This window comes from Microtus pennsylvanicus, chromosome 6 (genome assembly GCF_037038515.1).
Source record: "Microtus pennsylvanicus isolate mMicPen1 chromosome 6, mMicPen1.hap1, whole genome shotgun sequence".
In the NCBI taxonomy this organism is placed as follows: domain Eukaryota; kingdom Metazoa; phylum Chordata; class Mammalia; order Rodentia; family Cricetidae; genus Microtus; species Microtus pennsylvanicus.
In genome coordinates, this window is record NC_134584.1 from 62,378,589 (window position 1) to 62,450,677 (window position 72,089).

Sequence of the window (72,089 nt, forward strand, 5' to 3'; positions counted from 1 at the left end):
CTTCAGTGAGATAGATAGAAGAACCATCAAGAAATTTCTAATTATATTTATAATTACATAATTAACCCCATATCTCTCTCCAATCTTCCCTTGTCCCTGGCCCCACTTTTTAAACTTCATAGTCCCACTTCCCTTCAATTATTGTTATACCACTATATATACATATATGTGTGTATGTGTATGTATACATGATATAAATTCAATCATTAATCTATATATCTGTAGCTGTGAAAAGGAGAGAGAAAAAAATGAGTGCCAGTTTATTGTTGTATGTTTGTATAATTTTTAAAGATATGACTACTTGGGATTGTGTAACCTTTTATGGTGATCATCTCTGGAGAAGACTAATTCCTCTTTCTCAGCAGGTTTTAATTGCCTGTAGCTCTTCATCTTGTAATGGAGCTATATGTAATTTCTATCATCTATGTTGATATGTAAACTGATATTATCACTTATCAGGGAATCTTTACAGACCAATGTTGCAGTTCAAGAGGGGTAGTAACAATATTTAAGTGATATGAAAGGGAAAATGAGAAAAATTAAGAAGGGATTATATTTTAGGAAGGGATATAGATCAATAAAGAAGCTGAGGGAGGGAAGATGGAAAATCAAACAAAAATTGTTTGGAGAAAATCTTAAGGGATCACGTTTTATATTTATTTAAATTACATGTAATACATAAGCACATACATACAATCTAAATGAAATTACCTTACTTGAACTTGCGATGCTCTACGTAAGAACAAAAGCACATCACCAAGTATATGAGTACACTTTTGAATTGTTTGTTGGTCAGGAGAGTCAAAGATAGTCCCAAGAGCTCTACTGTTGTTGTCATTTGCTGCCTTTAAGAGGTTGGAGGTAAGTCTCTATTGCTGATGATACTGTGGACTTCAGACACAGGACATTAAAAATTTAGGTGGATGTGACCTGGAATCCTCTTTCCCAATGAATAACTTTCTTAGAACCAGACAGTATCACCCAAGCATCTAAGAAAAAAAACCCTTCCATTTTTCAACTCTGCTGAGGTATCCATTAACTCCCAAAACAACCACCTTTGGCAAGATATTCTCAGAGTTGCAATAGTAGCATCCACCTATTCAACTACCTAGGACTAGTGATGTCATGACTTTTAAAGAAGACCCTATTACAATCACTTTGCTGGACCAGTATAATTTCTAACTTCATTTTAAATGCCCATCCTTATACCTGAAGTTATGTTTATAGCTCACTCTAAAATTATAATTTTGCAGTAGTTAGAAATCCTTAACAGAAATCCATAACTGATCTCGTGTTCTTAAATAGAAATATCTTCAATACAATATTTATATCCAAGTCTCAGGAATATTTTATTACAGAGGGCTGAATGATTTTCAGAGCCAGAGGGCCAGGAAATCTGTCATGAGATAAAAAGTCAGGGAAGTTACACCCATGAGACCCCAAAAATATGGATTCCTGAAGAAGATGTGAATACGTACAATATGAATCATCATGTTAATATGTAAGGGAAAAAGTCTCACATGCTTCCAGCCCTAAACAAATAACTACAGGCAATTAATGACTTCAGATAATTGGATAATTTTTCTGCCTGGTAGAGGCCTCCAACTCCTTAAACAATACTGAGTGATTTGTCATGACACTATATAAATTCAACCAGAACTAAGTGAACTTTATAGGTTGTATGAATATATTTAAGCATCTATTTATCAAAGAATAATAATCAAAGAAAAATTGGTCACTAATTTGAGAGTAAGTCAGAGAGCAGAACATGAGAGATGTTGAAGGGAAACTCCATTCAAGGGAGAAAGGGCAAAAAGAGGAATGCATTGTTCCACATACTGTGTGGAAGAATTTAGGCAAAATCAGTCCTTTATCATTTATTCTGATCTCCAATAATGGAAACAGCTGGTATTTGCCTTGAGAAGATTTGGCATTCAACACTGGGATAAATTATACTAATATTTGGCAATATTAAGCTCATAGTGCTGATTTCAAATGAAATTCTATATATGCCACCCAAATAGTTATTTATCAATCATTTTGACAGGCCACCAGTTTCTAGAAAGAAAAGGAAAAGGCTGGCTTCTGTTTTGTTACAGAGTGCATTAATCTCATGAGAATGTTTAATGATGTTAATAAATGAGTATTAAAAGACCAGTAGTCTGTCATTTGCTGATATGTCATTGTGTATACGTATGTGCTTCTATACAAAGTCCTTTACCTTGCCTTCTTCAAAATTGCATACTTCTATGACTAATCATTGAAAGTTTTCAGTACTTAGCAGAAGTTCTAAATAACTTTTTGTTGTACTACATTTATATCTTTACAGGTCTAATTTTCCTTACTGTCAATATTTTCAGTTTACTAACAAGTGTATGGCATAGCAATATATTTAGCTGGCAACGTGTAACCTTAGTTGGATATTTTTGTTATTCTTTCAGTACTAGTTACAAGATTGTTTTTTGAAGTCACAGGGAAAAACTGAGGGTAGGACACCAGTGAAATAGAAAGAGCTGCAATGGCAATATCTAAAATTTCATTTTATTTTTCTATGAGTTGTACTCTTGTGCTCACTTGCAAATGAATTTGCCTTTCCATGACAGAATGTTTTGTTTCTATGCCTGCTAAGGGATTATCATGGTTAACTCACACATGTAGTTTTTTGCTGTGGCTTTGCTTTTATGTTACTACAAGAATTCTAAATTACTTTTAGCCATCATAACCAAAACCAAAACAAACAAAACCCTATTTTGTGGGTTGTTCAAATGATTATCCTATTCAGAATTTTAGGAAACTGCATGGAGTTTTATTTACTCTTTTGTCTACTGAGAATCCTATTTTATTATTATTTACCACTTATATCCATCCATACATGTCATCCTAATTTACCAAATATGATTTTATTTATTAGACTGGAACTGTGGCTAAGGATGTCAGTGTCCCATGTTTAGTCATAGGTAGATTTTGTTTCTTGAGTGTGTAATCTGCATCCACAATTCTTTCACCAATATCTTTGTTAAGAACATGACAGTAGAGCTTAACTTTCTAAGTCTAGGATTCACTGAAAGTCAACCCTGAAATGAAATAACAGCTTATTCAAAATAGTTGCTTGAAAGTTATCCCGTATACTCATGTAATATATAAGGGCAGCAACAAAGAGAAAAAGTAAAACCCAATAAAATATGCATTATTTAATTGTTTACTGCTATCTACAAAAGTGCTTATTCCTCTTGGATGTTTTTAAGTTGCATTACATCGTGGATCCCAGATTTGTTTCCCATGGAAACAAAAAAAGAATCATTCTGATATCATACTGCATTTGTCAAAACTGTATTTTCATGGACACCATTTATTTCCTGACTTCTGGATTGCTAGTGTCTGCGAAAGAAATATTTTCTCAGACATCCCATGACTCAAACGATGCTGGTAATAACTGAGTCTCTAACTGCACTGTATGAATTGAGTGGTGCTAGAAACAGACTTGGTTGTGATTACATGTGAGAAGTGCTAGTAGAAAATCATTTTCTCTCCCGTGTTTTCTCATGTTTAGTAATAAAAGGAAATGGCAAAAGCAATGTTTCCCCTTTCAAATTATTGTTTCATTATTTTGTAGTGTCATAATTTGTTTTGGTTTTATTTAAAATTACAGTGATAGCCGAGAATTCTGTTGTTAGAGCAGAATATCAGTATCATACAGAGAAATATTAATAAATATATATGTGATATTGAATACATTGTATATTACGTAAAAAACATCTAAGGATGTTATTTTACCTTATTTGCTATACCTTTCTAATATATGCAGAATCTGTGTTATTATTTATGTTTACTTTTATTTAGCTAGGATCAACCAGATTTTTGCTTTTTTTGTCTGTGATTTCCTTTTATTATTTTTTTATGTTTTCTTTCTTTTATTTTTACATTATTATTATAAATTTTCACCTCATCCCCTCCTCCCATTTCCATCATCATTCCCCCCATTACCCCTGCCCTCCCTCTCCAGTCCAAAGAGCAGTCAGGGTTCCCTGCTCTGTGGGAAGTTCAAGGTCCTCCCCACTCCATCCAGGTCTAGTAAGGCGAGCATCCAAACAGACTAGATTCCCACAAAGCCAGTATATGCAGTAGGATCAAAACCCAGTGCCATTGTCCTTGGCTTCTCAGTCAGCCCTCTTTGTCAGCCACGTTCAGAGGGTCCGGCTTAATCATATGCTCCACACTCCCAGTCCAGCTGGCCTTCCTTGGTGAGCCCTCATTAGATCAGCCCCACTGTCACAGTGGGTGGGCGCACCCCTCGTGGTCTTGACTTCCTTGCTCATGTTCTCTGTCCTTCTGCTCCTCATTTGGCCTTGGGAGCTCAGTCCAGTGCTCCAATTTGGGTCTCTGTCTCTATCTCCATCCATTGCCAGATGAAGGTTCTATGGCGATATGCAAGATATTCATCAGTGTGGCTATAGGATAGGGCCAGTTCGGGTGCCCTCTCCTCAGCTGTTCAAGGAATAAGCTGGAGACATCTCCTTGGACACCTGGGAACCCCTCTAGAGTCAAGTCTCTTGCCAACACTAAAGTGGCTCCCTTAATTAAGATATCTACTTCCCTGTTCCAATATCCACTCTTCCTCCCTCCCAACTGTCCCATTCCCCCAAGCTCTCCCCACCCTCCCCTTCTCACTTCTCTCTCCCCATCTCCCCTTATCCCCACCCCACTCCTACCCCCAAGCTCTCAATTTTTGCCTGGAAATCTTATATACTTCCAATATCCAGGAGGATAACTACATGTTTTTCTTTGGGTTCACCTTCCTATTTAGCTTCTTTAGGATCATGAATTATAGGCTCAAAGTCCTTTATTTATGGTTAGAATCCATTGAGTGAGTACATACCATATTCATCTTATGGGTCTGTGTTACCTAACTCAAGATAGTGTTTTCTATTTCTATCCATTTGCATGCAAAATTCAAGATGTCATTGTTTTTTTTTCTTTTTTTTCTCTGCTGAGTAGTACTCTAATGTGTTTGTATTCCATGCTTTCTTTATCCATTCTTCCATTGAGGGGCATCTAGGTTGTTTCCAGGTTCTGACTATTACAAATAATGCTGCTATGAACATAGTTGAACATACGATTTTGTAGTATGATAGGGCGTCTCTTGGGTATATTCCCAGGAGTGGTATTGCTGGAAGCAAAGGACACTGTCATTAGGACAAAAAGGCAACCTACTGATTGGGAGAAGATCTTCACCAACCCCGCAACAAACAAAGGTCTGATCTCCAAAATATATAAAGAACTCAAGAAACTAGGCTTTAAAATGCTAATTAACCCAATTAAAAATGGGGTACTCAACTGAACAGAGAATTCTCAACAGAAGAAGTTCAAATGGCCAAAAGACACGTAAGGTCATGCACAACCTCCTTAGAGATCAGGGAAACGCAAATCAAAACAACTTTGAGATACCATCTTACACCTGTCAGAATGGCTAAAATCAAAAACATCAATGAGAGCCTTTGCTGGAGAGGTTGTGGAATAAGGAAAACACTTATCCATTGCTGGTGGGAATGCAAACTCATGCAACCATTTGGAAATCAGTATTGCAGTTTTTCGGAAAATTTGTGATCAACCTACCCCTGATTTCTTATTTTTATGTTTTTCCCAATTGAATAGTTATGGAGATCTAATAATTCTTTTCTATAACCTTGCATAAGTTTGGATGTTTAAATGAGCATCGTTATGAGGCATCTCATCCTCCTTTAATTTTACTATTATTCCTTGTGGTTTATGAATGTTTTTTAATACTGTTATTCATATACAAAATAGTGGTTATATTAACATTTGAAAGGTCAAAGCACAAATTAGAGAAGCAGTCAAACTGATAAATCTTTCTACATTTTCAAAATCATCAAGTTCCCTATTTTATTCTATAAACACTATTGAACACTAAATACAGCTATTGTAAAGCTACATTTAATTGCATAAAAAAGAAAACTCAATTGATGGATTCTATGATTAACTTTCTTTGAATGTGGGGTTTGTAGAAAAGACAAGTGATTAGTATGACATATTTCCAATATAATAATTCCAAGAAAACCTTAATATTCTTCAGTGAATATGACATTCTTTTTATTCATGGCAATAATTAATAAAATAATTTTCTGAACTAATTCTTGAGGATGTTATCAAAGATATTTTTGACAAATATTAAATATGGAACCAACTACAATTTTTTAGGATTGTGGTTGTAGCTAAGGGGTAGAGTGAATGATTACCATGTATGTCACCTTTAGTTTCATCATTAACAATAAATAATTAATTAAAAAAGAACCTTTACCAAACCCTGTGGAGTTTGTTTGAAAGAGTTTATCTTTAGCATATTATTACACCCACAAGAAACATAGTGGAAAGAACAGAGACATGCCTCACCAAGAGTAAAAATAAGGACTCAAATCAGAAAACAATACCATTCTATATGAATTCTGAGCAGCACAGGCTTTTTCTTCTGTGCTTATGCACATAGGTGCTTCACTTTTATCTCTGAGTTTTCATGATCAAGGTCAATTTGCAGTTTCAGCCAGATGAATCACAATTAATGATTTTATTGGTGGATAGATTCAAGCTGAAATTATTGTGTCAATTCCTAATTTATAAAACAATTTTAGTGTTATCTAAATTCAGCCTGATATTATAATAATTCAACTCTCTAATATTGTACTCTAATCTCATAGTATAGATATGTTAACTGTCATTTGGTAACTCAATAGGAAAATGAGCTTTTTAAAAATTTTGGAAAGTATTGGTTGAGAAAGCCCAATAAACTAAAGAGTAATTAATTATTTAAAAGATAAAGAAGATGATTGTTAAATAAGTTTCAAATAGCCTAAATAAATTTCAATGTTAGAAAAAATATGACACATATCATTCTTCTAGAGATGTATAATCAATTGTTTAAAATGACATTTTCTATACTTATGCAATGAATTACATGGCTGTATATTTCTATTCTGTAAGAACAAAAACATATTATTCTGTAAGAAATCTGTACTACATACAAAACATTTCATGTAGTCATGGGCAAGTCTATTACACAATATGAACCCTTCAGTATTTCTGACCTAGTGAATCTCCCTTTTATTTGGACAAAGTCAGAGGCTTTTATGATGGTTCTTATGGCCCATGAAATCCTAAAAACTTATAAGTTCTAAGAGCAAGGATTAAAAGAAGAAAACCATAAAATAAAGACTCATCCATTCTTGTTATCATTTGGTAGAATTTTTTTAATCAAATTGAAGTGAAGTGAAACTCAATTGGTGAGTTTATTTTCTCTATATATACCTCAAACACAGAATGAAACTGAATTTAATAAAACAGACATAAATGAACTACACAGAAACATTCACAGAGAATTGTGAATGAACATATATGTATATATGGAGAAAATAAAGAGAAAAATTTTAACACAGAAAAGGATATTGAAGAAAGCACTAGAAATTGGAAAGGTTTTTTAACTACTGGGTTGGCAGAATTGATACTGTAAGAATGGCCAAAGTAGCAAGTGTAATATACAAATTTCACATAGTATCATCAATACTAACTTTCACATGGAAAAAAGGTCATGGACAGCAAAGCTATTCTGAACATAAACTATAAAGCTAGGATTAACATAATACTTCACTTTGAGCAATACTACACTACTTATGACAAAGACGGTGTGTTAATCCAATATGTTAGTGACAAAGATTCTGCTGTGAAAAGACAATAGAAAAATACACACCATAGAACATAATTCTATGTGAAGTTAAAATAGTCTAAGCAGGCGGAAGATCATGATAAGGCTATGAGCTGATGAGTATTCTCTACATAAAACAAAATACTACCATAGTGTTTATACTATAGCCATTAGCTATCTGATAATGGCAATGTGTTGAAATCAAACAAGAAAAGAAATACCTTGAAGTCTGTGTGTGTGTGTGTGTGTGTGTGTGTGTGTGTGTGTGGTGTATATATGCACATGCATGTGCATGTGTGTATTGATGTTAGTCTATTCCTGAGGTCAAATTAGGTGTCTTACTCCAGCACTCCCTACTTTATTTCTTGAGACATAGTCTCTAATTGAACCTGGAGTTCAGAGTCCTGTTGGCTACTAAGTGCCAGTGATTTTCTTGTGTCTACTTTCCCATGACTAGGAATAATTACAAGCACATGATGCCACTCTCATCTTTTTATGTGAGTGTTGGTGGACAAAATTACATTGCTTGCGTGAGCATTAATCACTTTATTAATCGAAATATGTACTATCCTCAATTAAAAATTACATAAAAATACAACATTCTTTATGAAATAAAAGTGCAAAAAACAAGTAAAATCTTATGAATATTATGGAACAAGACAACATAACAGAGAAATTACTCTAGAAGTAGAAAGAATACAAAACAATTGTAGGAACTCTCTAAGCATTCTTGCTCTATCTAATTTGTTTTGGACAGTAAACTTTGCTAAAATTAGGTACTATTCCTGAGTTTCATGCTCTGAAATTAGTTGTAAAACATTTTTTTTAAATTTTATGTAATGCTGGGTACTTGAGAGATGGCTCAGAGGTTAAGAGCATTGATTACTCTTCCAGAGGTCCCAAGTTTAATTTTCAGCACCACATGTTGGCTCTCAACCATCTGCAATGAGATCTGGTGCCCTCTTCTGGTGTACAAGCATACACCCAGGCAAAACTCTATATACGTAATAAATAAATAAATAAATCTAAAAACAAGAAAGAAAGAAAAAGCAAAAAAATTATGTAATGCTTGCTAACGATGTGCTTTTTATATCCATATGCTTTCATTAATTACTATTTCACTATGGATCAATTTGCATATTTATAATATTTGAGATACAATTAATAATGTTGACATGCATATTCTAATGCCTACATTTGGGTGAATAGATATTTCATTTAGTTATTACATATAATTTAATTGTTATGTCATGATATATGAAATTTTTAGCTTTAAGTTTGTTGTGAAATACTTTCGAAAGTGGTTAAATTAATTTAATTCTCTTAGAACCTTTCGTCAGTGAACCTCTGGTTAGCTCTACTAGGTAACACAATTCAAGTAAAGACAGTAGCAAAAACATTATCCCACCAGGCATCATGCTCTTATTTTACTTTTTATATGAATTTGATATGGATACAACATGTTGTGTGAATTTTTTATGGAGAGACAAACTAATGCCTACTCACAGCAGATAGAGTATGAAGGAATAATTCCCCTCAAATATAGCTTGCTCAACCAAAAAGTTTAATTAGAGTAACACACTGGCATGAGGGGACACTCCTCCACTGCTGATGGGAGCACAAACTTGTAAGTCCACTTTTGAAATCAGTATGACAGTTCCTCAGAAAACGGGGAGTCAATCTACCTCAAGACCCAGAAATACCACTTTTGGGCATATACCCAAAAGATTCACACTCACCACAAAGTTATTTGCTCAACTGTATTCATAGCAGCAATATTTTTAATATCCAGAAAACAACCTAGGTGCCTCTCAACAGAAGAATGGATAAAGATAATGTGATACATTTACACAATGAAATACTACTCAGTGGCAAAACCAATGACATAATGAAATTTTCAGGCAAATGGATGGTACTAGAAAACAAAAATCCAGAGTGAAGTAACCCAGACCCAGAAAAAAAAATCGTATATACTCATCCATAAGTGGATTTTAGATAAAAAGCAAAGGATAACCAGTCTATAGTTCATGATCTCAGAGAAACTAGGTAACAAGGAGAACTCTAAGAGAGCCATGTATGAATACTCCTGGGACGGGGAATTAGACAACTCTTGAGAAAATTGGGAGCATGCAGGCGAGGGAAGAAGGGAGGATAGAAGTGGGAGAAGATGGGAAAAAGAGGAGGGAGGCAGAAAACATTGGGGAATGGGATGTTTGAGACGGGGGAAGGACAGAGAAGTAGAACAAGGAGAGTGATATCTTGATTGAGGGAGCCATTATGCAGCTAGCAAGAAACCTAACTTGGAAAATTCTCAGGAATACACAAGTATAACCCCAGATAGACCTCAAGCAAAAGTACAAAGGATACCTCAACTGGCATTCCCCTGAAATCAGATTGATGCTTACCTTAATTGGCATCATAGAAACTTCATCCAGCCACTGATGGAAGCAGATGCAGAGATTTACAGCTAAGTACTGGGCCGAGTTTATCGAGATCAGACGAAGAGAGGGGGGAATGACGTTAAGAGCAAAGGGGTCATGACCATAATGGGGATACTCACAAAAACAGCTGACTTGAGCTAGTAAGAGCTCACAAACACTGGACTGATAGTGGGGGAACCTGAATAGGATGAAACTAGGCCCAGTGAATGTGGGTTTTTGTGTGACTTGGCCAGTCTGTGGGACCACTGGCGTGGGACTAGGGTTTATCCATAGTGCTTGAATTGGTGTTCTGGAGCCCATCTTTTTTTAAACCTAGATATGGGTGGGGACTCTCTGTCCTACCTCAAAGTGATTTAACAGACTGTTTTGAATTCCCTTGGGTAGCCTTACCCTCTCTGAGGAGCGAACTGGTGGAAGCAGATAACAGAGATCCACAGCAAAGCACCAGGTTGAGCTCTGGGATTTGAGTCAAAGAAAAGAAAGAGGTGAGGTCAAAATCATGATGGAGAAATCTATGGTAATAACTGAAACAAGGTTGTGGAAACTCATGAACTCTAGACCTAATATGCTAGGTTTTGTTGACTCCCCATGGAAGCCCTAATCTTTTCTGAGGAGTGGATGGGGGTGGGCTTGGAGGAAGCAGTAGAGAGTGGGAGGAGCGAAGGGAGGAAAACTGGGAGAGGTATGTAAAATGAGAAAAAAATTGTTTTAAAAAATAAATTTAAAAATAATAATATTGATAATAATAATAATGAGGGGGGAGGAGGAGGAAAGGGAGAAGGAAAGGAAGAAGGAGAAGGAGGAGAAGGAGAAGGAGAAGGAGAAGGAGAAGGAGAAGGAGAAGAAGAAGAAGAAGAAGAAGAAGAAGAAGAAGAAGAAGAAGAAGAAGAAGAAGAAGAAAGCAAGCTGAGCAAGCCATGATGAATAAGTCAGTAAGCAGCATTCATTCATGACCTCTGTATCAGCTTCTGCCTCTAGGTTCCTGCTCTCTTTGTTTCTGTTCTGACTTCCTTAAATGATGAACTGTGTTGTGAAAGTGTAAGTCTATTAAGCCTTTTCCTCTTCAACTTACTTTTGATCAATGTGTTTCATCACTGCAATAGAAACCCTAACAACAGCATAAACCTTTACTGGGAAAAACCATAAAAATAGAAATAAAAATCATTTTTCAGCTAATATTGGGCACTAATGAAACACCCAGTAATTGATATCACTCAAGTTCAGTTTGGTAAACCAGTGAGTTTAATTCAACTTACTTCAGGAACTTTGGCAATTTATGAGAAAGTTTATAGAGATATAAGAATAGATAGCCAGATAAATTGACAGGAAGACATATCTATTATTAGCATATGTGTTAGTATTTTCTCATAGTTTTATTTTCTGTTTATTTAATATATAAATATATATTTGCCCTCTCCAAATGACGGAAGTTACTTATGTACACTTCTTTTTAACAGATTATAAATGTGTTTCCTTTGTCTATTTTATAGTCTTATATATTTTAAATTACAAGTACTTTATAAAGTATCATCATAATAATCAGATATCATCAAATTTTACAAATTCTAATTAATGAAAATTGCGTTGCTTCTATTTTTACTTTTAAATTAGTTTCTCTTTGGTAAATTTTTTTTCCTGACATTTTCTGCAGTTGTTAGTTTTCTTTTTTTGTTTTTATTTAAATATTCTAAGATTTGGTTTTCTTTTACCTATTTTCTTGGGTCTCAGTAAATCCTTTTGGATATGAAGATTTATGGTCTTTCAACTATAGAAAGTTCAATGCTATTAATTTTGTATGCTGCTTCTAAGATTCCAAGTCCCTTATCGCTCTTTCTTTCATGCTCCTATATGTGTGCTTTCTCTTTGTGCATTTGCCTTAAAGATTGATAATTTTATCATTTATATTTTATGATTCTTTTTCCTTTTTGGACTAATCTTTTTACTACCATATATTGGTCTCTTAATTTTTTTGTTATTCTATTTTACAGAAATGATAGTTAAAATGGATTACTTTTTATATTTGTCTTTTTACATATTACGTTTATGTGTTAGCATAATAATAATTATCAAATCTCATATTTTATAATTATAATTGTTTGTTTACCTTTTTGTGTTTTTATTACCTAATTACTTCTAATTTAATTGTATTATTTTAAAATTATTTATATATTTATAGGATTATTACACCTTGAAATCCTTGAAATTATAACTTATCAAGACTCTATAAACCATACTTAAATGTGATTTAGTTATGTGGCTTAGAAAAGTAGCTATGGTGCATATTGTGAACTCCACCATATTGTGTTTTAGAATTCCTACTGTTTAAAAGCTGCACATGAATCCAGGCTGATGCCTCAAGATGGGTATCTTCTCTTGTTTCCAATTTTACAATCCTTAGCAGATTTTATTTTGTTTTGTTTTGTTTTTTCGAGACAGGGTTTCTCTGTGGTTTTGGAGCCTGTCCTGGAACTAGCTCTTGTAGACCAGGCTGGTCTCGAACTCACAAAGATCTGCCTGCCTCTGCCTCCCGAGTGCTGGGATTAAAGGCATGCGCCACCATCGCCTGGCTCCTTAGTAGATTTTAAATTACTTGTTTTGTCTCTGTCATACTTTCTTCCCATAGAACATTTCACAGTTTCATCCAGAATTCCTTCTTCATCTTTTCTTAAAGAACATAATACTAATGTATCCACCGTTGTGATTGCACTCAGAACTCCTATGGCATTTCACTAAAATTATACATAAGTTTATACATATATAAAAATATGTTATAATATCAAATACCTTCTGTTGCGGGAGGTCCTTCTGCTCCTCCAGCCAATAGCCGCTGAGATACCCCTCCTGGAGCCTTTCTTTTTGGCAGAACTGGCCTTTGGGCAAAGAAATGCCCATACCTCAACCACTGACAGAGATAGAGCGTGCATCAATGGATAAAAGAGGACTGTCATATCCTGCCAAGACAGGGTAAGATAGTTTTGAAAAGTTGCTTGCCTTTGAAAATGGTATGTCAGTTATGTTAGGCCTTAGCCAAAGTTGGTTGCTTCAATGGTGCAAAGGTGACTTTGGGTGATTGCCCAGGTAGCTAGTTGTCTCTGTGATTTGTTGCATGTTTTGGAAGTTGTTTGATTGCACTTCCTAATTACTCAGGTAACATTATTTCCCTTCTCAGATCTTCGATGGGGTTGAAGACTATATAAATGTAGTTACTTACCACTCATGACTTGGCCAAGCTATTTATTATACAAGACCCTAAGCTAGTTAGAATAGGATATTTGTACTTATTGTATATAATTTCGTAGTAGGTTTAGAACTCTCTTACTTAAACAAAAGGGGGAAGTGTTGCGGGAGGTCCTTCCGCTCCTCTAGCCAATATCTGCTGAGATACCAGCCCATTGGGGCGTGGTCTCTCTCCCTTTAAAAAAGCGCCCACTTCCCTTCTCACTCTCTCTTACTTCTTGCTCCACTTCCGGCGACTAGACTCCCTTCCTGATTGCACAGAGGGCTGTTGTCTGGGACGGTGATCTGTAAGTTTTGTTCCCCTTTAAATAAATAACCATTCTATTAATCATAATTCAAAAACTGGTGTGGGATTGTTTTTGACTTACGCCTTTGCCTTCATTATACTGTTCTACTTCATCAAAAATTCCAATATTTCCCCAAAAGATGTATTAAATCACTCTATTTAAAAGCACAGCTTAGAAACCAGGGCCAGATAACTCCAGTTTTCTAACACGGTGTGGATGCCAGCTCTCTGACTTAGGAGGTGAGTGGTATTTAAAATGAAACAACTTCTCTGATGCACTAAATTATATATATATATATATATATATATATATATATATATATATATATATATAATAAAAATCTCATATTTTATATATATTATATATATCTCATATTATATATGTATCTTAGAAATGGAAAGCAAGCACAAAAATGTTCTGTATGAAATTTAATAATTTTGTATTCAAAACTACTTTTGTGATACATGTTTCATAATTTTTATGTCTTCAAAATACTAGAATAGTAAATTGCTATAGTTAACAAATCGCAAACTAAATAAACTTATTGTTTTTATGTAGATAGACTCAACAGAAGGACAAGTGAATATCATATGTCAGATCATTGTTCCACTCATTAATTGGCTCAATAATGGAGGGACCGTGGTCACAATGATAGAGGTTATACATTTCATCATTATACAAGATTTCAACTTCCTATAAAAAGATTATGCACTATGATTAGCAACTTTATATCCAGAATTGCAGGGAACCTTGTAGGTGGCCTAACCTACTGCCTTGAAAAGTTTACAGGTTAGAATCTGTGGCTTCTGGAGCACAACCTGCTCTCCAGTACTTGAGAGAATTATGCATTCCCTCAAGAAGTGAAGTGAAGTGATGAGGCTTCTTTCTGTTTTTATTTCTGTTTCTCTGTATTTCCCCCTAGAAGTGGGAAGCGTGGAAGCTTGACAGAACACTTGGTTTAAGTCATTAATCTTTTATACTCTATGGCTTGCAAACTTCACTGTATCATGGTAAGTATAACTGTGTTGAACCTGGAAGTTGACACTATATTTTGTTTTTGATGATGGTATAAAAAGTCTTGATGTAGATGTCTTGAAAAAAATAGTGAAATGACCTTTTGAACTCTTATGATTGAATGTAGATTATAAATACTTGAGGAGCAGAAATAATTTGTGTGTGCTGGTGTGATCTATAAACAACAACCTATAAAGACTATGGTCATTTGTTGCTGTGATTCATTCTCTTTGGCATCAAGTGGAGAAAATGAGTCAAAAAGAATCTCTTATTCTGTGAACCTGGGTAAAATTGGGAAGGATTCTCCTTTGAGATAAAATATTAGGATAAAGATTAAATTGGTAGTTGAACGAATTAAACAGCATTAGCTTTTTCTTGGTTTTCATGTAAGATCTTTTGAAGGATAAACTGAAACAACATAATTGACCTTAAAGATAAAATATTTAAAATGTTCATAGTGAAGCTTCTGAAGAGATAATCAAATATTCATGAACATTGTATTTTTAGTCTTCCTATATTTATTTAAATTTACTTGCAGCTGGATTGGAACTCATGCTGATCTCATAATCACTTACAGAGATGCAGAGAGTGGTCGAAAGGGACCTGTCTTACAGAGTCTATTCACAGCTCCAAAATGTGACAAATGTGTTATAATTTAAATGGTTTTATGAATTTCAATGTTTTGTACATCTTTTCACTATTCCCTTTCTGCCTTTCAAAGACTCCCTATCCCAGCTCAAATTCATGATATACAGATAGACAGAAAGGAAAATATAATGGAAGGAGACCTGTTGTGTCTTAAGCAAGCTTACAAAGTAATGTTCTCCTATGGCTTTAAAAACATTCTGTGTTATTTACCACTGTTTTATTCCTCATTTCCCCTCTGCCTTACCCTCCCCTTTTCTCATCTCACCAACCCAGTTTTCCACTCTTCCTCACAATGTACCTATCTCTAAACCTCCTTTTCCCTCTGTCTCTTATGGTCCCTTCCTATTCTCCTGACTTCTTCAGTCTATAGCTTAGGATATGTAGTCTAATGCAAAATTTCAGAGACAGATCTACAAATGAGACAACACATGCAACTTTGGCATTTCTGAATCTTCCATATATGTTTAGCTTCTTCCTCCGTTCACCTGCAAATCAAATTTCATTTTATTTTTTCATCATAGTTGGAAAAAATTTTACTGTGCTTTTGTACCTTATTTTCATTATCCATTTACCAGTTGAAGAACATTTAACTTATATTCTTTTACTAGTTATTGTGACTAGAGAAAGAATGAACTTTGTTGAACAAATATCTATTAGAAAGTCACTTGTCCTTTTTCTAGATGCTAGGAATAGTATAATAAGGTCATATGACAAATCAACTTTCAACTTCTTAACAATTTTGTGTGCTGATTTCTATAGTGGCTGATCCTATTTTAAACTCTTTTACAAGAGTTTTATTTCACCTTTATTATATAAGTAAATTATTATTCCCTACATTCTAAAAAGTTTTCAGTATTTCCCTATGTTTAAATGGGCACACTAACATTGTACTATAGGGACATCTGGTGCTCACAGTCTCAAGACTTTATAGATCCTGTGAAGAAAGTACAATATTATTCTGTAATGATATACAGAGGGTTTACCATGACTTTAATGATAATAATTCAACAATATATACAATGGGTCTGTGTTTTTCCCATCCAGAAAGTATAAAGGCAATATTATTATCATTGATGTAGTTTGGTAAAAGCTGAAAAGGTGATAAAAAGTGATTCTTTTAGAATATAGTAGACAAAATTATTGAGATACTAAAAACAAATTAACTGTCATTTTTCTTATAGACAGCATGCTTTGTCAACTTGATTGGATTTGTGATCAACTGTGAGAGAAATCTTTCTCTGCTGCTCTCTCTCTCTCTCTCTCTCTGTCTCTCTCTCTGTCTCTCTCTCTCTCTGTCTCTCTCTCTCTCTCTCTCTCTCTCTCTCTCTCTCTCTCTCCATGTGTGTGTGTGTGTGTATTTCCTGAAAGAATTAACTAGTTCAAGATGAAAACTATAATTTAGAATGGAGTCACCTTCTGATGAACCCTCAAATACACACATCTGAGTGAAAAGCAATCCTGGTTTTAACTGGTACATTCACTGTTTCCTGGGAGTGCATCTATGCTTTTGCTGCCACAGGAGCTGACAGGTAAGCATGCAACCTATGCTCTACGGCATACTAATGTAACCTGATGTCCCCTGGTGCTCCAGGCATCCACCATGACTTTTGTAGGACTATCTCAATAGTCTTATAGTCTGAGGAGCTAACAAGTTTTACCATTTTCAGGTCATACACAGTCACTTTTGTATGACATAGTAGGTATCAAATATGCCAAAATGAGAAATATCTTTTGTAACCTATATTCATTCTATCTGTTCTGTTCCTTAGACAACCATGACTAATATAACCAGGAATATTTTAAATTGTTCTCAAAAAGATCTGGTTAGCATGCACAATTTATAAGTCAATTTATAGCATGAAAAATTATAAGCTTGAGGTTAAGGCACGCTCTTCTGATTATGAGGCTGCAGAAGAATTTCAAACTACTGAGAGACATTTATACAGTAAGAAATTTAAAGAAAGGTATTGTTTTCCAATGTTAACAAGGCTGTTTTTTAACTTTTGTAGTGTCAAATAAATTTATATACTGTGACTGTTTCTTATAAAATGACTCATTTTAAATGATTCAAAGATTATGTAACTAATTATTATAAGAAATATTTATTATAATGTTTGCTTCATGCATAAATACTCACATAGCAGAAATTATATCTTTGAAAATTGGAAAATGTAAAAGGAGTTAAATTATCCATATTGTTTTCTCTTTAGAATAAATGATGCAATATTTGCTACTTCAGTGTAGAAGAAAGTTCTATAGAACAATAGCACCATAGTAATGAGAATTAGAATATAAATATGTAGATAAAATTACTCTTATCTGAGATGAAACATACTCTATAGTAAATATAGATAACACTGAATTTTAGCAAGGTTAATGTTATATATGATGTTATTCTCAAAGCTTATACTTTAAATATATATTATTTCTTGTTTTAGATAATAATTGCATAATTTCCTCTGTTCTTTATTTTCCTCACTCCAACCCTCATCTATGTTCCTTCATGCTCTTTTTCAAATTCATGACCTCTTTTTTCATTAATTGTTATTTTACACACACTCACATACACAGAGTTCAGTACTATTGCCTGCTCAGTATGAATGATGTTACTTGTATAATATATTTTCAGTGTAAATTGTCAGTATTTGAAAATCAGTTGGTATGTTATTCATTGGGAAGACCACTTCTCTATGTCTTCGTATTTCTTGGTTTTCTGTAGTAGTTTTTGAAGGGTTGAGGATTCCAGGACTTGCTAATGTCCACATTTGCAAGTCTTTTGTTCTTTTTCTAGCTTATGTTTTAGTAGTCATATTGGTGAGACTTTATTGGTGTGCCTCCTGACATTATTAGGAGACACAGACTTACAGCAAACTCCCTGTTTTTCTGGCTTCTACAATCTTTCAGCTCTCTTTTCTGCAGTTAACACTGAGTCATTAGTGTTGGCATTATTTAAATATTTATCACTCATGACTGACCTCCACAACTCTACATTTTTTTCCAGGTTTTCTTTAATGGTTTCTATAGGGTTGCAAAAAAAAAAAAAGATTTCCCTAATGAGGGGTGAGGATACCCCTTATCTGTAAGTGCAAGATGACATTTTTAGAATTCAGTTAGGGATTGTGCTGCTTTAGTAAACTGGAAGTTGTTTATTTTCCTCTAAGTTCCATGACTTCATTATCCATGGGCAGTTAGTAAGCCTATCAATACAAGACACAGTTTTGTTCTTTTTGAGTTATTCTTACATCCAATTAGACAGGCATTGGATAACACGAAAGCATGCTTGGTACTACTGCAACTTTTAAGTTATTATACCAGTCTCATCATGTTGTGGCACATAGATCTCATTACTGGGTAGGATCATTGGTTGCTTTCATATTGGGAAACTTGCATGGCTCATTTTAGTTTCATAAATGCTAGTTCTCAACAAGGTGGTTTTCAGGTCAGTTCTATTTCAGGGACCTCTGAGCCCATGTCTGAAGTATGTGTGGTTTTCTCAGGAGGGATTATATTCTACCTCTGGGGTAGCCACGGTCATTAACAATAGTCTGTAAAGTTCTAGAAGTCTTGGACAACTCTAACCAACAATTCAAATACAGGCTTCTTCCGCCTGGTGTTTGGGGTTTGGGAGGTGGTCTTTGGCTCTCAGAGGGAGCATGATCAGCCAAGAAAGTAAATTTCATTCATACTGTATGTGTATATTCATGAACAGAGTTAATGTGTATTATAGATAGCTTGAAGTATAGAGTTAATGGTATAATCCATTGTTAATTTTTGTGTGGGTAATCTGGAAGAGAAAATTTGGGATTCATATTTTATTTAGATATATTTAAGTGGACACTATTACAAGTAATTACTTTGGCATGTTTATCCCTTCTAACCTGTAGCAGAAAACATGGTATCAGAGTGTATGGGATCAGATTTTGTATTATTGTAAAGGTTTTAAGCAACAATAGGATTCATATGAAAGGCAAGCAGAGACTAGAATTGTATTTAGAAAATAAGTGATAACTTACTACAAAAAAATTACTCCATCACAACATGTGACTTTTCAAGCCTTCTTACCCACATATGAAGTAAATGCTCTAAGGGGCACAAGCTATGAAATCATTGTGATCTAACTATTCTGCATATGCTAAAAATAGCACATCTTAAGCACTAACTCTTTCAGGACACTTTGTGTAAGCAGTTGTTCCCTTTAGGAACGACTAAATGAATTAGAAGGGCTTGTTGTTTCAAAGTTACTAGGTACATGATTCTGTCTTATAATTCATTACAGTTTCATTGGAACCATATTTAATGTCTTGTTTAAGAAGGGATAAAAGTGTTAGTTAAAAACAGTATCACTGATATCATTCAGAATCCATCTTGGCCTATTTGTAAGATCACACATTGTATATGAGCTAAATAAATTTTACAGAGGAATAGCATAAAATGAAAATGACTTAGAAAGTATACCATGGAGAGTTATCATGGACTTTAGGGCAGTGGGACAAAAATTAGTACATAGAATCAGAAATTTAATGACTGAGACTCTGATGGGCTTTAAAGGTGAGTATATTATTCAGGTACTAGACCATAATTGGAAATTTCATTTTTATTTAATTGTTATTCACTTTATTTAAATCATATTTCCTCTCTCCCCAACTCCTCTGTGATAATAATGACAATGATAAAATGATGTTGAGTAGCCCAATTCATTACTAATCAGACTTTGAGCATTTAGTTATGGGTATTGAACATTATATTGACAAGGTACTTAATTTATATACTATATAACCTTTTCTTTATTCTTCTATTTTAAATGGGATTTATGCATAAACCTGGATAATTCTCAAAGAAACGCTGGAAATTATGAATACACACACACAAATGCTCTGTCTCTCTCTTTCTTCTGTTTCTGTCTCTGTCTCTGCCCCCCCCCCTCTCTCTCTCACACACACACAGGAAAGTCAAATCAACTGCTTCAGGTCAGAAGTATTTAAATTACTACAGATTTTGAAAAATTGTCTTTCTCCTTCTCACCTTCAATAACTTCAATGAAAAGTGAAAACACATAGCTAAATAATTTGAATTTTCCCAAAACTTTCCTTACTAAAATCTGTTATCAGAAAATATAATAATGTGAGAAAGAAGAAACCAGCATTTTTGTCTCCATATATTCTGGAATATTCTAACTATGAACTTGGGTTGAGTTCTACATCTCTGGCACAAATTCACAATGGCTAGAGATTAATAAAATGAGTGTTTCTGCTGGACAGTGGTGGTGGCGAATACCTTTAATCCAATCCTAGCACTCGGGAGGCAGAGGTAGATTGATTTCTGTGAGTTTGAGGGTAGTTTGGTATACAAAGTGAGTTCCAGGACAGCAAGGACTGTTACACAGAAAAACCCTGTCTCAAAAAATAATAAATAAATACATAAATAAATAAATTATAGATAGGTATGTAGATGATAGATAGATAGATAGATGATAGATAGATAGATAGATGATAGATAGATAGATAGATAGATAGATAGATAGATAGATAGATAGATAGATAAAATAAGTGTTTCTTCATTCAGTGATGTTCTTATAATATTCTCTTTTTAAAAATGAATTAATAAAGTCTATTTCCATTTTAGATAAAATGGCAATAGTCATTATTTCTGTCTATTCAGGTCATAATACTTATAAATATCAACATTGTTTATAGTCTATGAATGTTAGTAGTGTGAGTGTAATTATAGTGTGTGTGACATCTTTATATACATTGTAAATTCCAAAGGTTAAGGCTCATTCCATAGTTCAATTGACCACAAAGATTAGACAAAAATAATGCTATAAATACTTTGCTTCAAAAACAGATCGACTTTAAAGCATGATGGCTTTTTCCACACTCTGGTGAGGACACTGCTGCTATGCCTGGATCCTGAGGTTGATGAATGGTGCTGATACTTTGGCTTACTGCCTAACCAAATTTTTCATGGCAGTTAACTGTTCATTTTCAGATTTTAATTTTGTGTATTGGTGTTGGCTGTTCAGCCACTATTCAATAAGTTTTGTTACTTTGTAATTTAATTATGTATAGCATAGAAAGGAGAAAACAGAAATGTATCTAAAAGGAAAAATGTGATTTTTTTTAAATCACAATACAAAGATAAAAGATGGGCTAAAATGAGTTCAGGGAGCCTTAGGAATGGTAATCCAATTCAATTTAAACACTCTATTTTTATTTTATTATAGCTGTTAAGAGAAACAAAGTTTGACTGGAGAACATAGAAATATATTCTTTCATGAGAATATTATCACTTAAAGGTGGAAACTGTTCCAAATCTTGGGAAAAAACATTAATAATTAATATCATTTGGTCACCTTTCTCTCTCTCTTGGTCATTTCCCCTATCAGTTGGATAGTGGATAAATATTTAAGTTTACTTTCTTTTTACCATATACCTTTATAAATAAAATCTGATAGTAATTAAGGGATACAGCCTTCCCTCTTGTAATATAAGTCTAAAACATTACATAAAAAACTGGAATGGAGAGAAATGGAGAAAATAAACTAATATTATGAAAATTAAATCTAAGAATTTAACTATAAAACAGAAAATTGCCAGACATATACTCTTTAAAATGGTCAGTCAACACAAATCCAAGAAACATTATCTATGCACTTGTAAACGTAATTTTTAAAGGCATAGAAAGTGAGAGAAATGGCAGAGCACTGAATGCATGATTTAAATTACATAAATCAATAAAGTATCACACAGCAGAACAGTAACAACTGCAGCATGGAACCTGACCAAAAGAAAAAAAAACCTTGGGAGGATGTGGGGAAAGGGGGAGCCCTCATTTCATTTTGGAATGAAACCACCTTCTAACAACTATTAAGTAATATATCATTTGAACATTTCTTCCTTTTAATTATTAATTTTTAAAGTAAAAAATGATTACATGTCTTTCCTCTGAAATCTTAATCTCTCATGCATGATAGACAGAAATAGAGAGATTAAGATTTCAGAGGACACATACACACACAAGCAACATGCTGAGCCCATTTAGTGTAGCATTTGACTTTAGGGCTCTGCTTGTGCTTAAATGACCGTCTCAAAAGCTCATCCCTGGATGAGGTTAATTTCTCTTTCAGTTCTCATTAGTTGTCTGTCTTCTTTGATTAGGAGCATGACCCTATGGGATTTTCTCTCTTCGGCATTAGCATTTCCAATACCATTTTCAGATCTTGTTTAGACAGTTACATTGGTGTTGAGGTATAGCTTTCCTATCATTATGGGACATAATCTATCAGCAGACTTTCTGGTCATTTCACTCTTACAATCTATCTGTCCCTTTGCTAATGTCATTCCCTGCACCATAGGAGCAGATACTGTGTTGTTGATGCATGCATTGGGGTTGCATTCTGCACAAACTGTTGATGTTTCTTTTATGATGTGTTATGGTTTTGTGTAGTGTTCTAAATGTGTTGCAAATAGAAGCCTCTTTGATGAGTGCTATGTGGTACACTTATATATGAATATTTGGAGTTATGAAATGGATGAATCTATTGAAATAGCAGGAGGTTGGTAGGAGTCAGTTTATATTTTGTCTATTTAGAAAGTGATAATTGAAATTATCACTTACGGACTCTGAACTGTCTAGCCACAGGCCAAAGTTGATACTTTGCTTCTCCAGCATCTTCATAGCACTTCTATCCTTGTGGAAGTTAGTAGAATTATGAAGTTTCCTGGTCAATAGACATTTATTTACAACACGTTCTGTGATCAAGTATTTCTTTGCCAACTGGAATTTATTGTTAAGTTATGAAGAGCCATCTAAAGCATAGGAAATAGTTTCTGACACTTGGGTACTATGGGACCTACCTGTCAACACCTCCAAAAGAGATGACTGTTTCTTGGCACTAAGAATTTTATTTGTTATTTTGCCATCCAGTAGTCTAGAATGGGCATTGTTGCCCTATTGCAAAGTATCACTATCTAAATTCTTCATGTATGTTTATATGCATATACATTAGAAAGATTTTGTAATAGTAGGTTTCTATGTAACTTTTTAAAAGAATGTAGTTGTATAAAGTGTTAAATGGAAACAATGAAACTGGAAATTTTATCTGTGTTAAGGGATGAGGTGGCCTGGTAAAAATAAAGGAATACAAAAAAATGAACACAAAATATTATGGCCCCAGATAACATTTAACAGACTGAAAATGTGGATATATTTTTATGAGCTTCATGACCTCCAGAAATGTGAGACATAGATCTCTGTTATTTATAAGCTACTCAGTTATTCCATTTTGCTAAATAGACTGATTAAAAGATCTTGCTTTTACAATCTTTTCATGTGTTAGGAATTAGAAATGTTCACAACTGCCTGTAATTTTCACTCCAGGGGATCTTTGGCTGCATGTGTGCCACTGGCACTCACACACATGCATACATATATACCCACATATACCATAATCGAAATATTAAAATTATTATAATTCATATAAATATAGAGTGCTCCTTTATTATTATTATATAAAACAACAATGTATTCATATATTGTTTTCATTACATATAAATACAGTATACTTATGTTTAAAATTTTCAAGTAGATAGGCAATAAACCACATCTTTTAAAAAAGAAGCTATCCATTAGTTCATATTTTATGGAGATACTGAAAAAAATTCCATGATTATTGTGTTCTGGTTAATTTACTTAAAATTTATTTTCTTCAATATCTGTTTTGGATGAGTATATTTAACTCGTGTGCATTTTTCAGTTGCTTTCTTTGTGTTTCAAATCACTTTAAAACAGAAATGTCAGGATGATTATTAATCTACATAAAAGTAAATCCCTTTACCATAAACTTGAAAATGGTTAAATGGAAATTTTATAAATCATAAATGTAATCTTTTATTAGACAAAACATAAAATCTAAAATTCAATTGATAAATGCAATTCTTAAATCTGAGACTCTCACTTTAATATATGCTTTACAATTTATTTGAACTGCTTTTTTAAACTTTTGTCTCAAGGTAGCATCTTTTCAGAGTTTAGTTTCCATTTGACTTGATTTTCTAGTTAAGAATGCTTTCAGCATCATAATCTACTTTTAGTCAGTAAGTATTAACATTTATAAGGCATGACCTTCCGGCCGCATTCGCTTATGTATCTCCAGAGACTTTATGTCCATCTTCAAGATTTGATAACTCAATGTACTGTAAGTTTCTGTGTATCCACTTTTAAATTTTTGAAAATATTCACACTGATTTTCTTAATGGCTGAACTGGATTGTAATTTCACCTACAGTGAATGAGAGTCTTCTTTCTTCATATCCTCACCAGCAATTGCTGTCAATCATTCTCTTTGTTTTAAGTATTCTGATAAGAATGATATGAATTCTCACAATAGTTTTAATGCGTATTTCTTTAATTGCTAATGAATAGTTTTAAACATATTTCTTATGTCTTATTATTTCTTCCTTTTAGAACTTTTTTCCAGATATATAGTCTTTTAAGAATTAGGTCAATTATTTTTATTCTATTTTTATTTAGTTCTTTTTATATTTTTGATATCATTTCTCTTTTATATGTATAGCTAGAAAATATTCATTCTCACTTTGTGACCTTTCTCTTCATTTGTTTAATTTTTCCTTTGCTATATAAAAGATTTAATGATATCAGTGAAGTATCTAAAATAAGGAGAACAAGCTAAGCCAGTTTCGAGTAGAGAAGAAGTAATACTAAAAATCAAACTGTGACAATATGGATCATATACTGTAAAGAATAATCAATCTAATACATGATTCTCTTAGAAGATGAAAATAATAACCAGAGAGTTGACTTGATTAAAGAAAATATATAAAAAGGTATCACAAAATATTATAGCCAGATTGGACAAAGAAATATTATGAAAGAAATTAATAAATTTAAGAAATTATACTACAATAGAATATAATATCTAATAAAAGGACAAATATTTTATCAAGAAGAGATGAGAAACTTAAACAGACCCATAACAAATAAGGAGACTGAAATTTTAGTGCTATGCATATTGGCTTAATAACCCTATATCTAGGTGGGGTTACAGCAGAATTTTATTAGATTTTCACAGATCTACAAAAAATACTTATTAAGTTATTTTTAAAAAGAAGCAGAAGAAACTCTTCAAAGTTTTCCATGAAGCTTTTATTAATATAATAATCAAAGAAGCTCAGGAAAAACAACAGAGAAAACTAGAAGTTTATATCCTTCATAATCATAAATTCAAAAATTCCTTAAAAAATACTTGTAAAACAAATATAGGCTCCCTATCCTCAGCTGCCCAAGGAACTAACTGGGGGCCTCAGCTTGGGCACCTGGGATCCCCTCTAGGGTCAAGTCTCCTGCCCATCCTAAAGTGGGTCCTTTAACTAAGAAATGGGGTTCCGTGCTCCCCTATCCAACCTTCCTTTATCCGATCCTCCTGTTTCCCCAAGTCCCCCCTCCTTTCCTTCTACCTTTTCTCTCCCCATCTCCCCTTACCCCCATCCCACCCCACCCCCAACCTCCCACTTTTCTCCCCGGAAATTTTGTCTACTTCCCTTATCCAAGAGGATAACTATATGTTTTTCCTTGGGTTCACCTTCTTACTTAGCTTCTTTAGATTCGCCTATTGTAGACTCCGTGACCCCTATTTATGGCTAGAAACCAATTATGAGTGAGTACATCCCATGTTCATCTTTTTGGTTCTGGGATACCTCACTCAAGATAGTGTTTTCTATTTCCATCCATTTGCATGCAAAATTCGAGAAGTCATTGTTTTTAACCGCAGCGTAGTACTCTAATGTGTATATATTCCATACTTTCTTCATCCATTCTTCCATTGAAGGGCATCTAGGTTGTTTTCAGGTTCTGGCTATTACAAATAATACTGCTATGAACATAGTTGAACAAATGCTTTTGACATATGATAGAGCATCTCTTGGGTAAATTCCCAAGAGTGGTATTGCTGGGTCCAGAGCAATACTGACGAATATCATGCATATCATCCTAGAACTTTCATCTGGCGATGGATGGAGATAGAGACAGAGACCCACACTGGAACACTGGATAGAGCTCCCAAGGTCCCAAGGAGGAGCAGAAGGAGGGAGAACATGAGCAAAGAAGCCGGGACCACGAGGGGTGCACCCACCCACTGAGACAATGGAGCTGATCTACTGGGAGCTCACCAAGGCCAGCTGGACTGTTACCAAAAAAAAAGCATGGGATAAAACTGGACTCTCTGAACATGATGAACAATGAGGGCTGATGAGACGCCAAGGACAATGGCACGCGGTTTTGATCCAACGCAATGTGCTGGCTTGGTGGGAGCCTAGCCAGTTTGGATGTTCACCTTCCTAGATATGGACGGAGGGGGGAGGACCTAGGACTTACCACAGGGCAGGGAACCCTGACTGCTCTTTGAATTGGAGAGGGAGGGGGAGAAAAGTGGGGGGAAGGGGAGAGGGGTGGGAGGAGGGGGAGAAGAATGTGAGGAGGGGGAGGGAAATGGGAGGCTGGGAGGAGGTGGAAATTTGTTTTTTTTCTTGCTTTTCTTTATTCTCCTTTTATCAATAAAAAAAAAGTATAAAAAAAAGATAAAAAAATGTTTTAAGAAAGAAAAAAAAAACAAATATAGGCATACATCAAAAAGGTCATCTACTATGATATAATTGCACTAATACCAGAGATATCAGATCTCAGGGGTGGTTGACTATAAATTAAAAAATATATAAGTCATATAATGGACTTAAAGACAAAACAAATGATCATCTCAATAGATTTAGAAGATTCCTTTGAGAAAAAACAATACATTTGTATTATTTTTTTTTAATTTTTTTATTGATAAAAGGAGGATAAAGAAAAGAAAAAAAAAAACAAATTTCCACCTCCTCCCACCAGCCTCCCATTTCCCTCCCCCTCCTCCCACTCTTCTCCCCCTCCTCCCACTCTTCTCCCCCTCCTCCCACCCCTCTCCCCTTCCCCCCACTCCTCTCCCCCTCCCTTTCCAGTCCAAAGAGCTGTCAGGGTTCCCTGCCCTGTGGTACATCCTAGGTCCTCCCCCCTCCATCCATATCTAGGAAGGTGAACATCCAGACTGGCTAGGCTCCCACCAAGCCAGCACATTGCATAGGATCAAAACCGCGTGCCATTGTCCTTGGCGTCTCATCAGCCCTCATTGTTCGCCATGTTCCGAGAGTCCAGTTTTATGCTTTTTCTGGTAACAGTCCAGCTGGCCTTGGTGAGCTCGCAGTAGATCATCTCCACTGTCTCAGTGGGTGGGTGCACTCCTCGTGGTCCCGACATCTTTGCTCATGTTCTCACTCCTTCTGCTCCTCATTGGGACCTTGGGAGCTCAGTCCAGTGCTCCAGTGTGGGTCTCTGTCTCTATCTCCATCCATCGCCAGATGCAAGTTCTAGGATGGTATGCAATATATTCGTCAGTATTGCTCTAGGGTAGGGTCATTTCAGATTCCCTATCCTCAGCTGCCCAGGGAACTAACTGGGGACCTCAGCTTGGGCACCTGGGAGCCCCTCTAGGGTCAAGTCTCCTGCCCACCCTAAAGTGGGTCCCTTAACTAAGAATTGTGGTTCCGTGCTCCCCTATCCAACCTTCCTTTATCCCGATCCTCCAGTTTCCCCAAGTCCACCCTCCTTCCCTTCTACCTTTTCTCTCCCCATCTCCCCTAACCCCCATCCCACCCCACCCCCAAGATCCCACTTTTCCCCCCGGCAATTTTGTCTACTTCCCTTATCCAAGAGGATAACTATATGTTTTTCCTTGGGTTCATCTTCTTACTTAGCTTCTTTAGATTCGCCTATTGTAGACTCCGTGAACCCTATTTATGGCTAGAAACCAATTATGAGTGAGTACATCCCATGTTCGTCTTTTTGGGCCTGGGATACCTCACTCAGGATAGTGTTTTCTATTTCCATCCATTTGCATGCAAAATTCGAGAAGTCATTGTTTTTTACCGCAGCGTAGTACTCTAGTGTGTATATATTCCATACTTTCTTCATCCATTCTTCCATTGAAGGGCATCTAGGTTGTTTCCAGGTTCTGGCTATTACAAATAATACTGCTATGAACTACTACATTTGTATTATTAAAGTCCTATAGAGAATAGGACAGAAGAGAACATACTTCAGCATATTAAAGGCTGTATATGACCAACTAATTGCCAACATCATCCTAAATGGAGAAATTCTTGAATAAATCCATTAAAATAGCCAAGAATACAGGGATATCATATATCCCCATTTTGTTTCACTATATTATTCAGACACTATCTGGGACAATGATGCAAGAGAAAGGTTTTATAAAGACACAATCAGAACATGACTTTAAATTTTCTTTATTGGCAGGTAATATGATACTTAAGAGATCCTCAATATTCCTCAAGAAAATGTCTAGCATGGATTAATATTCATATTCTTATGCCAACTACCTGGGGAATAACCAACCACATGTGTAAAATTCTCCTATATTTTGAATACTTAACACACTAAAAAAAATAAAAAATATAAATATCTTTCTTGCTTACAGGCTGTATGATTTACTATTTATTGTAAATGACTTCATAAACAAAACAACTTAACATTTTCAATCTATTATTTATTAAATTTTAAGTCTTACTTATAGAATAATATTAAACAGATTTAAAATTTGCATCAAATCAATAGAGAAGACACTGAGTAATCCAAAGCAATCCTAAAACAAAAGAATGACTCTGGAGAGATCATTGTACTTTACCTCACCTAACACTTCAAGAGCATACTGACACAGTTACCAGCATGATACTGGTAACTGAAAAATTACCAGTATAACAGAAAAGGGCCCCTTACATAAATCTAGACTGTTAGTGTTATGTAATTTTGGTCAACAATGTCAAAAACAGGTACTGGAAGCAAAATATAGCCTCCTCAACAAGTGGTACTGATAAAATAAGGTATCTAAATGCAGAAGGTTGAAATTAGATCCATATATTTCATTTTTTTACTAAAAAATCAATTATTGTGATAATAGGCTTATCAAACAGTTACAGAAGAATCACAAATGATTAATATACATTTATGGAATTTTTTATCACCCTGATCAATCAGGGAAATTAAAATTAAAGTAACTATAAAATTCAGTATTAATCAAGACAGAACGACTGATGTCAAAAAAAAAAATCATTGCTTTAAATACTGTCAAGGTAAAAGGGACATTTTTTTTTTATTGCTGGTGGAATATAAATTGCTGTAAACACCATTGAAATCTACATAAAGTTTTCACAAAAACACTAAAACTAGACCTATTATACAGCTCCAATATATCACTCTTGTGTATGCACACATAGGAATCTAATTCATGTTTTAGAAAGAGTTTTGCACTCATGTTTATTACTGCGTTGTTCATATTGACTAGGAAACTAAACCAACTTAAATCTCCCTCAACAGATAAATAAGCGAAAAAAGTATGGTACAAATATGTGATGGAAATTCACTTTATCATGAATTTTTTTTTGTCATTTTCAGGAAAACAGATGTCCATGGAAACTGTGCTGATAAGTGATATATCCTTCTTTAGAAAGTAAATGTAGAATGGTTGTAAGGATAGTTGGTGAAGCAAGAAAATGGTAAAGAGGAAAGCAGAGAAAAGGGAACAACAAAAATGAAGAAAATACATGTGAAATGAGTGCACAATGGGGTCTAGACCAGGAAGAAGCGGAGTAGGAGTGAAACAATAGGGTTGGAGTGGAATGGGGTAGAAGATCAGTAAAATTGGTGTGTGGATGGATGGAAATACCTTAACAAAAGACCTTACTTAATATATAAATTTTAAAAGACAAACTAGGTGCTTCTGAGGTTGCTCAATAAATAGAGATGTTTGTATGCTTGACATGTCAGTGTGCCTAAAAAAAAAAAAAAAAGAATTCCATTCCCAGATTTCATGAGAGTTGATCTGAGTTGAGACTTTTTTCTCTTTTATTCACACTGGTGTTTCTCTCTCTCTCTCTCTCTCTCTCTCTCTCTCTCTCTCTCTCTCTCTCTCTCTCGCTCTCACTCTCGCTCTCGCTCTCATTCTCTCCCTCTCTCTTCCTTTCTGAATCCCTTTCCACTCCCGCTCTCTCACACACACATACATACATACACACACACACACACACACACACACACACACACACACACACACAATGTAGAAATCAAATAAAATCATGACAAGGACTACACGGTGGCAGAAGAATTGCCATCAACAGCCACCAGGTTTCATGTATGTAATGGCTGGTTTTGACCAAGATTTTCTTTTAAATCTAGTAAAATTGTATTTTGCAAGAACTTTCACTGCTTTCTTTGTAATCTTAAGAAAAATAGTTATTTATTTCTACATTTGCAAGCTCCATATTCTTTAAAGATTTTCCTTAAATTCTGTAGCAGTAAATTCAATTACCTCTTCTTCCTATTACTAAATGTTAGGGAGACTTATCAGAAGATGTTGTCTCCTAATTGAGAAATTAATTTTGTTCCACATGGTTAGTAACAATTTTCTCTTATTATTTACAATAATTATGCTTGTTAGAAAATACAGGAACACAGTCATCTCTGCTTTTGTCAAAGCACGGACATGTTCAGGTCAAGGATATGGCTTGCTAGCTAGTACTTTTACTTTCTTGATAGTTTGTAGATTCTTCTATTACTGTCTAATCCATCTGGCTAAAAACCTTATTTTTTTAATTACTTATCCTTTTTACAGATCATTGAGACTGAGTAGATTGTTTCTACTTCAGGAAAATACTTAGGATGGGTTATACACAAGAATGCATCTTCAAGGGACCATTTCATCTGACTCTCTCCTGCTTCACAGAACAAAAAGTAGTTGTCAAAAAAAAAAAACATTTATGATTCTCCTTAGATACAGTAATAATAATACACTTTTTATTTTTGACACTTGGGTTCATTCTGTATTTTCATCTATTTTTAGCTGCTGTAAACAATTTTGTTAATTCATGTCACTTTAATTGATAAGCAAGTTTTAGGGCTGGATGGGGCTAGTAGCTTGGAGGGGCTAGTGGATGGGGTTGGGTTTTGGGGGAACCTACCTGCAGGAATCTCTCCCGCAGGCTGGCTAGAAAAGCTGAAGGAGTTGGGAAGAGGCCTAGGGTTTTGTCCCACTGTGGAGGTTCCAGAGAATGTACTGTTTTGCTATGTGGCTCATCACTCACCTCCTACGTCTCCTCAGTGTTGGAGCAAGCTGTGTTTTAGATCTCCCAAATGGGAATTTTTTATAGGAACTTATGCTTATAAAAAGGAAGACATAAAATATTCAGTGGTAAAGGATATTTATGAAACATTAAAACCTTATAAAATAAAACAGTGTTATCTAACACCACAACTCAGATACACATATTAACTCAAAACGAATTTCATAGTATGCAGAGCAGCAAAAGCTCAAGCCAGATACAATCCCAGTGGTGAAAATTCCCAACACAAGCCATGATGTTATTCACAATTTAATAGTTCCTGGGACAGGTAAAACCAGTTTTCTCTTATGGAGTAACTACAGGTAAGTAAATCACATTGCAGGGCAAAACCTATGCTCAGGAATAGTCAGCCAACACAATTGTCCTCCATTTTATTAATGAGAGAAAAAGACAAGAGTTTGTGTAAATAAGGAAAGAGATGAAGTATCTGGAAGGACTTGAGAAAGGGGAAATATATTTAAAATACAGTGTATGGAATTTTCAAATAATAAGTAAAAACATTATTAAATATTTAATTTTTTTAAAAAATAAGTCCTTTTTACTAGTTTTTTACTTATACAATATTTTGGGAACACACACACACACACACACACACACACACACACACACACACATATATATATATATATATATATATATATATATATTGTCTTAAACACACACAGAAATTTGTCTATTTAGTGTTACACATGTGTATAGCAGCCACTTGCTGTGAGATAAGATTTCAAGGAGCTAATTTCTAGATAATATTGAATTTCTTAATCTCAGCAAGTATTAATTGCCTGTAGATATTTATTTGAGGATGTTTTTGTGAGAGTTTCCCCACACACAGTGGAATGTCAATTGATGTCCTTCTGTGCATCTTTTTGGTGACCAAGTTGTTGAGATTTTATGAGTATAATTTCCCACTTACATAAAGAAGACACTATGTCATGGCAGATGTACTGGTTCTCCATCTTCTGCCATCTTTCAACCTCCATTCCACACTTTCCTTTGAATCTTTTAAAGGGCATAGATTGTAGGTATACAATTCTGATTTGGTATCATATGACCCATTCTCAGCATCATTACTGATTATAAATTTTTTAATGTCTCCACCTGCTGTTAAAAGTAATTTCTTTGATATTAAGAATATCTACATGTGACTATAAGAATAGGTATTTAGAATACAGTGACATATTTTACTGGTTTTAAAAGTGGCAGCAATGGACTCTTTTTTAGGTTCAATGACTTCATACCCATGGGCAGTGACTAGTTACACTATGAAACATGTATTCACTCTTATTTAGTAATCCTCAAGAAATACATTTAAAAGTGTTCAATATTTAATTTAGGAAAATTTAAATTAAAGCTATGTTGAGATTTTATCTTATTTAAGTCAGAAAAACAAGAAGTGCTGGTGAGATTCTTGGGAAAATAAAACCTGATTCAGTGTTGATGGGATTGTAAATTTGTATAACCACTAAGAAAACCAGTATCAGAAACTTAAAATTTTGAAGATTCATTAATACAAATTTCAGGCTGCATATCACCTTTTTAATATTTCAACATGGATAAAAAATGTAAACCACCACAAAAATAAGATATGTCTAAGATTAAAGAAAATACTCCCTGTCCTAGATCTATAGTGAAGGGATATGACTTGACCCTTGACACTGGGTTTGTGTCCACTGAATTACATTCTTTATGATAAAGTATTTTGAATTGTACAAACAATACTTTATCAAACGAAATATTATGCTGTTATTATTCAAATCATCTATATATCTATGCATGAGTTTCTATGAAAGTACTTTTGGGGTATTGATGATATTGTTTCTAAAAATAAAAATTATAACAAGCCACAATGTTTTTTTAAAAATAAATACTCTTAGCATAGGAGTGTTGGTGAGGCAGAGACAGGCAAATCTTTGAGTTTTAGGCCAGAGTGGTCTACTGAGTGAGTTTCAGGAAAACTAAGGCTATACAGAGAAACCCTTTCTCAAAAAACTAAAACAATGAATAACTGTTCTTCTTTGTAATAAAGAATGACTTTATGTCTTTCAGCTAACACAAAGTCATGATGTGACCATAATTCCTAAGAGCTTTATTGACTATGTAGCTGTTGATAAGAATGGTAAACAAAATGAGCTAATTGATTGTGCTTTGGTTTGAGAAAATTCTCTTTAGCACAGACATTATTGTTCGTCCAATAACTTGAGTCAATTATTATTGCTGAAATAACATGAGAATTTGATTTTGAAAATAGGAAGCTCATTTTGCCTAAGTAATGTATGTACTGATTAAAAATTTTTATGTCAGTATAAATAAAATAAGAACTTAGTATACTATACAAGTGTATGTGTGTATTATACTCTTAAGGGTATTTTAAGCATTTACATTTATATATTTGGCAAAATATTATTATGCACTCATATTTTACTATATTTTATCACATATATATGTGTTAAGTACATGTATGCATATATACAAATTACAGGTATATTGGTATACATATATTTCAGTTTTTATTACATGTCATTTGAGTGCATGTGTGTATATGTGTGTGTACATATATGCTCATGCTGTCTTAGTGTTTTCATTTTTTAGATAAAACACAGTGATCAAAAACAATTTGTGGAAGAAATGGTTTCTTTCATCTTAAATATTATAATTCATCATCCATGAAAAAGGGGCATGGAATCAAGGGGATAATCTGAAGTCAAGAACTGATGCAGGTGCCCTGGGTGAGCACTGTTTACCAGCTTGCTCCACATTCCTTGTTTAGTCAAGTTTTATAAATTTAGGATCACTAGAACAGCAGTGGTACCACCATAGTGAGCTGCACCATACATATAATGCCTATAGCTTTGCCTATAGATGCACTTTCCCCATTGTAGTTCTCTACTCAGATGACCCCAACTTGCCAATGTTACAAAACACTAACTAGCACAATTGACTAGTTGTCATCTTGACACACCAACACATAACTCTTCATCTAAACACGACCTTTCCTTTCTCATTTGTTTCCAGAGGTCATGTTAACATTATAATATAAAACATGCAGGCTTTTTACATCCCGAAGTTCTAAGACTTTCAAACACTTTGAAAGTTCAGTCTTTGAAATGTTCAAAGATTCTCTAAAATACCAAAGTCTCAAATGTTCTAGTCACTCTAAAATTGCAAAGTCTCTCTACAATTGAAATTTTTCTCTGAAATATCCATGTTCTCATAATTGTGAGTTCCTCTAATTCGAGAAGGAAAAATAAAGTCAAATACTTTTATACTTTATTAAGGAGAAACCATAGAAAGGACACAAAAAAATCAAAGAAAAACCAAATTTCAACAATGTAAATAATTCAATGTCCAGTATCTGAGATTAACTCCTAATCTTTAGGCTTGGTGCTGTTCCACAATGAATTTGCCCTTTGTGGTAAATCTTAATAGTGTCTTTACAATGTTGAATGTCCACTGTAACTAGAATAAACTTTCACTGATATTCTCTCATGGGCTCTCTTCTGGGATTCTGCCCTTGCTACATGGAGTCAAGTCTTAACTTTTCTCCAATACATCTGTAACCCTGGGCCTTATACTCTGCACACTAAGCTGCAACCCCAACAATGGCCTCTCTAGGCCTCTATTCAAAGACTTCTGTCCACCAAATAGTGCATACAAGCCTCAGTTGTTCTGCATGAGTTCCTCATGCTTTCAATACTAGTACCAGTTATTCCTATGCATTCCTGAATTCCCGTGACAGCATGAATTGCAAACTCAGCTCTTTCTAGACTAAAATGTCTGTGTCCTGAACTGAGGAAAGACTTACAGATTTACAATCTCCTATGATACTTGTTCTTCTTAAGCAAATTAATATCTGGACTCCAGATAACCAGCATCCATTGACCCAGTAGAAAAAAAAGGGTTTCAGTTTAGTGGTTCTGGTATCCTGTTAGACACAGGCAATGTTTTAGATTCAGCAGACCAGAACAACATTTTTGAGATCATAATGTAATTACTTCACTTCTACCTTCCCTTTTCTCCCTTCTGATCCGTTTACAATTGCTTGCTTGCTTTCTATCCCATGACCCTCTTTTTCATCGGTAGTTTTTACATGCATGTGTGTATATGCACATATGTTTCTTAATATAACCTGCTCTGCTGTGCACGCTCCTTCACCCAATAGCCTTTAAGACACCAGTCGACTTGGCAAGGTCTCTTATACTATTAATGCAGCTTTAAAGTGTGCGCTTGCACTCTCTCTTCGAGCTGTCACTTCCGGCTGCTAGATTTGGTTCCTGTTCCCTGTTTGTGTAGAGGACTCTGATCTAGGACTGTGATCTGTGAGTCTACCACTAAATAAATAAACCTTTATCATACATAATTCTGAACTGGTGTAATATTATTTCCATCATTACTGCTCAGTCTTTAGGATGTTGCTTGCATATATGTTTCAAGACTGAGCATTTGATATAGGGTAACAAGGTGGCTTGCTCTTCCCTAGGAAAGACCACTTCTCACACTCCCAGCCTTCCTCTAGTTACCTGTAGTTTCCTGTTTATTCTTGAGGCCCCATTGTCTTTTCCTTTTTAACTTTGACATGTTCATTATTATTGTCATTGTTCAGCTCCTGTTTGGACAATCATGTTTGTGATACATGATGGCAGCTTATGATTCTACAAAGAGACACAGTCTCACAGCTTAGACCCCGATCCTCTGTCTCATACAAGTTTTCTATGACCTTTCCCTAATGCTTCCTAAAAATTTGGTAAGGAAGATGTTGTATCTTAACAGATTTATCCATTGAGAATGGGGTATGTAGCTCTACATTTTGATTGATTGTGATTTTCTGAAATGGTCTCCAAGTGTTGTAAAATTGACTTTGATAAGATGAGAGGACAAAGAGTGAGTCAAGAATTATGTCAATTTAGTAATGTATTATCTATAAAATTCTTCTCAAGGATCCCAGGCTTCATTAACCAAGGGTAGCTGTGTTGTTTAATGATTGTCAAGTCTAGTTACAAAATTGTTGTTCACAAAGTTATTTATGCCACCTCTGTGCCCTTACTCTTGACATTCCAGTCTTTATGCTACATAGGCACCATACCTGGGAAAGACTATTTCCTCTCCTTTGGAAGCTGCATGGTAGGGCCTTTGGTACCATGAAAGCTCATCTTCAGGAAGAAGGCATCGAGATCAGTTACAGTCTAAGGATGTCAAGAGCCTGCATCTGAAGTTCACTCTGTCTTCACCAGTTGGGATTACTTTCAACCAGTTAGGGCCCATTTTGATAACCCTATGCTACAGAGTCCCCAGGAAAGCCCTGATAAATAAATAAAAGAGGGTGTATCATTCCTAGTTTGGTATAGATGGGTCATATGGTAGATTTATTTTTAGTTTTATGATAATTCTCCACACTTATTTCCATAGTAACTGCAATAGTTTGCAATCCCAACAACAGTGAACAAGACTTTTCTTTCCCTTGGAGTCCAACCAACATTTGTTTTCAACAATTTCCTTTTGTTGAACTTTTCAAATCTTACTAAAATGAAATATCAAAGCTGCTTGCTTTACATTTTCCTAATTACTAGGGAGTATAAGGGTTTTTTTTTTCTGTTTGATAAATCTTAACCAGCTTTTTGTTTCTTTGTTTCTTGTCTTTGAGAACTCTATGTTCAGGTCTGAGGCTCAGTGGCACAGGTTTAGTTTTTTTTTTTTTTTTTTTTTTTTTTTTTTTTGGAATCTTAGCTTTTTTAGTTCTCTATATATGAAGGGCATTGATATTTATCAGATGTAAATCAATGACAAATATTCTTTTCTATTCTTCAGTCTTCCTCTTTGTCGGCTGATTGATAATTTTTTTTTTTAAGTTGTAGAGGAGATGTTAAGTTTTATAAAGCCCCTTCTATTGATTGTTCACCATAGTTCTTGGTCAAGTGGAGTAGTTGTTCAAAAAACCTCTTTATTCCCCTACCCCTTATTGTACTGTGACATTTTCTTTTTTTTTAAAATTTATTTATTTATTAAAGATTTCTGTCTCTTCCCCGCCACCGCCTCCCATTTCCCTCCCCCTCCCCCAATCAAGTTCCCCTCCCTCCTCAGCCCGAAGAGCAATCAGGGTTCCCTGCCCTGTGGGAAGTCCAAGGAACCCCCACCTCCATCCAGGTCTAGTAAGGTGAGCATCCAAACTGCCTAGGCTCCTACAAAGCCAGTAAGTGCAGTAGGATCAGAAACCCATTGCCATTGTTCTTGAGTTCTCAGTAGTCCTCATTGTCCGCTATGTTCAGAGAGTCCGGTTTTATCCCAGGCTTTTCCAGACCCAGGCCAGTTTCGGGTATCACATTTAGGTTCTTGATCTACTTGTAGTTAGTTTTTTGGTAAAGTGATAGATAGGGTTCTGATTTCTTTCTTCTGCATGAAGATATCAAGTTTTCCCAGCAGCATCTGCTGAAGATGTTTCTTTTCTCCAGCATATGTTTCTGTCACCTTGTAAAATATCAGGTACATGAAGTTACATGTTTGAATCATAGATTTTGGAACATCATTCTTTCTGTTTTGTGTCAATAATACGTTGTTTGTTATTATTACAGCCTAATACATTTTAAGATTTGGAATGGTGAACTGTACAGCACTATTGATTTTGTTCAGGATTATTTGGATTATCTGGCTTCCATATGACTTTTAGGATAATTTATTGTATTTCTATGAAGAATGAGGTAAGTATTTTGGATTGATTCTGTAAGTAGCTTTTGATAAAATGGTTGTTTTCACAATTGTAATTAGATCCATAAGCATGGGATATCTTTTCATTCTCTGATGTATTGTATATTCTATTTAGAGAGTTACTTTTTTATTAATTATGTCATTTACTTTCTTATTAGGTTTATTCCTTCATATTTAATTTTCTTTAAAGCTATTCTCAAAGATGCATATACATGATGCAATTCTATCTATTTATCTAGGTGATAAATAGAAAATTTATTTATTTGTGAAATTTTATTCTGTATCCTGCCACTTTGAAAATAATGCTTTGCTGAAAAAATTTTATTTTGCTTATATTAAGGGAAAATTAATTATGGGTCAAATAATTTTAGAAATAGTTAAATTTTATTTTAATTATCATGTTATTGTTGTTCTGTAACATTATAATATATAAAGACACAAAGAAAAAATCATAATTTGCCTATTACAATGATTTACCTAATACATTTATTCGTTTTACATTTACATAAATTATGAATTATAAACACTTAAAACATTTTTTCACAGTGCTTTTTAAAATAATTTATTAATTTATATTTATTTAGTTTTATATGCATAAAGATTTTGCCTGCTTTGATGCATATACCACACATATGCCTCATGCCTAAGAAGGTCTGAAGAAGGCAGGCATGACATCTTCTGGAACTGGAACAATGGAGGGTTGGGAGCTACCACATTGTAGTGGGAAACCAAGCCCTGGTTGTCTGCAGAAAAAGAAGGACCTTTAACCTCATTTCTCCAACTGAATCACTGTATGAGACTGGTAACTCTAAGAAAAAGACAGTGCCATGGTAACATGTGGTAACAGTGTTCCAAATGACTATTAGTGTGTGGAGGTAGGCTTATCACATTCTCCCAGTCCTGTTTTATAAGTGAAGGAATGTGGTCCATTGCTTTAGAATTAAAACATTAATCAATTTGTGTGGAAGAATGAATAAGTCTATCCAACTCAACTTTTCCTGCAAAATTTTTATTATCTCTGATGAATGCTACACACTGTTTAAACCTCACTACTAATTAAGATGGTCTCTAATAAAATTGTTCCTCAGGACTTAGTTTTTGAATAATCTTAATGCATTAAAATTTGATGCAATGGATAGAATATACAGAAATGGAACAATTCTGATTTTTGCCAGAATTGTTACAAATCAGTTTTCTCTTTATTCTGTGATGTTTCCTATAACATGCTGAAAAATAATAATTTAATTTTTTATAATTATTTATTTATTTATTAAAAATTTCCACCTACTCTGAGCCTCCCATTCCCCCCTCTCCCCTCCCGCTCCAGTCCTAAGAGAAGTCAGGGTGCCCTGCTCTATGGGAAGTCCAAGATCCTCCCCGCTCCATCCAGGTCTAGGAAGGTGTGCATTCAAACAGGTTAGGCTCCCAAAAGCCAGTACATGCAGTAGAATCAAAACCTGGTGTCATTATCATTGGCTTCTCAGTCCGCCCTTATGGTCAGCCACATTCAGAGAGTCTGGTTTGATCACATGCTTCTTCAGTCCCAGTCCAGCTGGCCTTGGTGAGCTCCCATTAGATCAGTCCCACTGTCTCCATGGGCGGACGCACCCCTCGCGGTCTTGACATTCTTGCTCATGTTCTCCCTCCTTCTGCTCCTCATTTGGACCTTGGGAGCTCAGTCCAGTGCTCCAATGTGGGTTTCTGTCTCTTTCTCCATCAATCGCCAGATGAAGGTTCTATGGTGATATACAAATTATTCATCAGTGTGGCTATGGGAGAAAGCCAGTTCAGGCGCCCTCTCCTCTGCTGCCCATGGACCTAGCTGCGGAAATCCCCTTGACATGTGGGAACCCCTCTAGAGCCAAGTCTCTTGCCAAACCTATAATGGCTCCCTTAGTTAAAATATCTTCTTCCCTGCTCTCATATCCACCCTTCCTCCATCTCAACCATCTCATTCCTTCAAGCTCTCCCCAATCCTTCCCTTCTCTTTCCCCATCTCCCCTTCCCTCAACTCATCCCCACCCCGTGCTCCCAACTTTTGCCCAGCGATCTTATATACTTCTAATATCCAGGAGGATAAATATATGTTTTTCTTTGGGTTCACCTTCTTATTTAGCTTCTCTAGGACCACGAATTATAGGCTCAATGTCTTTTGTTTATGACTAGAATACCATTTATGAGTACATCCCATATTCCTCTTTTTGGGTTTGGTATATCTCACTCAGTAAAGTGTTTTCTATTTCCATCCATTTGCATGCAAAATTCAAGATGTCTTTGTTTTTTACTGCTGAGTACAACTCTAAAGTGTATATGTGCCACATCTTCTTTATCCATTCTTCTATTGAGGGGCGCCTCGGTTGTTTCCAGGTTCTGAATATTATAAATAGTCCTGCTGTGAACATAGTTGAACAAGTGCTTTTGTAGTATGATTGGGCATCTCTTGGGTATATTCCTAAGAGTGGAATTACGGGATCTTGAGGTAGGTTGACTCCCAATTTCAGGAGAATCTGCCACACCGATTTCCAAAGTGGTTGCACAAGTTTGCATTCCCACCAACAATGGATGAGTGTTCCCCTTACTCCACATCCTCTCCAGCATAGGCAATCATTGATGTTTTTGATTTTAGCCATTCTGACAGGTGTAAGATGGAATCTCAAAGTTTAAGTGCAAAAAAAAAAATGTCTTTTTAACTTTTTATTCTTATTTAAAAGGGGCTATCAACTTGAGGGTATATACGGAGCTATTAGAGAGATGACACATGGAAAGCCTGACAGTAAAGAAAGGGGGAGCCCAAATGATACATTTCTGTTTTGATTAAAATATACTTAAGGCAGGCAGTGGTAGCATGCGTCTTTAATTCTAGACTTGTGAGCCAGAGGAAGACATATCTGTGAGTTGGAGGCCAGCCTAGTCTACAAAACTCCAGGGAAGCCATGGCTACACAGAGAAACCAGGTCTTGAAAAACTCAAAATTTATTAGATAATTAAATCAACTTTGAAAAGAAAAGAAATCATTGTTTCCTGTACAGTTTAAGTCTTTAATGTCCTGTTAGCAAATAAAATACAATAGTGCATACATTAATTTTAAATCTTTTCTTAGACTAACGTAACATGCAGACGTATGATTAGAGTGGGCTTACACAATCCTCTGGCCCTACTGGGTCATATGCCATTAAAAATTTTTATCAGAGTATAAAAGGAACTTCTTCAATCTTGTTTCTCTGCCATACTTTTATCAATTAAACATAAGTACAAAGAGCTTAATTGTCCTCCAACTAATAAATAGATAGTAAATGAGACATACACTAAAGATAGTATAATTAAAAAACTGATGTTGTGCCATTATGACAGCATACATGGAAATGGAAAGTAGTATATCAGGTGAAGTAAGCCAGATGAAAGACAAGGCCTGTATGAATACACATATGTAGTCTAAGAAAATTGATTCTTGCTGAGTATATTGGGTAGAAGAGTCAAGAAAACTAGGAATTGAAAGTCAATCCTGTTTATACAGAGACTTCAAACTCAGTCTGAGTCACATGAGATCCTATCTCAAACTAAATAAAATAAAATGAGAATATATAAATAAAGAATAAATGTTTATCCAAAGAAATCAAGAATAAATTAGATATCATTACAGATAGCTAGGAAAAGGTGTGGTATTGTCCAATAAATTGTCATAGATTACAGCAATGTACTAGATGTACTATGAATGTAGAATAGCTTGCAGAAAGGATGTTGGATATTTTCTCATTAGAGAAATAGTAGTGTTCTCTTATGTAAATGCGTATAATATAATTTTAGAAATGCACAATTTATACATGTACTTAATACCATAGAGCACTACACTAGTGTACATACATTATTTTAGGCACCGATTTAAAAATATTTAATTAATGAAGAAACAAGAGCTTGAAGCCAAGAAAACCTAATGTCCTGTTTAACACTGCTACAGAAAATGTTTAATTTAAATTTGTTCACTTCAATGTATAAAGTGTTAAGTAAAGCAAAGCAAAAATGTTTAAAAAAGAGTAATATTATTTTCAAATTCATGAAATTGTGATATTAAAATAAAGAGCTATAATCTTCAAATACTCATAAAAATTCTATACTAAAATGATATGTACTAAATATAATAAAATGGCAGATAACACTAGCTTACAAGTCCAGTTTAAAATGACTCACTTGCTGCCTTTTATGAAATTATTTTTTTAAGTCCTCCTTTGAGCACCACACATGTTTATTCTCAATCTAATCATTATATTCACCTGAACTACATCTTCAAGCCTAATATTTGTATTTAAGTGATAGTCCACAAATATGTTATATGTGTGTGTGTGTGTGTGTGTGTAATTTGTCATTTTGCCTATATACCCACATATAAAAGCACAGGTACACATATAAGTAACAATAATTAAGAATAGAGAATCTATGAATTTGTAGCAAGGCAAGGAGAGGTACATAGTACAGTTTGAAATGCTAAAAAGAAAATGCAAGATGAAGTAATTATATTATAATGTCAAAAATGTTTAAAAATATATTTAAAACAATTCCCTGATGTTCTCAGTAATGCCCAAACACTCTTACATTCTTCTCAATTGGATCCTTCAATCTCTTTGTCAGTAGATCATAACTTGTATCCCAAGGACCAGCAGCAACAATTTGAAAATTGTTACAAATGACACTTATCAGTCTGTTCAATCATACACCCAGAAAGAGTGCTCAGTAAACAGCACTTTTATATTTCCATGTTGGTTTTGATTTCAATCCTTTGTCACTCTCACAGAAAACTTGTACTTATTCTTTTCCCTTATAAAATAAACCTTCCCCTTGGAAACTGTGTTTGTCAAAGGCTTTTGAAATCTCTGTTTTTCTCGTTAAAGGTTTAAACCTAGCAATACACACAGCCTCTGTTGTTTAACATGTTATCTGTTATTCAACACAATGAAGTCTGTCTCCCATACTCAACAAGCTCTTAAACTTGCCTTAAATTTCACTAACAAAGCTTGTATCTTTATCCAAAGTGATTTTTACCTCTTTCAAGATTCTGTTAACAGTTTCGTATTGTTCACTGAAATAATACTGTTTTTCACTTTTACAGTGAATGTACTAGATGTACTATACATATACTATACATCCTAGGGGATATTTTTGTTAAATTATCAAGAAACTATTGACAATGTCTGTTTCTTGTTATATTGACAAGGATACCAACATTACTATAGCTTTATGAGACATTTGCAGATCATTGGCAATTTAGGGTATGCATGCATTCAACTACACAATGAAAATGCTGAATTAATTGAAAAGATAATTAATGAGAAATATAAATTTGTAAGATGTCTCTGTGTTTGTGGTAATTTCAGTAAATTGTGTGAGACAGGATGAAGTAGAAATATTGAAGGACCCAGAAGTGAGGAGTTGCTGAAATGAGTGGTTGGCTATAAGAAAGTAAACCCATAATTTTCTTTTCTCTTTGTCTTAAGCCGAGTGACCCAATTTTGAAACCAAGACTTCACAGAAACAAGTAATCTAAAGTAACTCAATAACCTTTCCTTCCAAGTCTAGACTCCTGGAGGTATTATAATCCTAGAGAAATTGACTATTCATTCTATTCCATAAGTCAGAAATTAACTGCCATCCATTTGCCTGCATGCCTGCCCAACACTATTTAGAGGTAGTTAATTTATAATTCAAAAGCGCTTAGAATATTTATTAAACAATTTCCTTTTCTCACATCAACCATGGTCATTCATGATGGCAAGGCCAGCAACTCTTCAGGCTCTGTTCCCTTGAAAAGCATCTCTGATTAAAGCACAGTCCAGCTCTTCTGAGTCCCACTTGTACTGAAACAATTTGGATCCTTTACATTATTTGACACCTACTTTTCCCCACAGTTGTTTGTCACGTTTTGTGCTTCACTGTTCTTTTCTATAATTTATTTGATTTCTTGTGTTTCTTTTTTTTTTTGGCGGGGGGGGGGGGGGTAAGACAGAATTTCTCTGTATACAGTTATAGTGAGTCCTAGAACTTGCTCTGTAGAACACGCTGACCTTGAACTCACAGAGATCTGCCTGCCTCTGCCTCCTGAGTGCTGGTGTGTGACAAATTTATTCTATTGAGTTATAATTGTATCATTTCCCCAACTCTCTTTTTTTCCCTAAAATGCTTCCCTTTCCCTCTCCATTTCAGATCCATGGTCTCTTTTTTTTATTATTCCACATACATGTATACATATACACATATGTATGCACATACACATATATGCATATGCACATGCATATATACATATTATACACATACACATGTATTGTATGTGTACATATTTATTCTTACAAATATGTATGTGTATGTTTGTATGTGTAAGAACAATTGAGGAAAAACAATATAAAAATTGACTTATAGTGTTGCTTGTATCAATGTATATGCTGAATATGTATGTACATGTATATGTATGACTGACCACTTAATACTGGAAAACCAGTTAAAGAAATTATCTCTGGGGAAGACAAAGTTTCCCTTTCTCTGAGGTTGTTGTTGCTTGAACTATATCTAGGAGTGGGGCTTTGTGAAGATTTCCCAACCCATGTTGGCATGTCAAATGGTATCATTGTACCCATGCTGTTTAGGCAGTCACATTATTTATACTTCAGGCATGTGATTTCCCTAAGATACTTAAAAGACAAATTCATAGCAGAATTTCTGGTCCTCTGACTCTTTCAATCTCAGGCTCCTCTTCAATATTGTTCCTTGATCCTCACCTGTACGCAGTGACAATGAGTGATGTGCCAAAGGATAATTTACCTTTTTGTTCTTTTCCAGATAATTTGGGTAGCTTTTAGAAGTTTTCTTTAATTATGTTCTGAGACAGGGCAATAATGAAATCACAAGCAAGCCTACAAACTCACAATAAATAAGCGAAATTGGCCAAAAAAAAAAAACTGTCAACAGACCAAAAGCACAGTAACTAGTGACACGTACCCCTAGCCTATTACAACATGCCAGGAGCGACCACCAGTTTCAAAAGGGGCAACCAAAAATGTGTTTTTATTTAAAATTGAATAACATCATCTCTTTCCCATTTCTCCTTTCAGCCTTTCTCTTGTGGCCTTCCTTCAGGTCCTAGCCCATCCCATTGTTAGGTTTCCAAATAAGACATAGATTTCCAACCTTTGTCTAGACCTCAAATACAATTGGAAAGCTTTTGCTAGTCTACAATACAACTTTGTCAGTATTGCAGCAGCCTGTTTATATTGCTAATTTTGTCTTTTTCTCTTAGTTTTCACAGTTGCTTATGATTATCAATAATTCTTCTCTCTAAGCAGCCTGCAAGGCAAGGTCAGGTAGAACAAGTGCTAGCCGACTGGGATGAAGCTTCTGGTCCTTGTTCTGCTTGATTTTGCAACTGTTTCATGATTCAAACTACTTAATGTCTTTGGAAATAAGTGTTTATTAAACAATTTTAATGGCCAAACAATATGCCATATTGATTCTATTACTCTTTTTATTCCTTTTAGACCCATTTTCTTTTCTCCCTTCATGGTTCTCTTTCTATTTTTATGTCCTACACATTTTCAAATATATATACATATATATATGATAAAAATATATAGATTCATGCACACACATAAATATAATTTATTTCACATAGTTATATTCAGTTCCATCTGTTTTCCCACAATGTAATGATTTCACTTTTTACAGATGAAAAATTCCTACTGTTTATCTGTCAAATTTTTATGTTTTTTTATTCATTTGTTGGTATACTTGTAGTGTTGTTTTATTTCCCATGTATTGTGAATAATGCACACTAAATATGAGTGTGAGTCTGTTTACAGTCACTAAGTATAATCCAGTGAATGCCATGTTTATTTTTTATCATTTATTCTATTTTTTAAAAATGAAAACTATCTTATTTATTTTACATACCAATACCAGTTCCAGTTCCCTCATTTCTTCCCTCTCACCCCCACGCCATTCACTCCTCAGAGAGAGTAAGGAAATTGCATTGGGGAAGATCCAAGGCCCTCCCAACTATATCAAAGATGATCAAGATATCCATCCAAAGAGAATAGGTTCCCAAAAGCTAGTACAAGCAGTAGGGATAAATCCTGGTGCTGCTGCCAGTGGCCCCACACTCTGCCCCAGCCATGCAACTGTCACCCACATTCAGAGGGTCTAGCTTGGACATATGCTGGTTCCTTCCCAGTCCAGCTGAAGTTGATGAGCTCACATAAGCTGTTTCAGTGGGTAAACTCATCATGGTCTTGACCTCTTTTCTCATATTGTCACTCCTCCACTCTTCAACTGGACACTGCCGAAAACAAGTCAATATTTGAGTTTTAATGTTTTTATATGAGTTTTAATGTTATTATAGTTTTCAGTGGTTTTCCAAATTGGCTTCTGTAGTGAATATACTAGTTAATGATCCCAGCATGTTGTAAGGGTTTTCCTTTTCTAACATTTTACTCATATTTGTGATGACATGTTTTTCTTGTGAGAGTGATTTTACTGGAAAGACATGGAACCTCAGTGAAGTTTGGATTTTCGTTTCATGGAAGGCTAGGTTGCTCAGTACTTTCAAAATAACTGTGAGCCAGATGCATTTTTTTGTGAAATTTTCTATTACATAGTTAGTCCTTTTTTTGTATGTGTGTGTGTGTGTGTGTATGCGTGTGTGTATGTACACACGTGTTTGTTTCAGTTTGCAATTCTTTGTTTAGTCTTTATTGTGACACCCTGTCAAAGGAGCAATTGACCAAAATATTTTTAAAATGTCAGTAGTCTTCTTTTTGATATTTGTGTCCTTTGCTGTGTATAAGTATTTTAGACCACTAAGAACATTTTAAATTCTTTGTATCATATCCTCTGTTAAGTCCTCATTCATATAGGTGGGTAATAATAAAATGCAGAAATTTATCCTTGAGAAGAATTGGTTAAAATTGGTACACAATAACTGCCTTCAATGATCTCAATCAATATGATTTCACGGCATTTATTTAGTAACAGTTTACAACACAGAAACAAAGGGCAAAAGTATTTTAAACAAATTAAATAGATTTCCTGAAGCTCACACAATGACCAGGATGTATTCATTTATTTTAGAACCTATTTTATTTTACTTTAGAAATAGTATAAATCAAGTTTCTTAATGTTGTTATAGGCTTTATTTACTGTTTCCTTATTTTGTCTACAACTTTCTTGAAACTGGCATAAATGAAACAAATGAAAACAGACTGCTTATCAGGAACCCAATCTTTTCAGGACAGTAAGCATGGAAAGATGGACCCAGAAAAAATTAAAATAAAATAAGGTATAAAAACCCATCCATTAAGCAAATGCAGAGATCCACAGCTAAGCAGTAGTCTGTGCTCCCAAAGACCAGTCAAAGAGAGGCAGTAGAGAACATATGAGCAAAGAGGTCAAGATCATGATGGGGATACCCACAGAGGTAGCTTACTCAAGGAAGTGGGAGTTCACTGACTCTGGACTGGCTACTAGGGAACCTGCATACGACTGAAATAGCCCCAATAGATGTGGGTGACAGTTCTGTGGCTTCGGAAGTCTGTGGAGCCACTGGGCAGTGGTACCAGGATTTATCCCTAGTGCATGAATTGATGTTTTGGAGTCCATTCCTATGGGTGGATATCTTGTGCAGTCTCTATACAGGAGTGAGGAGCTTGGTGCTGCCTAAACTTGATATGCCAGACTTTGCTGACTCCCCATGGGAAGCCTTTACCCTTTCTGAGGAGTAGATGAGGGGTTGGGTGGGGGAAACGTGGGAGGAATGAGAGGAGGGGAGAAAAGGAAATATGTGGTTGGTAAGTAAAATGAAAAAAATGTTTTATATAAAAAATTAAAAAAAAAACTTATTTATATACCTTCAGGGCTTCATGCATATTTCCCCCAAAGTCGTAAGTATTTCATACACTATTTTTGTATTCATGTTTCCTGTGGTTCCAGTGTATATTTTGATTAACTATTGAAAATAACCTGTAGGATACCTCAGAACTAGAGTTTTCAAAATTGCCTACTTCAATGTCTGCTGTGAGAACTCCTTCAGCCAATAGCCTTTTAGATACTGCCTCACTCTGGGAGTGGCCACATGTACTATATATACAGATGTAGAAAATGTGCAACCCTTGGCTGCAGAATTCGGTTCCTCTTCCCATCTCATGTAGAGGACTGTTGATCTGTGAGTATACACCTAAATAAAAAGACCTTTATTATGCTCCATTCTGAGCTAATGTAGGACTAATCTGTTTTAATCAACTACAAATATTCTAATTAGTTATAATTACTAGTGATAGTTTAAGCCGACCTCGTATAATCAGCATGTCATTCACAGAACTGCTTTTCCCTTGTCAGTGTTCCTGAGTTAGTGACTTCTTATCATAGATACAAAGAAATAGATAAATTTTAATATATGGGAATTCCTTGATTCTTTGGCAATTCTGTCACTATCAGTTTATCTGTCTCAAAAAGATACATTACATTGGTTTAGATATTTTCTTCTATTATCACAATTGTATAACCAGCTAGCTTTTGCTATATTACATTTTTGGGGATGTTTTGTTGTTTTATTTTTAACTTTTAAAGTAAATTTGAGTCTTTGTAAGGAAATGGCTTGTGCATTCCCTTGCATCTCTGTTTCTTTTTTTAAAATTTATTTATTTATTTATTAAAGATTTCTGCCTCCTCCCTGTCACCGCCTCCCATTTCCCTCCCCCTCCCCCGATCAAGTCAGGGAACCCTGATTGTTATATTACTTTTAATTTATTTAATGTGTAAGCTTTTTTGCATTGAGCCTCACTCAGATTCACATTTATTCAGGTAAAGCATATAATTTAAATAAAATAAAGCTTTTTCTGTAATTTTACAGATGAAAAACCTGGACTTGGGACTTCACTTAGGAGTTTGCCTGTAGACAGTTTTATAGCTATTTCAGAGTAATGGCTAAAAAAGACTCACTGGTTCAGTAAACAAATTTGGCTTCATTAAACATGTCCATCTTTATATTTTCATTGCTTAAAAAGAAACACTGGTGAACTCTCTTTTAAACATCATTTTTATTTAAACAAAATCAATTATACTGGTCTAATTCATAGAAAACTTCCCATCTTGGTGTTTTCTTTAAATTATATATGTGTGTGTGTGTGTGTGTGTGTGTGTGTGTGTGTGTGTGTGTATATATATATATATATATATATATATATATATAGTCATTTTAGAATAACACAAACATTGCAATAAATCTCACAATTATTTTCATAACATATAAATATAGTTTATATTCACATATTCATTCTTTAAGTATTTGGTTTAGAATGCACTTTGATATAATGTTTTACTCTGTCATTCACTGGCAATTTCAGTTTTCATTAGGTTGCTGTAATATCATTAAAATTGAGTTTTTTATTTCAATAACTAAAATATTAGATTTAAAACTACAAATGCCAACATATTAAACCATGAGAAAATATGTTGACTAGGTGTCCTTATTTCAAGTTTCTTTTTACTCATTTTCATCAGTAGCTTTTATAGAGCTTTTCAGAAAAATGAAACACAATAAAAGATAATCAGACCACAAAATTTATTTTTAATCTTCTTCTTTTATCTCTCCATTTCTTTTAGTTAAAGGTACTTTTAGCCCCCAAGGGTAGAGAAAAGTATTAGCTTAAATATATTACTTTAAACAAATACCCAGTTTTTCAAGTGTGGCTATGCCCTGAGGACTGAGGGCTCTATTTTTTCTTTGCTTATTTAAAAAGACCTGCAGTGCACACTGGGAAATCCATCTTCTGCTACATTCCTCCCTTTTCATTACACATATTATTACTTTCATTGCAGTCAAATAAGCAGTCATTACACACACACATTCATATAAAATTTGAACAAATACTATATGTATCCATTGGTACTGGGCTACACAGCTCTGCATTTTGTTTGGATGTGTTATCTGTAGCAGAGATCTTTGTTTCTGAGAGAAGGTTCCTTGATGACTGGTGAAGTCTCTAGCAATCTATGGGTATAAGGACAGATGTTAGCTATGACTCCACTGGTACTGAGTAATTTAGTTAGGTCTTTTCTGAATCTAGCAGAGTAACTGCATCAAGAGTAAGCGTTAGAACAGAATAATTATTTTCTAGAAGTGCTATGATCTTGATGGAATCTTGGCGGAAATTAAGTAATTATTTTCTGTGTTTTATAGAGTTGTGTTTCTAAAGCACCTTTATAGCCTTTGCATGAACTCAATCACAAGGCAATCTGAGAACACCTGGAGCTCATGGTTTATTAGTTACTGAAAATAGTAAACACTAAAGACTAAAGTTGCAGGGGTGTGAATCTTTCCTTCAGATAAATGTATAGATTTGATCTGTGAATTTGATACGAGGAACTTGTTTACACAAAAATCAACTTTGTGTAGCCATCAATAGATATGCCTCTGTATGGCTATCCAAAGTTCACTCCATCAGAGGCTATACCTCCCTCCTGCCAAGTAGATCTAAAAATAAAAATAAAAAAAAATAATTGTGGAGTGATCTCTCTCTTTGACTAACTCATGCAACACAGAATTCCCAACAGCTAAGTTTCCAGGAGCAAGCATATTTTCTCTCTTGTTGAGCGGCTCTTAAGTTTAATTAGACTGGGCCTAGACAATGTATATGTGTCAGTACTGGATCATTTAAGTGATGGTACCATGATGTTTGTCCTTGTGGTTCATTCAGAGATGACACAGATGGGTAGGCTTCTTGGTTGCTTCCCTCATTGAAAGTTTGCAAGCTGCTTTCTGGTACCATGAAAGATTTTCTTCAGGAGAGAGGCATTCGGGTCAGTTCCAACTTAGGGGTGTCTGTGCCCTGGTTCTAAAGTTCATATTTTCAGCAGCGAGGAATTACCTTCCACCTTGGCAATGAAAAACATGTAGTAATAGACTATATGCCTTGGCAATGTCTTGGAAAGGACTAAGAAACATTGTAGAAGAGGGGTGCAATGTTTACAATATCCCGAAGGCCAGAGATATTTGTTTTTGTTTTTCAAGACAAGGCTTCTATGTGATGCTTTGGAGTCTCTCCTGGAACTAGCTCTTGTAGACAAGTCTGGCTTCAAGCTAACAGAGATCCACCTGCCCCTGCCTCCTGAGTGCTGGGATTAAAGGAGGACTCCACCACCTCCCAGTGCCAAAAAGACTTTTCTGAGATTGTGTTTACTAGTACTAGCAGAAGCTACACCAATAAAATCTGACCAGCATGAGTCTCTAAGCATGAACTGAATAAATACGATACCACTTCATATGTCAAGGTAGACAGGTAAAACTAATAAGCCCTCAACACAGCATAAATTACTATAGGCTATGAAGAATCATAAAAGCAAAAGAAACAGTCTTTTCCAGGGAAGAATACACTAAACTGCTTATGAAATACGTAATGCTCCTCCCTGCAAACAAACAAATATGTAAGTAGTGTTATGTTTTCTGACTACGTTATATTTAGTAAATCCACTCCAAGATTTCTTTTCAATGAAACTATTTGCTGGCACTATGTACAGCTTCCAATTTAATATGAATTAGGTGAAATCAAGACTCTAAAACAGTACAGTTGAATAAAAGGGACAATAATTCATATTTTATTCATTAGTAAAGTAATCTTTTAAGTGTAAGTATAACAACAAATAAAGGTTTTGTGAGCAGAAATTTGCTAGTACAAATCTCACTGAGACAGATATTCAAAAGAGGGGCAAGATCAGAAAGAGATTTTTCTAGACCTGTATATGACCAAGAGTCAGGCAGATCTCATTTGATGCAGTGTGGATAAAGGTGATCATGTTACTCATTCGGTGTCAAGAAAGTAGGAAGTTTTACAATGAGGTGTCTCTTATATTGTAGAAATTTCCAAAAGCTGCCAGTGACTTGCTCCTGGGCTAATTGGAAGACATTGCAATGCCTGAAGAACTGATTGGGAAGCTGCCTAAGTAGTGTCATACTAATTTACTGCAGATGACCACCACAGAGATTCAGCAGGCCGCCCAAACATTATGCCAGCAGGCAAATGTGAAGCACTTATAAATTCTAGCTCCCATTTTGAAAGTAGAGCAATGTAAATTGATTTGGATGCTGAGACAAATTAACTTGATGTGGAAGCTGGGCCACATGTTGATACGAAATAACAAGAACTTTAAAATATTAATGATGTACATATTAAAGAGACTTGCAAAAATTTAAAAGAAAAATAATACAATTTTATAGTAATAAATACTGGGAAAATACATAGCTACTGATGAAGAATAAAATCAATATGTGAAAAGAATTTAAACATCAAAATAAAATTTTTATAAATTATAAACAAATACAATATCACAAACAAGCACTACTTAAGACTTCAGAATACACAACAAGTTTTATATATTAATAGGATACTTGGTATTGCTTCAGCACAAGATGTAAAGAACAATGTTGACAATTGTGTATACCATGAGAATTATCACCCTGGGATTTCAGTAACAATTTGAACTGGGCCCATTAATATTTCATCATGGAAGATATTTGAGGTGACTCATGAGGATCTGCCTTTCTCTGATGATAAAATCAAGTTACTGATTCTAGGAGGGAAGATACTTGCTGTGTTAATATAGTCATTTATAACTAACCCGTGTTTATGTATTAAAACTATCATCATTTCCCCTGTGAGGAATCCTAATTAAACACATTAGTTCACCAACCTGTAGTTAATAAAGTTTGTTTATTTGGTCTGTCATCAGTGTTCTGTCCGGAGAAAATATAAGTTTGTTCACTCCTATCTGTAACATGTTTGTATGTCACGTGAACAGAGTGCAGCATTCAACTCAGTGTAAACATCCATCTCCACAAACTACTAACATCTCATTGTGATGACAGCTGCCAACCCTCTATTTTAGCTTTAAAGAAACATGGTTTGTTCGTTGACCTAGATTTTCCATATCCGGCTGGTCCTCAGTTTGTATTTTCTTCCTTGCCTTCCTTTCAGTTTTCAATTCTTGAACTGTTTCCAAAACCTGTTTGAAGCATGGGATAAATACGGACTAGCTGAACATAGAGGACAATGAGGAATACTGAGAACTCAAGAACAATCGCAGTGGGTTTTTGATCCTACTGCACGTACTGGATTTGGGGGAGCCTAGGCAGTTTGGATGCTCACCTTAGGAGACCTGGATAGAGATGGGCGGTCCTTGGGCTTCCCACAGGTCAGGGAACCCTGATTGCTCTTCTAGCAGATGAGGGAGGGTGACTTGATCGGGGGAGGGAAATGGGAGGCGGTTGCGGGGAGGAGGCAGAAATCCTTAATAAATAAATAAATTAAAAAAAACCATCAGGGATGGTAATGCCTTCAGAAATTCCTTTATTGTATAAGAACGTTTTGGCTCTCCTGGGTTTTTTGTTTTTCCATATAAAGTTGATTAATGTCCTCTCAAGGTCTGTGAAGAATTTCGATGGTATTTTGATGGGGATTGCATTGAATCTATAAATTGCCCTTGCTGGAATTGCCATTTTTACTATGTTGATCCTCCCAATCCAAGAGCAAAGGAGATCCTTCCATTTTCTTGTATCCTCCTCAATTTCTTTCTTCAAGGACTTAAAGTTATTGTCAAATAGATCCTTCACATCCTTGGTTAGAGTTACCCAAGTTTTTTATGCTATTTGTGGCTATCGTGAAAGGTGATGCTTCTCTGATTTCTCTTTCTGCTTCCTTATCCTTTGTGTATAGGAGGACAACTGATTTTTTGGAATTGATCTTGTATCCTGCCACACTACTAAAGATGTTTATCAGCTGTAGGGGTTTTTTGCTGGAGATTTTGGGGTTGCTCATATACATTATGATATCATCTGCAAAAAATGAAAGTTTAACTTCTTCCTTTCTAAATCGAATCCCTTTGATCCCCTTATGTTGTCTTATTGCTATTGCTAGAACTTCAAGCACTATCTTGAAAAGGTATGGAGAGAGTGGACAACCTTGTCATATTCCTGATTTTAGTGGGATGGCTTTGAGTTTCTCTCCATTTAATTTGATGTTAGCTGTCAGCTTGCTATAAATAGCTTTTATTATATTTAGGTATGACACTTGTATCCATAATCTCTCTAAGACCTTTATCATAAAGGGATGTTGAATTTTGTCAAATGTTTTTTCAGCATCTAATGAAATGATCATATTGTTTTTTCTTTCAGTTTATTTATATGATGGATTACATTGATAGATTTTCCTATGTTGAACCATCCCTGCATCCCTGGGATGAAGCCTACTTGATCATAATGGATAATTTTCCTAATGTGTTCTTGGATTCTGTTTGCCAGTATTTTATTGAGGATTTTCGCATCGATGTTCATGAGTGAGATTGGCCTGTAATTCTCTTTCTTGGTTGAGTATTTGTGTGGTTTTGGTATCAGGGTAACTGTAGCTTCATAAAAGGAATTTGGTAATAATGACTTTTCTGTTTCTATATTGTGAAATATATTAAGGAGTATAGGTATTAAGTCTTCTTGGAAGTTCTGGTAGAATTCTGCATTGAAAAGATCTGGACCTGGACTTTTTTTAGTAGGGAGATTTTTTATAACAACTTCTAATTCTTTGCGACTAACAGGTCTATTTAGATTGTTCACCTGGTCCTGGTCTAACTTTAGTATACGGTACTTGTCTTAAAAAGTGTCCATTTCTTTAACACTTTCCAAATTTGTGGCATATAAGCTTTGTAGTAAGATCCAATGATTTTCTGAATTTTTGATCTTGTTAATTTGTGTATTCTCTCTCCACCGTTTGATTAGATTGGATAGGGGTTTATCAATCTTGTTGATTTTCTCCAAGAACCAGTTTTTGTTTAATTGATTCTTTGGATAGTTTTCTGTGTTTCTATTTTGTTGATTTCAGACCTAGTTTGAACATTTCCAGTCTTCTACTTCTCCTAGGTGAGTCTGCTTCTTTTTTTTCTAGAGCTTTCAGGTGAGCAGTTTAGTCTCCAATGTGTGCTTTCTCTGTTTTCTTTAAGTGGGCACTTAGTACTATGAACTTTCCTCTTAGCACTGCTTTCATAGCATCTCATAGGTTTAAGTATGTTGAGTATTTTCACTGAATTCAAGAAAGACTTTAATTTCTTTCTTTATTTCTTCCTTGATCCAGGTATGGTTCAGTAGTTGACTGTCCAGTTTCCATGAGTTTGTAGGCTTTCTAGGGGTAGCATTGTTGTTGAATTCTAACTTTAATCAATGGTGATCCAATAAGACACAGGTGGTTACTAATATTTTTTTTGTGACTGTGTAAGTTTGCTTTGTTACTGAGTATGTGGTCAATTTTCGAGAAGGTTCCGTGAGCTGCAGAGAAGAAGATATATTCTTTCCTATTTGGGTGGAATGATCTATAGGTGTCTGTTAAGTCAATTTGATTCATTACCTCCCTTAATCCTCTTATTTCTCTGTTAGGTTTCTGTCTTATTGACCTGTCCATTGGTGAGAGAGGAGGGTTGAAATCTCCTACTATTAGTGTGTGTGGTTTGATGACTGCCTTGAGTTTTAGTAATGTTTCTTTTATGTAAGTGGGTGCTTTTATATTAGGGGCATAGTTATTCAGGATTGAGACTTTATCCTGATGAATTGTTGCTGTTATGAGTAAAAAATGTCCCTCTCCATCTCTTCTGATTGATTTAAGATTGAAGTCAATTTTGTTAGAAATTAGTATGGCCAACCTGATTGTTTCTTAGGTCCATTTGCTTGATAAGCCTTTTCCCAGCCCTTTACTCTGAGTAGATGTCTGTCTTTGTAGTTGACGTGTGTTTCTTGTAAACAGCAGAATGTTGGATCCTGTTTTTGTATCCAATCTCTTAGCCTGTGCCTCTTTATAGGTGAGTTGAGTCCATTGATATTAAGTGATATTAGTGACCAGTGGTTGGTAACTCAGGTCATTTTATCTTCTTTTTTTTTTTCGTAGTAGAGTTTGTGTGTTTCCCTTCTTCTAGTTGTGCTGGTGAAGGGTCATTAGATGTCTGAGTTATTGTAGACATTGTTGGACTCCTTGCATTGTGATTTTCCTTCTATTACTTTCTGTAAGGCTGGTTTTGTGGCTATGTATTGTTTAAATTTGTTTTTATCCTGGAAAATTTTGTTTTCTCCATTTATAGTGAATGAAAGCTTGGCTGGGTATAGTAGTCTGGGCTTGCATCCATGTTGTCTTCATTTTTGCAGTACATCTATCTAGGACCTTCTGGCTTTCATGGTTTCCATAGAGAAGTCGTGTGTAAGTCTGATAGGTTTACCTTTATAAGTAACTTGGCCTTTTTCCTTTGCAGCTCTTAATATTCTTTCTTTATTCTGTATGTTTTGTGTTTTGATTATTATATGGCAAGGAGATGGTTTTTTTCTGTTCCAGTCTATTCGGTGTTCTGTATGCTTCTTGAACCTTCAAAGGAATATCTTTCTTTAGGTTGGGAAAGTTTTCTTCTATAATTCTATTAAATATATTTTCTGGACTGTTGAGCTGTACTCCTTTTTCTACCCATATAATTCTTAGGTTTGATCTTTTTATTGTGTCCCAGATTTCCTGAATGTTTTGTGATGAGAATTTTTTGGTTTTGCTGTTTTCTTTGATCAGTGTGTTTATTTTCTCTATGGTATCTTCAGTGTCTGACAATCGTTCTTCTATCTCTTGTAATCTGTTGGTAGTACTTGTCTCTGTAGTTCCTGTTCATTTACCCTGATTTTCCATCTCCATCCTTCCCTCGGTTTGTGTTTTCTTCATTATTTCAATTTCATTCTTCAAGTCTTGAACCGCTTCCCTTAACTGTTTGATTGTTTTTTCTTGTTTCTTTTGGTTTTCTTGGGTATCTTTGAGGGATTTATTCATTTCCTCTACCTTTTTGTTTGTAATCTCTTATTGTTTATGGCAGTTTTTCACCTCCTGTTTAAGGTCTTCTATTATTTTCATATAATTCACTTTTGAGCCGATTTCTTCTAGTTCTTCTGGAGTAGGATGTACAATTCTTATTTCGGGATCCCTGGATTCTGGTGATGTCATGTTGCCTTTCAGTTTGTTGGAGGAATTCTTGCATTGGCGCCTTCCCATCTCTTCCTTCAAATCGAGCCTGGAGAGGCCTGGTGTCTTGGTCCAGACTTTGCTGTGACTGACTCTCTGGGTGTATCTCCTCAGTGTAGAAGCAGGAACCATTCCCGTCCAGATGAAACTCCTCAGCACCGAAACATAGACGCCTGGTAATCCAATGACCCGTGGACAAATGGGCGAACTTAGGGGGCAGGGCTGGGTTGAGGAGAACACAGGAGACCCTGCCACACAGGCTGAAGGTGCCTGTGCTCCCTTTGGGGGTCCTTGTGGCCTGCCCGATAGGCAGGCACTCACCGTTCTGGCTGGGTAGCCTTAGTGTAGGAGCAGAAACCTGTTTCTGAGCAAAGGACCTTGCAGACCAAGCAGGCTTTGGGGGGGGTCGTTTGTAAGAAAGACAGCCCTGCAGAAGGAGCAGGGGGAGGGGAGTTTGTGCTCTCTTCTGGGACAATCCGCCCCTGGATAGCACACACTCACTCGTCCAGATGGAGCTCCTCAACATCTAAACAGGGACAGCTGGTAGCCCTATGAGTCAGGGACAAATGGAAGAAGGTGGCAGGTTGGGCGGGGTCCAGTAGAGCACAGGAGACCCTGCCAGGCAAGCTGAAGGTTAATGTGTTAAAATCTTATTAATTATATATGTGAAACAGAATTAATATTTAGAATATATAAATGATAATAAAAAAACTAAACATCAAGAAAACAAATACCCCAAATGAATAATGAGACATAAAATTAAACAATTATTTCTCAAAAGATTAAACACTAATAAATGAGACACATATAAAAATGCATATTGTACTAGACATCAAGGAAATGTAATTAAAAATTTTTGATATTTCTTTTTGCCTCAATTACAATAAAAAGATGAATAGAATTAATGACAAAAGATGCTGACAAGTATGCCAGGCAAGGGGGACACTTACTCAATGTTATTGGGAGTCAAGCTGTTACAACTCTTGTAGAAAACAGTTTGGCAGTTTCTCTGGATACAGCTATACCATTCTAGGGCTTTCTTCCAAAGGATTGTACAGCACAGAGATACATGCACATCATTTCCATTGTTGCTTTACTAATAATAGGCAGAAATTGGAAACAACCAAGATGTCTATCAGCTGTTTACTAGATAATGAAAATGTGTTTCATTTAAACCAAGTAATATTTTCAGCTGTTAAGAAAAAATGAACATATTAAATTTTTAGGTAAAGAGATGTAAATAGCAACAGTCATTCTGAATATGGTAATCAAGATCCAGAAAGACATTTTAATGTTAATTAATGTAACAAAGTATAGTTATATAAACAATATCATGAAATTAAGAATATTATTTTACCTTCATGCAATACAACTGTCAAAAAAATCCAACATCATTATACAGCATAAATATATAATATATAGAAATGATTTCATGCCCTAATTTGACCTGCTGGGGAATGATGAAGCTGAGAGAAGATTTAGGTAAGAGCACTGAACTCTGGAATTGAATTATTTTTGATATAGAACCATGGCAAATTAAGATAATCTTTTGTAATATAAATATATATCATGAAGTAAAGTACATAAACCTAAATATGTTTAGAGATGTAGGTAATATAATAAAAACTTTTAAAACTTATTTTTGTGTTAATTTTACTATGTTTCTCTGTTGCCTATAATACCCTTAAAAAGTAGAAACTTCTTATTATAAAATTTGACCTTTTTAACTGGATAATAATTATATTTCACTCACTATGGTTTTAATATATTTGCATTGATAATTGCTCTGTAGAGATTCAGTTTTGTAGAATAAAACTTTTGTATTTTTCGTGATGTTTTTGTTTATTTTTGAAATAAAAATTTATTTGTATTTCTGCCTTCCCTTTTCTGCCCTCCAAAAGCACCTTCCATGTAAAACTTTCCTACATCAAAAATGGCCCACTTTTCATTAATTGATTTTGTATGCATATATGAATTTTATACACACACACACACACACACACACACACACATATATATATATATGTGTGTGTGTGTGTATATATATATATATATATATATATATATATATCCCTAAATATAATCTGTTGAGTCATTATAAAGTTACTTGTATCTGTGTTTTCAGTGCTGACTTTTAAGCGTCAGACAAACAATTGGAGAGACTTTTTTTGGAATGACCACATCACTGATACATTTTTAGAATCATCTAAGACATGAATTTGTTATTTGCTAAAAACTTTAACAACTACAATAAGAGAAGCACAAATTCACTAATTCACATTTCATGGGGGTTTTCTTATTATCGAGCATTTTGCCACTCTTAGAAGCAATTAAAGTTTTAAACCTTTTTAATTACCTTTCTGCTAAAGTGTTGGGTCCTCTTTAAACTTATTCTTTTATTTTATATTCATTGTGGGAAGACATATTTGTCAGGTAAACAAAAGAAGATATATTACTTTTAGTTAAAAGAACAAGTTTCAAGATAGGTAAAACAAAGATAAAGGAAGAATGGAGTTGATAAATTACCACATTCTACTGTGCAGGCCCCCTTTCATCACATACTCACTTATCCTGGGCTTTGCATCTGACCTTATGGTATGTTCACATATAATTGAAATGTTGATTACTTGATTGTGCAGTGGTTTAACAATAAATATTATATACCAACAGAATCCTGAGTTTTTATCATTTTTAAAGTGTGCAGTGGTTTAACAATAAATATTATATACCAACAGAATCTTGAGTTTTTATCATTTTTAATGCTGTCATTAAGTGTGAAAATTGCTACTCATTATAACACTTGGACACTTTTTTACATTTTATCATCTAAAACAGGGAACATGCAGATGCTAAAAAATAGGTACCATGAAAGCATTTATCTAGAATTTCACAGAACTCTTAAAATGGAAGTTATAATGCTCCTATCTTAATAGCATCTGACATCAAACAAACAAGCAAAAACAAAACGTAAAGAGAGACAGGAAAGGCTGATAGTTCTGTAAATATGCTGTGTTCATTAATTGAATTTATCAATTTCTTTTCAAGTTCTATGTATTCATATTTGTTTCCTGATTAAAGAACCATCTCAATAAAAGTATACTTGCTAGAAGGAAATTCTGTATGAACATAGTTCATTGGGTTTGTAAGATGTAAGAAGACAAATAATATTTTTACTTGATATGGTGTATTTGTGCAAATATGCATGAATGAGAACATAAAAACACATGCATGCACAGTTTTACAAAGAGACTATTTGTCCCAAATGGTGAAACAGTAGGTGTGTGTGAATTGGTGGTATATGTGATAAGGTAATGATCTTCACATTTTCACACCTAAACCTACATAAACATGAGGACTTTTTGTTGTTTTTGTGGTTGGTTTTTTTCAAAAAGTGATTATCTGTGGCTTTGGAGCTTGTCCTGAAACTAGCTCTTGCAGACCAGGCTGTTCTCTAGCTCACAGAGATTTGTCTGCCTCTGCCTCACCAGGGCTGGGATTAAAAGTGTGTGCCACCACCACCCAGCTAAGAATTTCTTAAGACAACAGGTGCTGGGAGCCGATTTGAATAGCTGCCATTACAAGATGGCATTTGGCCCCAGCCTCGCTTGATAGATAACTCCATATTAGGGTTGCAGTTCTTCCACCGGAAAACAGGGTGAGTTGTTGTGATCTAGCTGCCCACACTTCCCCTGACCGGCAGGGGAACATTCTGGTCTGTAATTGACAAGGATGTTCCCCTGCTTTCTTTCCTGCCGGTGGGTCTCCAGAAAAGTAGTTAAAGTATCAAAGTATCAAAAGTTGCTAGGCAGACTCCCTATTTAAGCAGCTATAGTTCAGAGCTCAGGGCCCCTTGCTTTCTGCTCTCCCTACAACCAAGAGGCTCCAATAAAGCGTGATTTGAGAAGAATCCTCATCTGGTGGCTGTTCCTTCCTCCTGGTCAGGGAGCTCGCCGCAAACAGGAATATATAGTTTACAAAAACAAAATCTGAGAACATTGGTTAATTTATATGTCTTCATCTCTTCATTCTCACAAATTCCATGAAAAAATAACTATTATTATAATTAATGCTTATAAAAATATATTAATTAAAAGTATATATAATCACATATTATGTTATATGATATAATATGTTATTATATATGATATATAAGGCATATAATATATAATGTACACAAATAATATATAAAATGTGTATAATTATATTTGATACATATTATATTTTTATTATATAAAATATAATTATTATAATTAATTAGTGGTTAAGATGGGTATATATTATTCTAGCATAAGACTTGAGCTTGGTGTTGAACACCCATAAAGCATGTCTCACAACCACTTGTATCTCGAATTCCAGGATAATCTTTGGTGGTTTGAATAAAAATGATCCCTCGGCTTATGTATTTGAATACTTGGCTCCCAGTTGATGGAACTGTTTGGGAATAATTAGGGAGAGTGTCATTGTTGGAGGAATTTTTGGCACTGGGGACAGAATTGGAAGCAGGAGGAGGAGGAGAAACCATAATCAGGATACATTATGAGGAAAAAAAACTATTTTTAATAAAAGGAAAAATAAAAATAAATAATAAACAAAATAGCCATTAAAATAATAGCATTTTGTTTAATTCATTGCTTACTAGTTGAAGTGGATCTCTCTGAAGTTTTTCATCCCGTAATACCATTAAGCTGGAAGCCATACCCATTGAGGATCTGGGGCAGAGCCATGCTGGCCCTGTACACACTGCATCAGTCTCTGTGAGTTCATATGAGCTTTGCTTGTGTTGACTCAGAGGGTGTATCTATCACCTCTCTGGTTATTACACTCTTTCTGCCTCCTCTTCCCTGAAATTTCCCGAACTTGAAGGGAAAAGATTTGAAGAGGACAATGTGCAGAAAGTGGGCACATTTGAGATAACTTTACTTAAAATTTGCATTATATATTCTAAGGAATAATCATGACTCAAAGAAAAACAAATAAAAAGAAACGGGTGTATTATTTCAGAAAACAGGAAAAATAATAATGTGACATAGTGTTTTAATACTGTGATAGATTGCACTGGAAAAAGAAGGAACTTGAAATCCAGTCCTGACCTTTAAATGATATGGGTATTTTCTTTGTGACATAACATTTATTTATTTATTTATTTATTTATTTATCTTAAGTGCGTTCCTTAATGGTGGAACAAAATGGATTAGTTCATATTGGTTAAATTATCTGTTCTCTTTCAATACAGAAGATTAAGGATAATATCAGGGGCAGTTTTTATTTAAATAAGCATTTCAAAGATGTTTGAATATATGCTTTCATAAGATGTGAACTCCCAAGCGAAAACACAAGCTCCATGCATTCTCCCATAATAGACATGAGATGGCATAAATTTAGTTTATGGAATAATCATATTGTAATTACACGAACAGGTACATTGAATGAAGCAGGTTATTTGGAAAAAGTAGAATGCTTAATAAATTGCTAGAGACTCCAATTCCTTTTTAAATGTGGAATTGTAATTCCAATTCTTCATCAAGTATGTCAGCCTCATAAGACAAAACAGACGCTATTTACTGAACAGGATGATTAAATTACATGCCATTATTTTTGGAACAAGTCTGAGTGGAGACAAAAATGTTAGACAACAACAATAATAAACTTTCATGATATAACAGCTTATATTAAGGTATCACTATGTTTTCCATGATTTTATACAAAGTAGAATCTGAAAGAAAAGCAGTACTCATTGACCTTATTAAGACAACCATAAATTAGAGAGTAATGGCAGAGGTTCAGAAGTAAAAATCCATGAAACCATGAAGCACAATCATTTTGATTCTATGATTAAAGTATAGGAAGAAGATTAAGAGGAATGTTCTTAAATGTAAGACATGCTAAAGGAGTAGAGCCATCATGAAAATTTTTATATTCCATGAAAACAAGTGTGGCTGGTATTGCTACCATGTCTAATGACTAGATGTGAGCAAGAGAGAATGCAGCAGGAAATACAAGTCAACTTTAGGCACTATAACTGGAGTGATTTGCATATATTCCACAGTACCTAAAGCTCAAAAGTGCCTTGGGATTTGCGTGAGAAGGGCCTAATGAGCTAGTATATTTGAATGCTTAGGCACAAAGGCGTGAAACTATTTGAGAAGGATTAGGTTTAATACCGTTGGGAGAAGTTTGTCACTCACTCTAGAACTAGTGCCTCTCTCTTCATGCTACACAGGAAACAAGGTACAAAGCCTTCAGTTACTGCTCCAGAGACATGTCTGTCTGCTTCCCACCATAATGGTCATGGATTAACCACCAAAATCTGTGAGCAATTCCCCAATTACAATTAAGGGTTTGCTTGGTCATGGTGTCTCTTTTTTTATTTTTATTTATTTATTTATTTGGTGAACTTTCCTTTGTCTTTAGTTTATTTCCATTAATGACTTTGTCTATTTTTATGCCAAAACTGTGCTCTTTTTATAACTATAGTAAATGGTGTGCAGAACTCTACAGTTCTCAAAAGATGAAGCACAATTTGTTGAAAGGCAATTAAAGATATCTTCAAAATCCTTAATTATTGTAAAAATGTAACTAAAATTTAACTTGAGATTTTGTCTTATACTGATCAGAATTTCAAAGATCAAGGAGACAAATAAAATGCCAGTCCATTAAGAATGTTGAATAAGGTAAAGACTCATCCATTGCTCATGAGAGTGCTAACTTGTGGACACTGTGGAAATTATTGCCAACTTTACTCTGAAAGATAGGAACCTTTCTACCTCAAAATCCATATAATCAATTCTAGGTCAAGTACTCAAAGAAGTTTACATACTACTGCAGAGACCCTTCTTCAACAATGTTCATTGATTCTTTATTCACAATAGTCAAAAATTGGAAACAGCTTTAATGCCCATCATCAGATGTATTCATAAGGAGAAAAATTATACATTTAAATAATGAAAAAATATGGGATCTGTTAAAATTACATGATCATAAAATTGTAAGGTAAATGGTTGGAGCCTGAAAAAATATCATCTGAGTAAGGTAATATAGAACCAAAATATCAAACATTATCTATATTACTTGTGGTTGTTAATGTTTAAGCCTTTGATAAGCATGTTAAAATGTATGTAATTAGAGAGTAAAGGACTCTGGTGTGGGAGACAGGGCAGTATCTACCAAAGAGGGGTAATATAGTATGTAGTTAAAAGAAGAGACTAGTAATGGTAAATGCAGTGAGTGGAAGAATGGTTGAAAGAAAACAAGACAAGGATGAACAACTAATTCTAAATGTCATTTTAGAGTCATCTGGGAACCTACTGTTCTACAAATTTCTTAGAATATGTACATTTGCAAAGGAATCTAAGTCTGGTCACCAGATAGCTCCAGAGGCAGTGTGCCAGCTATACATTTTAAACTACTAAGTGAAAATCCCAGTGTGAGGAACCGGTTACATATAATTGAGCTGCTGGTCAAAGGAGTCCATTGGAAACCCCCAAACAATTCAGGTGATTGCCAAAGCTATTGGTTGCTCTCCACAAACTAATAGTTGAAAACAATACTTGGCATATTTTAATACAAAAGGAGGAGTCAGTGTGTTGCCAAAGTAGATCAAGTGTCTTTCATGAGTAGTTTTCATGTTAATAGATGGTACTCTGCATGCTGTCAGTAGTACAGCTATATGCTCTGCTGTTGACAATCTAGACATGGCTACATGATGTGCTGGTACAATAGTTTCACAAATATTGCAGAAATTACCAACCACTCTCTGACTGAGTTAGTCTATGAGATGTAATGCATGTCTGCCACTGTTTGGTCACCAAAAACCTGAGATAAATAGGCCATTGGCCTAGGTAAAAACCAAACATTCTTATTAAGTTAAAGAAAAGTAACAATAAGTAGAGACTTCTACCAAGATTTTTCTATACTCATATATAGTGTCTCTCTCAGTTATTATCAGAAAACTTCTTGCAGCAGATGAGAAATAATATAAATATAACTGGACAATGTATAGAGAATGAGAAACTTAAATACTTTACACTATGTGCTATGTCTTCATTAAAACCCTATATTCAGGGCTCGGAGAATTATGCAAAAGAGAAGACAGAAAGATTGTAAGATCCAGAGGTGACTGATGCCAAGTAATTAGTGTCTTTCAGACACAACAAGACTGATACACATGTGAAATCAAAGAAACTGTACAGAATGTGCAGGACTTGCATGGGTTCAAGCCACACGTGATGTCCATATTAAGTATAGAATGTGGATATGAGATTACATTCTTAACAAAGAAATTATTTAAAATTGACAACTGATGGCTGTAATATGAGACTGCATATTCATTTCCCATCTTCCCAGATCTGAATGATGAATAATCACACAAAACTATAATAATAGCAAGACTGTTTCATTGATGGCTCAGATGTATTTATTGCTAGCTCTTATATCTTAAATTACCCATTTCTATTAATCTGTGTATTTCCAAGAAGCTGTGACTACTGATAAGGTACTGACATCTGTCTCTTTTGAGAGCTACATGGCACCTCTTACTGATTCTGCCTTCGTTCTCCCTGAATTCAGTTTAGTTTTCCTCCTTACCTATAATTTGCCCTGCAAAGGCCAAGGAAGCTTCTTTATTAATCAATAGTAATAAAATATATTCACAGAATACAGAGTGGAATCCCACATCATTTATTGTTTAATGTCTAAATAAAAATGAAAATTTTAATTTTAACATAGTAAAATTAGATATAACAAAACAGGTATCAAGTAAGAATTACATTTACAACATTTAGTCTATTTATATCTGGCAAAATTGAAGAAAATATTCTACCATCTCTTTTATCATTTTTACTCTAAATTTCATATTTAATTTATATCTTATTGTAGCTAAAGAAAAGTATATCTGTCTTCAACTTCATCAAGGAAGTCAGAAGAATATAATATTCTCTAAGTAAAGAGGAAGTGCCTTATAAACAACTTCCAAATCTCTAGAATGGACAGTGAGATCAGGCTTTTGGAGGACAGTCCATCCAAAGTTCTTTTGTAATGTTGGGGTATCTATCTTTAGCCTACAGGACTATAATATCTGGCAGACTTTTCCACGAAGCAGGAAATTTGATACTGCGTCACCTATATTTGCAGTTTGCCAGTCGCTTTCTTCTATGTCCTTTAGATTTTCTGGCACATTCTTTTAGGAAGCAGGAACCCAAAAGGACTGTCTCACTTTCTTTTGGCACTTTCAGCAGTCATTTTTTTGGGTACTAGATGTCCAGTTTATACAGCATGCCATCAAGAAGTCCAGTCAAGAGCAATTTCTTGCCCAAAGGGCTAACAAATTCCATAAGGAGACTGTCTAATGCCAACCATCCTCTTGACGTAATTGATGTTGCCAGTTGCATACATACTCTCTCAAGAAAAGGCTAACTTCTTAAAACCTTTTAAATGCCATATTCTGTTAGTGTTTGAAAGGTCTGAAGAATACCTATCCCTCAGAAATATATATCTGAACATCTAGAAAACCTAAGTCACATGACTACAAGAATGACTACAAAAAATACAAGATAGCTATCTGTATTTTTAATTATAGTTTTATATTAAAAGTAAAATATATATGAAATATACCTATAATTATAATTTTAATTATACATAATAGTATAAAGTGATCTGTATAAATATAATACATTAAACAAGAGGAGAAATGCACATATAAGAAAATTAAACTTAAATTTTTAGCAATAAACCAGTCTATACCAATGTAAAATATTCATTTTATGTTATGTCCACTTTTTGTTCTTTAGAAAGAGATTGACTGTAAACATTAACAATTTATAATCTACACTTTTAAAATAAAAAGAACTATTTATAAACAACTTATTGAAATTTGTGAATTGTTTTTTCCAAACTTCTTCCTGCTGTTTGTTGGGTGAAATATTTTTAGAATTGACAGAGTTTGGAGGGTCTTTTTTCATCAAACCACATTAGCCTGAAAGAAATCCACATTTCCATCCTCTGTGGAAGCAAAAGCAGAACTTCTTTTCCATAGGTACATATACTTAGACTCAAATTTTGAAGTCAAGATACCTTTAATATATATATATATATATATATATATATATATATATATATAATATATATATATGTTGACTTAGATTAGCAGCTAAATGTCTCTCTTCAGTCAGAAAATTCAAAGAAAACACAACAGTATACCTAATCCAGATGCTTTGTTTGTTTTCCATCTTTTTATGACCCATTATGATTTTTATCTACTTTTCCATTGAGAACCTCAGATTAGGACACTTAAATTATTTCTTTTATTTATTACTCTGTCTACCTTTTATCCTTTCTGCTTGCCTCTAGAAAACAGAGCCCACCTGTGAAAGTGCTTCTAACAAGAAGTCACACTTAACTCTGTTCTTTTATGTCTTAAATCCCTTCTCAAGTTCTCTTGGGTTTTATGTGAATGTTATTGTCTCACGTTGATTTCATTGGTGTCATTTGGTAACTCTAGCTCAGTTGGTTGAGCATGAGCTATACAGGAAACTCTGTGGGGCCACAAGAAGCCATGAAGGTCCCCCATGGACTGACAGCAAGGATTGGTGCAACAGGAGGGGAAGCTAAGCTGGGCAGATGGGAGCTGTGAGCACTAGTACTTCTTCTGAACCCAGGTGGCTAGGTTTGGGTTCTGATTTCTAGAGCTGGCATTTCAATCCAAGCTCTAGCCTGAGCTGGTGGCTAAAAGCCTTAAGCAAATGGCCTTTTCATGAATTTAACCCCCATGTTAGGTGCCAGTCCATGTATCAGTCACTAGGTCAATTGTCCTCAGTGACTTCCTCTGGAAGCTGAAGGAATCAGACTCAGAGACCACAGTCAAAATTTGGGAAACCTTGAAAAAGATGGTTGGAAGAATTGCAGAAGCCAGAGGAGCCAAGACAGTTGAACAACATGGACTACAGAATCAACTAAGCAGTGCTAATAGGAGCTCACTGAGACTGAAGAGGCAATCTTTGATCCTGCATTGTCTGCTGCTGGGTTCTTTGTGTACATATTGTGTTTGTTTAGCTTGGTGTTTTGTGGAACTTGCTCCACTTGGGGTAGGGGTGTTTCTGAGACTCTTGGTCAATCTTGGAGCCCTTTTTTTCTACTGGATTGCTTTGTCACGCTTGATGTGAGGTTTGTACCTAGTCTTATTGCATCTTGCTATGGCATGTTTAATTGATATCACTGTGAGGCCTGCTCTTTTCTGAAGGAAAAAGAAGAGCCATGAGTTTGGGGGATAAAGAAGATGAGAAACTGGGAGGAGTGGAGGAAGGTGATGTTATAGTCAGGATGTATTAAATTAAATAGAATAAATAAAAGAAAAATACAAGAAAACCTGTCATGAAGAAATTGTTTCCTATAGCATGCAGGGTAGTCTACACTTCTTCTCCCAAGATAAAATGCTTTCAAATTAATTTATTTCTCATATGCTTGGAATGGCATGTGATGTTGAGTGTGGGCAGTTACTGATATTCCCTTAAATCAATTTTCCTACTTTATTCATGAAAAGAACTTGTTTCCCTCAAAATAACATTTATTACTTCTAAAGCCATGTCTTCCTTACTCCCAACTTTACATTAGTTTTTCACCATACTTTAAGGGTATTATAGCATAAGCCCTTATGGTTTTTCCTTAGATACTTACTATAGATATGACTGGAAGAAACCAATGATGTGGAAAGGTCATTTGTCAATCTGTTGTTTCATTGGTTAATCAATAAAGAAAACTGCTTGGCCTTATAGGTCAGAAAATTAGGTAGGCGGAATAAAAAAAAGAATGCTGGGAAGAAGGGAAATCAGCTCAGATGCCATGCCACTTGGCTCCAGAGCACACATAATGAAGCTCCAGCCCAAGATGGACATACACTAGAATCTTCCTGGTAAGACACCACCTCGTGGTGCTACACAGATTATTAGATATGGGTTAAAGCAAGATATGAGAGTTAGCTAGTAAGAGACTAGAGCTAATGGGCCAACCAGTGTTTAAATGAATACAATTTGTGTGTTGTTATTTCGGGTGTAAAACTAGCCATGTGGGAACCGGGCAGGAGAAAAATGCAGACCTGCCCGCAGCTCCTTCAACAAACCAATAGTAATGATAGTAATCAAACCTATATCATAGTAAAAATGGCAAGTGATCTCAAAACAAGCTATGCTGTATTAATTAATCTTTTACCTTAAATTATTATTATCATTATTCTTATTTTATGTGTCTGAGTGTTCTGCTGGTGTGTATGTTAAGTTAGCAGTTATGTGCCTGTCATCTATGAAGTTCTTAGTAGGGCAGTGATTCTCCTCTGAGTGGAGTTACAGGCAGCTGCGAGCTACCATGTGGATGACAAGAAGAGTAACCTATAGGAAGCAGGAGAAACATTGACTTTATTTCCAAGGAATGATGAAAGCTTAAGTTATTATGTATTATGGATAAACACCAATGCCTCAGGCTTATGAAAACAAAACAACAAAACCTTACTGGGTTGTATTCTGAAGCATGAAAATAATTTTCTCTGGTCCATGTACAAGCATTTACAAACAACTGATCAGTGCTTGCAAAAGATAACAAGCACAGCTTCCTTCTGCAGAATGACTGTAATGTAAGACTTCTCCTCTGCATAGACACAAAGACCTTCCACTGAGACAAGCTGGCCCTTTCCTCTTGTACTATGCATTCCAGGTTCTTGAATTGTTGTTGCCAATTCATAAGTAAAAACATGTACCTTTTGAACCCTGCTTTTCTGTTGAGCTTTCTCTCTCTCTCTCTCTCTCTCTCTCTCTCTCTCTCTCTCTCTCTCTCTTTCTGTGGGTGTAGGTGTGTGTGTGTGTGTATGCATCTGTGTGGAATTTCTTCATTCTCTTGTGCCTCAGTCAGTTTTCCAGGATTAAATCATGCATGATGCAGTGGCATCCAGTTCTTTTAACAGCTGAAATATTTTTCCAGCCTTTGTCTTTTCTTTTAAACTCATTCCCCACATAGTCTCAAGACATGAACAAATTTTGGACATCTTCTTTCCTATAATTAAACAGGAATAATCTCAATTTCATCTTTGTTAACGTTTTTAAACCCACCATACATCTCATCACCAATGTAAAATCACCACACATTTCATTGTAGTTTTGGTTCCTTCACTTCTGCTTGAATTGCCCGTCATGTCAGGTTGTGAATAGCCTAGGTTTGCTCATTGGTGTTTCTCCATTATTGTCCAATTCCATCTGAACACAAGTTTCAAAGGGTCCAAATATTGAGATTAGACTTATTTACAAAATTACCAGTCCTTTGTTAACCAAATTATGTTTCTTGAAATTCCCTAGAGAATCAGAAAATATAGAAAAACTACAAAGATGTGTGTTTGTGCACGTCTCTGTGTGATCTGTGTCTATGTATGTACATGAATGTATGCATGTAATTACAGTGTTTGTGTTATGTAGATATAGATATGTCAGCATATCCACTAGGCTATTGAATCTGAAGACATTGTTATACGCTAGGAACAATGATTTCTCCTTCTACATTCCATCCACATATGAATATACCATGACACTGGGAGCCAATATAAACTTGCCCTTATTCAAGTTGATTTTTTTTTGTAAATACCTGGTAACAAAAGAAAGAGCTACATATCATGCACACACATGTATATAAGTAAATACATGTATATGCTCAAAGCTCTGATAGGACCTAGATTTGTTTTAAAGCCTGACGGCTAAAAAATATAAAATGACCAGCTGCATGTGGGTAAATTAGAGAAGTTGGCAGCTTCTCTATCCATGAATCTAGAAACCTCAGAAGAAGGAAGAGTAACTATGCAGCTCAAGCCTATTCTGAACACAGGGAGCCTCCCTGGTGTGTTGTGAATGTGAGTACACATTGAATGGCTGATGAATCTTCCATTTAATTTTCATGAAAATTGGAAGTAGTAGTTGTCACAATTTCTTAGAAAAAGTGGAGATTCCTAGTATTAGTTGACACCCTTATTTTTTAACTTTGTCTATTTTGAAGACACAATAATTTATTTATTTTTAATTATTTAGTTTAGAGACATTATTTTTATATTTAAGCACTTTTTAAATTAAATTCATTTTTGAAATAATATTTTCACATTTTACATACCTACCCCAGCTCCCACTCCCTGTCCTCCTCCTTATCCCAACTTCTACCCACTCCGGCCCACCAGCCCTTCCTTGGAGAGGGTAAGGTTTTCTAAGTGGAATCAACAGAGTCTGACACATCCCTTTTAGGCAGGACCAAGGCCCTACACCCTTATATCTAGGCTGAGCAAGCTATCCCTGCAAAACAAATGAGTTCCAAAATGTCAATTCAAGCATTAAGGATAAATTCTGGTCCAACTGTCAGTGTCCACACAGACTTCCCAAATCACACAACTGTTAGCCAGTTTCAGTAGGCCTAGTTTGGTCCTATGCAGATTTCCCCACTATCAGTCAAGAGTCAGATCAATTGTGTCAGTAGGGATCCTCAATATGGTCTCAACACCTTTGCTCATATTATCATTCCTCCCTCTTTTGGACTGGTCTCCAGAAGCTCAGTCTATTCTATGATGATAATTAAGATAGTCATCAATCTGTTTACAGGGGAAGGCTAGTTCAGGCACCCTCTCCGCTATTGCTTAGGTTCTTAAATGGAGTCATTGTTAGGGGTTCCTAAGAATTTCCCTAGTGCCAGGTTTCTCACTAGCCCCATAATATATCCCTCAATCAATAGCTCTTTATTTGTTCTCCTTCTCTATCC